Raw genomic sequence first — 72,089 nt, 5'->3', positions numbered from 1 at the left:
CCGTTTTCCTTCAAAATACAAGTAATAACTCACATCATTACATCGGGCACGCCCACATAACAACGATATATGAGACCCAATATGGCCGCCACCGCAAAGGATTGTGGTAGCGTGACCAGACCTCCTTAGACAGACCTTGTGCTTCAGAAGCTACCGCCCTGCCCTCTGCCACTACCAATACTCAACAACTGATCACTGGAGATGGTAGCCTAAGTTTTAGCAAATTAAAGTCCGGCTTTGTGGCTTATTGGATAGACTGCTTGCCTTTGGTTCGATAGCCTCAGTTCAATTTTCAGAATCAACCCCCTCATACTGTTAATTCCCCTAGCTTGGGGACTGGGTGTTTATGATGTCTTCACTATTCATTTGTCCACATTAGGTCGCCACCAAGCCTATACAGATGCCATTCACTGTTATTATTATTATTATTATTATTATTATTATTATTATTATTATTATTATTATTAAATAAAATGTTGAATTTTACAGTGGTCGTACGCATCCTTCACTGGTTAATTAGCTTCCTCGGGAGATCAGTGGTGGTGTCCGACGTTCGATTCCAACCAACAAAAGGGAACACTAAACCTGAAAGAATGCATTTCATTTTAGTTGATCTACCTAGAAAAAGAAAACTGTATTACTCCTATAACAGCAGCCCTAAGGTGTCTTCCTACAAGGCTGTAGAAGTAAACGGGAGTGAAATACCAGCGGTCTGTTATCTGCAGTATATACTTAAGTCCCGAAGCATGAGGTCAGGAAGTATGTACAATGAGTAACACATGGTTAATAGTTGGCAGTGGCGATCTGACGGAACGAAGCCTAACGCAGCTTTCGTCCTGGTCCCAGCACCTATTGGACATGCGTCAACAAGCCGCTCGGGGAAGGTCGAGGAGAAGGTGGCGTGCCGGATGCGACCGGCGTTGACAAGCGTTGATAAGTCGTGTCATCACCCAAGATAAGGTAAGCTAAACGAAGTGCAATGCCATTTCAATAAGTCCTATAAGCAGCTACTGCCCCTACTTTACATAACACTTCTGGGGGAAACTCGTTTTACAACACGAAACATGGTGATGCGTTTACGTCTTTTCTCACCTTGCGAATTGGCCATGCGGTTAGAGGCGCGCGGCCCTGAGCTTGCATCCGGGAGATAGTGGGTTCGAATCCCACTGTCGGCAGCCCTGAAGATGGTTTTCCGTGGTTTCCCATTTTCACACCAGGCAAATGCTGGGGCTGTATTTTAATTAAGACCAGGGCCGCTTCCTTCCCATTCCTAGCACTTTCTTATCCCATCGTCGCCTTAAGACCCGTCTGTGTCGGTGCGACGTAATGCCACTAGCAAAAAAAAAAAAAAAAAAAAAAAAGATCGTAATTCTCTGAAATTATTTACGACTTAGGCCTACTTACTTATCGTGTCCTGTTAGTACCAGGAGTGTCCGAGGACGTGTTCGGCTTGCCTGGTGCAGGTCTTTCTACCTGACTCCGTGGGCGGCCTGCGCGTCTGAACGTGGGATTATGATAATGAAGTAGGGAGATATGAAACCCGGTGTCGGCACATAGCCTACTCCTCTCGAATAATACCAAGGGGTCTGCTCAATGCTTTACGTCGCCATCCGACGGGCGAATCACCATCAACAGCATCATATCCCCTCACTCCATTTGAACACTACGAAGAGGTTTGTACTTGAATCCATGCTTTTGGCATGCAATCTGGTGATTAGAGACTGTCTACCACCCACTTTCTACCCTGTCGGCCAACATTCTGATGGTGATTTTTTTTTCATCCAGGCTAAGTGGCTCAGACGGCTCAGACGGTTGAGATGCTAGTATTCCGACTCCAACTTGTCAGGGTCGATCCTGGCTCAGTCCGGTGGTATTTGAACGTGCTCAAATACGTCGGCTTTCTGTCGGTGGATTTACTGGCACGTAAAATAAGTCCTGCGGGACTAAATTCTGGCACCTCGGCGTCTCCTCAAACCATAAAAGTAGTTACTAGGACGTAAAGCCAGCAATATTATTATATTTTTCTCCCGACCAACGGCACACGAACCTGCTAACCACCGTGTCAGACCTTTATTTTAGAAAAGACGAAGTTAGCTACTTATAAGCAATCTGCCACGTGCTGACAGCCCTTAATGCAGATCAATTGTAAGTGATTGATGGGTCGCACGCGGCACGATGCTTATCCACTCGGTCGCTATTGGCACGAAAATGGCATGGTCGCATTCGGCACGGTCGCATCTGGCACGTAACCGAGGGGAAGAGGGACGAGAGTCTGGGCTGCATTATCAGTCGATGCCTTGCTCTCAGAAATACGTGCGACGATTTTTCTCACTGCTTTCAAGTATTGTAAATGGAACAATGTGTCAGATGTTTACAGTATAATGTACTTTAGACTTCTATCGTTCTCAACTGAGGTTTAGGCTTCACTGAAATGGCGTATGGCTTTTAGTGCCGGGAGATCCCAGGACGGGTTCGGCTCGCCAGGTGCAGGTCTTTTTATTTGACTCCCGTAGGCGACCTGCGCGTCGTGATGAGGATAAAATGATGTGGATGATGACAACACATACACCCAGTTCCCGTGCCAGGGAAATTAACCAACGTTGGTTAAAATTCCCGACCCTGCCGGGAATCGAACCCTGGACCCCTGTGACCAAAGGCCAACACGCTAACCATTTAGCTATGGAGCCGGACTAGGCTTTACTGATAACCTTGGTAGCACTCAGTATACGCCACTGAAGCCAACGATTGAAGTTATATTGGCAGAAGATCAAAGGCAGGGGAGAAAAAAGATGATCCAAGGTACCATAGATGTTACTCCGTGGTCCATAGTGGCCAACATCGAACAGAAGAAGAAGAATTACATTATGCCAACACACAAGCTATCACTCTCACTGTACATTAACGGATAAGAAATAATAATACTACACAACTATCGACTAGGTCTACATGTACCAGAAAACCACACTAAGCTATACAGTGCAGACTTTAGTCGGTAGCTTTCAGCAGGTAATCTCGGCAAGATCTCTTGAATTTAGTGTTCCTGACACTGACTGGTAAGGAATTCCAAAGTCTGGAGAAACCGATCACAGTAAAAGAAATTGTTATACACAGATGAATGGTAAAGAAGAATTGCACCGCGAGTATTACAGTTATGAAATGAGAAGATAAAGTGAAATTTAGAGGAAATGTACTGAGGTGAGTTGGTATGTAGGAGTCTATGTATTAATATAAGTAAATTATGCGATATTTACGTCTTTTGTCAAAGTTTGAGTCACTGATAGTAAGGATAGCATAGTTATTACAGATTTTTTTTGTGTTTCAGCATTAAGGCTTTATTCAAAATGCATGCGCCTGAATAGATAAATTTATTTAAAATAATTATAGACAAGTGATATATTTATTATTACCTATATACAGGGTGGCCGGAAAGAACGTGAACCGAGTATGTGAGTTTTAGAGTGTTGGTGATACTGATAAAGAATTTGAAAAAAAATAATTCTATATCTCACAATCACTGTAAATTTATTAGCTGCTGAAATTAGCCAATCAGATCGCTTTGCGGGAGAATTCAAATGGGTTTTACGAGGCGGTGTTGCTAACTCTGAACATGACCTAAGACCGACTTGAGGGTTCCATCATCATCATAGTACAATTCCAGTTTCCCGGGTACTATTCATGAGACTCTTCCACTTCTCCCTGTCCATATACAAGTTGTCATGGAGAATATCATCCATTGTCCACCCTCTGGTGACTGGATAAACCATGATCATGTCCATCCATCGGGTTTTAGGTTTTCGTGTATGTCTTTTCCCCTCCACCTGTCTTTCCAATTTTTTCCGGCTGTTCTTGTAGGCTCCATCCTCATCACATGCCCGTGCCACCGTAGTCTGGATGTGCCGATTCGCTCTAATAGGGATGTCTTTATTCCGACTTCTTTCCTCACCTCCTCATTTCTTAACTTGGCCATGTTGGTCTTCTGGATGGTGGATCTAAGAAATTTCATGTCTGATGCTGGCAGTCTTGATGCATCTCTTTTTGTGAGGGCAGTAGCGCAGACGGGGGGGGGGGAGGGGGCGAGGGAGGACAGCCGCTCCCCCACTTTTTGGAGGAAACTTTACAGTTTTATTATTAAATGAATTATTTAAAAAATCAATTTGTGTACAAGCCCCGTTGTCTTATAAGATATTTCTTTCTTTTACTTTATGTAATTATGAACAAAATTATTAACGGAAATACGCACAAAATGTCGTTCGTCGCGGCTAACCGATTTGTATAACGCCACACCAATTAGTGGAGACTTTGCATGTGCTGTGAGGAAGACAGCAGGGGTATATTTTTACCAAGGTCATGGACAGTGAGGTATGTTTCTCCCACTTGCCGTGCACATTCGTCAGTCTGGCGGTCTCTGAAGTGTGTTAGTTTCTTAGTGCATAGTCAAATACTAAATTATTTTTGATTGTATATTCACACCGTACTTCTATTTAATTGTAATAGCCTACTTGTGTAATATTTTTTCTTTGGTGATAGGTTTATTCTATTGCATTGAATCAAAATCTCAAAAATCTATTATTACCGCACAGCCAACCTTTATCTCTCTGTCGAAATTCGTTCAGAAAAAACTTACCATTTTGTAGTGCTTTTTTTAGTTTTGAAGTATATACCCCCACTCCCACGACCCCACGACCGCTATATCCCACAAACTCGGGTAATGTTTCCTGTCTGTTTTTTTTTCCCCCCCGCACTTTTAACTCCCAATCGCTGCTACTGTGTGAGGGTGGACACTTCAATACCATAGGTTAATATTGGTAAGAAATAGCTGTTAAACATCATCAGTTTGGCCGCTTTTGGAATCACGCCATCCCATAAAAGAGCGTCAATGGAAGAAAATCAACTTTGCCGGGGGAGAGATTTGAACACAGGCCTCCGACCTGACAGGATCGTGGGATAGCAAGTGCGCTATGTTGACACAGACGGGGACCCACAGTGTGTTTGTGTTTGATGCTGATTTATCGACATGACTCCCAAGCCTGCCTTAAGCCACGTACTGATTTAGCAATACCGCCTCGCAAAGACCATTTGAATTCGCCCGCGAAGCGATCTGATTGGTTACCTTCAGTAGCTGATAAAATTATAATCTAGCGACATATCGAATTATACCGGGTAGTACAGCTGCCCCTATTCACGCAGTTTTATGCAACCCGCAGATTATAGTCGAACCTAAAAATATTGACCTTGACTACTCACTACAATGTCTGCTCTTACAACGCTTTCCATAATTCGTTTATTCGTGTCAAACAAATCAGCATTAATGATAAAATACCGATTGATGGTAAAGAATCGTGAAAATTATGTGTCGCAGAAACGTCCTGTACAGAGAATATTATTGGTGAATGACTAGAAGTAGCAGCAACACAACAGCGCTAAACAGCAACACGTGATAGCCGTGCTTGTTAAAAGTTAGAGGAGAGTACCGGTGTTCGTTAGTAGGCGGTTCGAGTCCTGTGTACGACGAATATTTTTATTGCGTTGTTGATGTTCGTGAGAGTCGTGTTGTTGACGACAAATCTAAATCACGATCAGTTCTCATAGTGCAGGTACTCAGCTATGTTTGTTTTTTAAGGAGCTCTTAAAAGAGCTATTTGCAATAAAGTGAGATTGTACCGACAGCGGTGCGATGGGCTTATGCATGGCCATTCGATTAATGAAGCAAATGTTCAAAATGCCCACCTGCTTCGTTAATGCACATCTGAGCACGGTGGAGGAGAGACATTCTTGCTTGCTGCAACATATGTGGTGGAATCTGCCTGCAGGCTTCCGTGATGAGCCGCCGTAAATGATTCGGGCTCTCAGGCTCCTGCTCATAGACTTTCCTTTAAATAACCCCGGAGGAAGAAGTCGAGTGGAGTAAGGTCAGGTGATCTAGCCGGCCATGTGACCGGACCCACTCGTCCAATCCATCATCCAGGATATGTCCTATGCAACTGGTTCCGTACTGCCAACGACCAGTGTGGGGGAGCTCCATCCTGCTGGAACCACATCCGTAACCGTGTCATAACGGGCACATCCTCCAATAAGAGTGGGAGGTACTCACGAGGAAACTCTAGATAGCGTCGTCCCGTGAGGTTTCCTTCGAAGAAATATGGTCCAATTATCTTGTCACCTAGTATCCCGCACCACACGTTGACGCCCCATTGTACCTGAAATCGAGCTCCCCTGATCCAGTGAGGATTTTCAACGCTCCAGTAATGGAAGTTGTGACGATTAACAGTTCCGTTGTTGTGAAATATGGATTCATCACTAAAGAGAATGTCCATTAAGAAATTCGCATCAGCTTCAACTCTTTGTAATATCCATTGCGAAAATTCTATCCGTTTTGGAAAGTCATCTCCGTGAAGTTCCTGGTGCAGCTGTTGATGGAAACGGTGGAATTTATTGCGGTGCAATATTCGCAGTACAGATACATGACTGATGTTCAGTTCATTTCCTATGGCCCGTGAGCTTGTGTGTGGGTTGTATGCAATTGCATTTTGAACAGCTTCGTCGTTATTTCCAGACGTCACTGGAGCATCCCGAACGGGGGGTAATGTATGAAATGACCCCGTTGCACGCAACCGTCTTTCAACACGTCGAAATGTATCTGCAGTTGGCAGCCTTCGTCCAGGAAATCGTTCTTAATACAAGCGTCTGTCTTCCCGTGCATTTTGCCTTGCTTCTCCATAAAGTAGTACCACATTCACATAATCATCCCGTGAATACATAATGTTTGCTTTCGTGCTAACCGTACAGTACGTGCTCACACGTTGCTGCTAGGATTACGATATGCTGTTTCATGTACCCTACGTATGAAGTGTAGACCGCTGTTAGTTGGTCTTCGAGTCGAACGTGCGCAGTTGCTTGGTTGAATGGGTGGGTCAGAATGTTGACAACACGTGCACTGCGCTTCATTCCCTGTAGTCGTTTGCCATATGGAAGTCGCATGTTATTATTCCTTTCGTATGTATGCTTTCTTTGTAAAGGTGGCAAATTACTTTTGAGACTTAAGAACGTAAAATATTTATTACGAATGGCCTTACAAGTATAATATAAAAATAAAATTGAAAAGCTTGTAACCAGATACGAACTCTAAATGCCTGCTAACATACCGAATGCTCGCTGCGATTGGTGCCATGTAGCCACTGCAGGCGACAAAGAATTGGTCTCGTAGCTCTGTAGTAATGGAATTACCTAGGCTATCGCTTCGATACTGATCGTTGATGTTAAAAGTTCTGAACTCGAATGTGCAAACACAACAGTGAACTACAGAATCACGTCTCTCTTACGCCCAGATAGTTGCAACCATTTTCTACGCGTTACTTGGTTGAATGAGCCCAGCGTTATGTTTCAGGTGGTATTCACAATCGGTGCGTATGTGGCGATATTTATGATACCTGTTTATTATAACTTCCGTAGAAGAATATCGGAGACTTCAGAAAGGTCTTCGTAAACGATGCTTAGGCGAATACGAAATGACATTAAAAAATGCATGACTCAAGAATGGTTGGAACCCTTTCTGCTTCAAGTAACCTATGGAGGTACGTCTTCCATACGTAATTCCGCGCAGCTATTTGCAACGTAGAAGCGCCATCCTTGTAACTCTGTATTCACGAGGAGAGCGGAAGTTCCCGCTTCGACAAGTTACTGATGAGTTACAGCCTTATGGTCCCGTCTTATGCCTTTTTGATCGCTCTAACGGTAGTAATTACATGGCGTAAGCTATCACATCTGCTGTACAGCATTTGCGTGCCACAGATTATAAACTACAGTGCAAAATACGTTTCTATCAATTTCGATGTGATGAGACTGTACAAAATGGTGGTGCATTGACATGTCTGTAATTGGTCTTACCCTATGACGTTTTCTATGATACCACGACCGCCCTTTCTATCAAAAGAAAATGGCCTGTTGGACCAATCAGGTGCGCAATTCTCTACCGACAGCTATAGGCGTGTTTATGGTTTGTACAGTATAGTAACATTTCGTAAAAATTAGTAGAGTATTGGACACCGCTCTACATACAATGGTAGAGTGTTTTTGAGATGGACCTCACTTACTGCCTCTTGTACCATTTTTCCATTGTGCGGAGAAGTCTACATCGGTTAACTCCACATAACATTGCTGTAAGGTGTTGCGCAAGATGGGACTAAGAGGCATTTACATCCTAGCTGGTTGCATATATTCGAGAAAAAGTAGGGCCAGCTGTACCACCCGGTATTTTCCCAATTATTCATCAGTATGATCAACGCTAATTGACCCGACTCACGTTGTTTACGACTACCCTGTATTCATGGGATTTCACTCTATGCATGTTACAGGAAGGGATCGTAATTTTCACATTGCATCTATTGTTTCAGAGTAATAAGTCTGTATTTGCCAACCATTTACTTGATTTAGATCACGAATACGCAGACATTAACACAAATTTTGTAACTGTCCATTTCAGCAGCAAGGGGCACCATCTTTACACTCTAGAACTGAGGTGTGTCACGAGCAGGCCATGTCAGGTAACCCACGATGTTCTGTATCACATCGATCATGTTCTCATTGTTGTGTCAATCTGTTCTGGCGGGCTAGTCCATCCTCACCTCCAGTGAGAAGATACGCAGTTACATGTAAAAATGTGTGAAATTTGCATTTAAAAAATCCCCTGCACCCTTATGGAAGGTCTTTTAGATGGTAATAAACATTAATAAAGGGGCCGAATCCATGATCTCTACTTCAGATAAGCGAATTTGTCATATAACCTGACAAGCTCATTTCAGGAGTGCAGCGTCAAGCGTTTGAAAACAAGGTGTAAGGTAGGGGGTGGGGTCAAACTCCGTTCCCGCACCTAATTTCTGTCCCCTAGGGATTTCCAGTTTGTGTGGTTGGTATTTAACCTATTCCAGTCTGGGGCTTAATATCCCTAACAAATGTTCTGGACTGGGCATTTTTAGGGTTCTTTAAAACATTATATCTCTGTACCTGTAGGAGACATTTGCATGATTCTTTTTTCTTTGTACTTATTTGAACATCTAGTTTTGAAAAGCGCGTCTGTATCATGTCAACAATCACTTGAGATTTAAAATTGTTTATATATTATACCATGTTTTGCGAATGAAAAAATTTCTGACGGATAACTAAGCAAGTACAGTTTTCTGAAATACTGTATATTTACCCTATTTGGCTAATATAAAGTGAGTGTAGCAATTACAAAACAACAACAATAATGAGCACGTTATAAAAATAATATTTTTCAATAAATAGTAATAATTACAATAATGTAAATGGGAGCTTGTGAAATTTTATTTTAATTGATACATTTCGTCAAAAGTTACTCAAATGTAAAATTATTGTTCCATTTCCCACCAAAGACTTCTGAAAAAGAGAAAGGACAGTCTTCTCAACAGACAACTTTTCTAATCTTACGTATTCACGCAAATATGAAATACACGGGAACATGCGGTAGGCCCTAAAACGAACTGCAATCATAATGAAATGTAAGAAGTTGTTTCGAATTCACGTGTCAATAATATGTTCATTTGCGCAGAAAATTATAATATATCATAAAATATCGAAAATATCACTTTCGTCAAGCACATGTTTGCCGCGAAAAGCCATGTCTTAGAGCTCACTGAGTGACAATATTACTGATGCATGCTGGTCGAAAATATCGTAAATTCTCTGACTTAGACATATAATAGTGCCATCTGCTAAAATACTCTCGTAACTAATACATGAAGAAACATGATGTAACCACCAGAATGCGTGCATAGCTCGTTTTCGATTTTTAGTGAATTGTCAAACCTTACTACGGGCTACGCCCGCAGCGCAGCCTGAGCGTTATTGCGGCCGCATGCTCGCAAATAGACCGTAAAGAGTTAATATTAAACCGCACGCACACGCATAGCCTCATCCCGTTGTCTTGTTGTGAGAGTTGATTGTCTGCAGCACGTTTAGTTTCCGTGTACAACGAGGATTTATTTATCATGTTGAACTGAGTTAGTGCAGCATTCAAATTAAGAGCCTGTTATTCCTAGAGTGAGCATTGATATGTGTATGAAAGACTGGACTGCATTTCAGTCGTGTGGTGTAGTTCCTGGCGTGTAATCGCTACAATGAGGTGGTTGGCGTGAGTTACTGTGACGGCAGTTCTATTAAATAAGGGAATGTTCGTAATTTCACCCCCCTTCATTTTTTTGTTATTTATGAAGTTTATTATTATTTTCAGATGGGAAAATGCAAACAGTGAGATACGAAGGCTATTAAAAAAGGCTATTATAACAGTGAGGGACAAGATAATTGGTTACAAACGTGCTAATTAAGCGTTTAAAATCCCACGAGCAACGCTGAAAGACTATGTTAAAATTAATACAAATAAAATATTTTTCATGGCCTGCAAGTGATTCATTATAGGGAAAGTACTTGGTTGGGTTGGAAAGAAAAAATATATTAAAATTTATTGTTCTTTTCATAAATTATATTGGGGGGATGAAATTACGAACACATTTTAGTAGTTTAATTTTGTAGTGTTATATTTATGTCAAATATTGACTATCCTACGTTATGAGAGTTTCATTGTAACTTGCCCGTAAGTGGAGAGTTTCTTCAGTTATATATATAGCGACTTTTAGCCTCACCAATAACATTTCCGAATTTCTACAAGTCTAAATCTGCTAAGAGGACGAAATATGGGCTTTCAACCGTATCTTGAAAAGTGTACCTGTAACACTTTTACAGTGTCCATTACCAATGTACTACGAGTATTATGAAATAGGGTTGGGCAGACCGGAACAGTCAGTTGTTCCGAAACATTAGGATGTTGATGTTGAGTGTTTCGGTACAGTGTGCCGGCACACTACGTGAGGCAACATAACGTGCTCCACACCAGGGGGGATGCGCCTGTACCTGACGTGTTGTTTGTAGTTACGGTCAGCACAAAACTGGACGAAACGTGGAGGAACAGTCGGAACACTGAAATTCGCGCCCAGTAATCACGTTTAAAGACTGCTTTTAGGTTGAGAATATTTCGGTCAATATGAAATACACATAACACAGTTACAATGGCAGTACAGATGCTTAAAAGTAACTAATCCAAGGATATTGAATATATCGCCCTGTATTGTGAGTAATTAGGGTCAGGATAAAACTTAATGGCACATGAAAAAAGCAGACGAAACTGTGAAATACGCACCCAGAAGTTCATGTCTAAATGTTGTTTTTAGGATGAGAATGTTTTCATTCATTCTGAAATACACCTGTTAAAATTACACGGGCAGCAGATGTGTTTACAAATTTCATAATGTTATTTTTACCAATCAAAAATATACACGCACAGTTGAAGAAACATTCGTCAGTACTGCATTTACGTACACAATATACAAAACGAACACGAAAATAAAAAATTAACCTATATACACTGTATACAAGCGGTACAGGAGAATGAAATTAAAACTATACAACCAGAAAATGAAAATTAAACTTAAAACACAGTATAAAAGCAGAAATAGAAAATAAAAATTGCAGGATGTTTAAGTTTGAATTGTCTCGTCATAGTAGCTGTTGAAGATCCCCTTGCAGACAAAATAGAACAACATATATTGCAATTCACTCTGTCCGGTTTTATTCTAGTAAAAATGTCCTAAACAAGACTCCGGTGCGATATAATGCAAAGTTTACCGTATTTCCAAAGAACACATTAAGTTACTCGCATGTACCGAAGACCAGTTGCAGGTGCAACGGAACTCAGAAAACGAAGATGTGACAGAACAAGGAACACGGAACACTCCAGCACGCGGTGGCACACTGTCTGTATCGACACTCGCCGGTTAGCCAGTGGCGCTTCTGACGGGATAGCGAGTCACTGTCTCGGTCTCGTTTGAAAATGTTTCGAAACAGCAGAATATGACTGTGTACTGGCACATTGTGCCGAAACAGGGACATAGTGCCCAACACTATTATGAAAATAAGTACCCGATAGGGGCACATAATTTAATGTCAGTGATGAATTCCATAATATAAAGAATGACTGAATGTATTGTGCCCGTTGTAGTCAGTCTGCGAACACGAGACAGCCCAGGGGTGCTCAGTTCGGTGGCTGTAGGCTTATCAAATAAATGAATGTGGCAGGATTATCATAGGGTTCATCAAATAAGCACGTTCCAAGTATAGAACATATATGACACTTTTATTTAAGTAAATGCAGTATTGGCCATCCTGAAATCTGTGATTATGATTATGATCGTTACGTTACGGAATTTAATATGGCTCTTGATGTAACAAACCTAGGCGCAAACTAATGGGATGGTACACGACAGTTATTTCCCTGACATTCTAACAGAGTATTTACATTGTGAAAAATTTTTTTTTCTCGTCTTTAAAGTTATTAAATTATTGGTTTAAAGTTGAATTAAAATTTTCATTCAGAAAAATGAGGTCTGGGCCAAGCCTTCATCGATAATCTGGAAAAAATGCAGTAATTTTAAGAACGAGTATAATAAAGAAATATCCAAGATTCAAAAGTTAACACCCATAGCAAAAATAAAATTTACAGTCGTTGTCTTAACAATAAAATGAAAAGTTGAATTTGCCTTGGTTTTCTCTAAGTTAATCCGAGACGTCGGATATACCTGTTCACGTCGTCTCACATCTCTTTCCGTGAGAATTTTACTGAACGTTAAGTATTTGACCAATAATTAAACAAAATAAAACGCCTCCTGGGCTTGCAAACGTAAGTAAATGGGGAGAATACCATCCATGTGGAGATCCTGTCCACTATCAATCGATAATATCAGTATCACATGTTTCAGAACAGAACACATAAAAAATAATCCTCTAAATACTAACAAATTACTACTTCTACAGCTAACTACGGAAATTGGCAAGAAGACTGTAAGTACCAAGAAGAAAATATCTACACTATGTACATGTCGACGAGTGCCGATCAACCGGATTACTCTCCTGTTAACGAATTTATTGAGTTACAGCAAGATTGAGTTATCACATGAGAGCGAAAAGTTGCATCAACGAATGAGCTGATATAGTCACGAATCAGATATTATTTAGATATTTCGTCGAAGACCTGTTCTTCAGACCTAAGGCCTTCTCGAACATTCATCTGTACCTTGAGCTTGAAATTACTGGGTTACTTGAGAAAAGTTGGGATATTCCCACGAATTAAAAAGTACATCAATAAACATGGACTTTCATTTTTTTTATCTGAAGACACTAATATTAGGCTGCACTGCATTTATCGCGAATAATCCATTTACATGTGAAAAGCTCAGTTTCACGAAGATTTGTGCCATGCACAATTATTCCATATACTCTACACGTACAGTGTACCACAATGACGACCCTAACTTGTCGCATCCTAATCTCAAATATGTGTAGCCGTGAAATATCAGGACCTACCAACGTCCTACAAATACATAATATCCACTTAAAAGTGTCTCGATGATTAATTACTCCAACTAATTATCACATGCTCCCGATGCAAATGTTCACATTAAATTCGTACATAGAATTCGGACTCAATATCCCGATGACACGTTGTCTCAGACACGAGGTACAAGTAGAAGTTCCAATACAAGGAAAATATAGAAAATGTGGACGAAATATCCTACCATTAAATCCATCGGACATAAATTAATTCATATTCGTGACGAAATTTACTCAATAAGCAAAGATGGTGTCGATAACACATGGATAACTCTATCAGAACCCTCACTGTCAAATTCATGGCCACATGGTCATTAAGTAATCACATGTGTCAGTTTTACAACGTATTCGAGCAAATAAACAACCATAAAATGTGTCAAAATAGCTTACTAAGAAGAAAGAAAGAATAGAACAAAACTACATAGAACAGATATAAATGAGACGTAATCGACTTAACTTATAGAGAAATCTTCATGTCTGGAAGTCTGGGTTCTCAATCAGCCATGCCAGGATGAAAGAATCTGCATCCCGACGCCGCCAACGATGGTCAAAGGTTTAGAACTTCATGGTGAAGCACTGGTAATCCATGATGTGAGATTCCGTCCTCTTCTGGAAATATTCACGTCCACGTCTTCCGCGTCCACTCGTAAGAAAGCTGAAACTTACACAAAATGCTTTAGAGTAGGCTCCAAACACACACGTAACTATATTTTGGAAATGACACGTACTTAAGGGATTAATATCTGCACATTCGACGTCTGATCACAGCACTGTTCTAAATTGTATCCAATTTTCAGACGTGTAGAGCACAGGAGTGAAGCCAGTATTCACGACGTTCCACGCTGAGCGACTGAAGGTGATAGTCCAGGAACACGCCAGTGTGTGAGAATGAGTATTCGTATCACATGACTTAAATATCATGTCTGGTGCACATGCACGGAAGTAAAGTCAATTTAGGAACTAAATTCTTCTACTGTACGAATCTACAACTTCATCACCATTTTAGCCACAAGGTCGTGCAAATTATTTCAAAATTTCAGTTTTTAATCTATATCCTCTAAATGTGCTATTTTTTTTATCCAGTTTATTTTACTATAGTTCTTGAACCTTCCGTAATTATGCACGTCGCCACCAAAGATATTACAAATATTTCATTCATTTCATTCATATCGTTCCTCGCAATTACAGGTGACACGCGCTGGCCTCCTTCTTTCACTCGCCAGCCTTCATTTTTTTTATTTTTATTCCGTTAGCCAGTCGGCCGCTCTCCGCACAAAAAAAACTCGTTCTCGCCCTTGTCCAAGGTCACGCGCACCCCATCTCGCCGACAAGCGAACACAAGCCGCACCAACACCCGTTCACTCATTTGTGGCCTCACGGTCACATCCACCTCTTACTGGGACAAAAATTTTTAAACAAGGTTAAAAATTTTTAGATAGTGTTCATTCTTTAAAATGTGGTCCGTATGTTGTCTACTTCACTGTTTAATTTTCCATGGTATTTATAATTTCCAAGCATCTGTCAGTTGTCTGAACGATAATCATTCTGTACGACACAAACTAGTATTTCTTTGACAGCCGACCTGGGTCTTTTCTTTTTTCTTTCTTCACTCTTCTGCTTTACGGTAGAGTCTTAGGTTCGAGGCATTGAATATAACTGTTCGTAGGAGAGTAATAGTTTGATATCTTCACATTGGAGTCTTTCTTCTGGCGCCCTGATTTTCAGGTTGATATTGTGGTGCCGAAGGATTTAATCTTCTATCGTCATGAGGTGAATTCCGGTGTCGCTGGGACTGTAGGCTCTCGGCTCCGATCACATCTGGATAGATGTCTTGATTATGAATGGCGTCCTTCCATTTTGAGCCTTTTTCAGTTTCCTTCCTTAATTCTTCAATGTACCTCATGCTTTCTCGATGACGGTTCTCCATCTCGTCTCTGAAATTCTGGTAGTTACGATCTGAATAATATCTAGGTCTATCATAGGGCCTATTCCGTCTGTAGTCCTGTGGTCGGTCCCGTGTCCTGTAATTTCCCCTTCTTCGGACGTTCTTCGGATCTTCCATCCTGTCCTCTCTGGGTCTCGCTCTTCTCTCTTCCCATCGACGGTCGTACGCTCTGGGATAGTTTTTGTACTCTTTATGTCCGCTCTGACTTCCATTTTCAGGCGTTGGGGTCGAATTCTGGTTTTTCGGAGTGTCTATTACGTTGACCTGATAAGTATTACTTCTTTGAGTTTTCGGTACTGTTGAGACATTCATGGTGTGGTCGAGCTGTCTGAGGATGGCCTCAGCCTGCACGGCGGTCTGAACATTAGCAGCAATGAGTAAACGCTGTACTTCCACAGGAAACTGCTTTGTTATCGCTTGAACCAACTCATTTTCAGATGGTGGAGTGTCGAGGTCTTTCATTCGTCGTACTTGATTACAGAAGTAATTAGCGTACTGCGTCTGCCCATCTGTGGAATATTTTCGTGAATACAAATCCAACCGTAGTGCTTGTTGCAGATCCGCTCCCCAGTATCTCTGTAGGAATAAGCGCTTGAAACCTTCATAGTCTTCAAACGTATAACGGAAAGCATGGTACCAGTTGAGCACGTCTCCCTCTAAAAATTTCTCCGCTGTTCGCAGATGTTTTTCAGTAGGGATCGTCTGTTCACGAATATATTCATCAAGGTCCCTAATGAAATTTTTAGGTGTGACCCCGTTTAAGTTGTTGAATTTTCTAGGCCTGTCCTCGCTCATTCGGATAAAATTAATGATTTGCGGTACGCTTTGTGCCGGTGTAGTACTGAGATTTACTGTGGGTTGTTCGATATGGGTAATATTCTGAGACGATTCAGCTACGGGCGATATTCCTTCTGTTACAGTAGATTTAGCCTGTACGACCTCTTCGACATTACTCTGTCGGTCCATTAATGATGTCACTAAGACTCTAGTGCTCCTATCCTGCAACTTCAAGAATCCTACTTCTTTTTCTAATTTTTGGAGGGCGTCCATATTTTCCTCCATCTTCTGTTTCCCGGACTTGACATCTCCGGCAAGATTAATAATTTGCTCGAGTATTTCCGACTTGTCTTTGTCAATCATGCTCTTGATATCATCGAACTGGAGTGAAATATCTTGTATCTCCATTTGGTTGACTGAGATACTGTCCTTTACGGAACGGAAATCATCGTCGACCTTCTCTTTTATTTTCTTTAAGTCTTCTGTGACCTCTCCTCTAAGATTTTTCACTTGTTCTGACATCTCTTCTTGTGCCGTAGAAATCTCTACCTTTATAACATCTATCTCCTTCCTCACAGATTCAATGTTATTTCTTACTAGGACTACGTCACTCTGAAGAGCGGTGACCTTCCCGGTGATAACCTTATTATCCTCTTTAATCTGGCTTGTCAAAGTAACAACTTGTTCCAGGGTTTTTTTCTGATTTTCCCTGCACTCTAACACGATATTGTCAATCCGACAACTAGTTTCCTCCAGTTTTGCATATATTTCGTCACGACCTTTTTTTGCCTCTTCCTGTATCGCAGCACCCATGATGTTCATTTTTTGACTCAATCGTTCATTACTATCTTCCTGTATTTTCCTACTCTCTTCCTGCATCTTCCTAAATTCCTCTTTATTCTCGTCCTGTATTTTCCTAAATTCCTCTTTATTCTCTTCCTGTATTTTCCTAAATTCCTCTTTATTCTCGTCCTGTGCCCTCCTACTCTCTACTGTCATAGTCTCTAATAACCTCCTAATCTCCTCGAGATCCATTCTATTATTCATAAAGTGACCTGTGTCAGCAAACGCCGAAATGCAGAAACTTTCCCCCCAGACATGTTGATTGTGATAAGGCAAATTCAAGTTTCATGAAGAAGATTCCTAACCCTCATTTTTCCATGTGAAACACATAATCTTAAGTAAAATACTCCGAAAATTCCGCGTACTCTGTTAGAATTCTACCTAACTGGGATGGCATTAAATCTGAAATGAACCTGCCGAACCTTGAATAATTAGTAATTTGAGCAAGTCAATTTAAACCACGTGGAGAAGCAATTAATCAAATTCCACGATGGATTAAGCCACTTTTTAAGCCACAAATCGAGCCCCACGGAAGGGACTAGCCACTAAGATGTGCCCGTTGTAGTCAGTCTGCGAACACGAGACAGCCCAGGGGTGCTCAGTTCGGTGGCTGTAGGCTTATAAAATAAATGAATGTGGCAGGATTATCATAGGGTTCATCAAATAAGCACGTTCCAAGTATAGAACATATATGACACTTTTATTTAAGTAAATGCAGTATTGGCCATCCTGAAATCTGTGATTATGATTATGATCGTTACGTTACGGAATTTAATATGGCTCTTGATGTAACAAACCTAGGCGCAAACTAATGGGATGGTACACGACAGTTATTTCCCTGACATTCTAACAGAGTATTTACATTGTGAAAAATTTTTTTTTCTCGTCTTTAAAGTTATTAAATTATTGGTTTAAAGTTGAATTAAAATTTTCATTCAGAAAAATGAGGTCTGGGCCAAGCCTTCATCGATAATCTGGAAAAAATGCAGTAATTGTAAGAACGAGTATAATAAAGAAATATCCAAGATTCAAAAGTTAACACCCATAGCAAAAATAAAATTTACAGTCGTTGTCTTAACAATAAAATGAAAAGTTGAATTTGCCTTGGTTTTCTCTAAGTTAATCCGAGACGTCGGATATACCTGTTCACGTCGTCTCACATCTCTTTCCGTGAGAATTTTACTGAACGTTAAGTATTTGACCAATAATTAAACAAAATAAAACGCCTCCTGGGCTTGCAAACGTAAGTAAATGGGGAGAATACCATCCATGTGGAGATCCTGTCCACTATCAATCGATAATATCAGTATCACATGTTTCAGAACAGAACACATAAAAAATAATCCTCTAAATACTAACAAATTACTACTTCTACAGCTAACTACGGAAATTGGCAAGAAGACTGTAAGTACCAAGAAGAAAATATCTACACTATGTACATGTCGACGAGTGTCGATCAACCGGATTACTCTCCTGTTAACGAATTTATTGAGTTACAGCAAGATTGAGTTATCACATGAGAGCGAAAAGTTGCATCAACGAATGAGCTGATATAGTCACGAATCAGATATTATTTAGATATTTCGTCGAAGACCTGTTCTTCAGACCTAAGGCCTTCTCGAACATTCATCTGTACCTTGAGCTTGAAATTACTGGGTTACTTGAGAAAAGTTGGGATATTCCCACGAATTAAAAAGTACATCAATAAACATGGACTTTCATTTTTTTTATCTGAAGACACTAATATTAGGCTGCACTGCATTTATCGCGAATAATCCATTTACATGTGAAAAGCTCAGTTTCACGAAGATTTGTGCCATGCACAATTATTCCATATACTCTACACGTACAGTGTACCACAATGACGACCCTAACTTGTCGCATCCTAATCTCAAATATGTGTAGCCGTGAAATATCAGGACCTACCAACGTCCTACAAATACATAATATCCACTTAAAAGTGTCTCGATGATTAATTACTCCAACTAATTATCACATGCTCCCGATGCAAATGTTCACATTAAATTCGTACATAGAATTCGGACTCAATATCCCGATGACACGTTGTCTCAGACACGAGGTACAAGTAGAAGTTCCAATACAAGGAAAATATAGAAAATGTGGACGAAATATCCTACCATTAAATCCATCGGACATAAATTAATTCATATTCGTGACGAAATTTACTCAATAAGCAAAGATGGTGTCGATAACACATGGATAACTCTATCAGAACCCTCACTGTCAAATTCATGGCCACATGGTCATTAAGTAATCACATGTGTCAGTTTTACAACGTATTCGAGCAAATAAACAACCATAAAATGTGTCAAAATAGCTTACTAAGAAGAAAGAAAGAATAGAACAAAACTACATAGAACAGATATAAATGAGACGTAATCGACTTAACTTATAGAGAAATCTTCATGTCTGGAAGTCTGGGTTCTCAATCAGCCATGCCAGGATGAAAGAATCTGCATCCCGACGCCGCCAACGATGGTCAAAGGTTTAGAACTTCATGGTGAAGCACTGGTAATCCATGATGTGAGATTCCGTCCTCTTCTGGAAATATTCACGTCCACGTCTTCCGCGTCCACTCGTAAGAAAGCTGAAACTTACACAAAATGCTTTAGAGTAGGCTCCAAACACACACGTAACTATATTTTGGAAATGACACGTACTTAAGGGATTAATATCTGCACATTCGACGTCTGATCACAGCACTGTTCTAAATTGTATCCAATTTTCAGACGTGTAGAGCACAGGAGCGAAGCCAGTATTCACGACGTTCCACGCTGAGCGACTGAAGGTGATAGTCCAGGAACACGCCAGTGTGTGAGAATGAGTATTCGTATCACATGACTTAAATATCATGTCTGGTGCACATGCACGGAAGTAAAGTCAATTTAGGAACTAAATTCTTCTACTGTACGAATCTACAACTTCATCACCATTTTAGCCACAAGGTCGTGCAAATTATTTCAAAATTTCAGTTTTTAATCTATATCCTCTAAATGTGCTATTTTTTTTATCCAGTTTATTTTACTATAGTTCTTGAACCTTCCGTAATTATGCACGTCGCCACCAAAGATATTACAAATATTTCATTCATTTCATTCATATCGTTCCTCGCAATTACAGGTGACACGCGCTGGCCTCCTTCTTTCACTCGCCAGCCTTCATTTTTTTATTTTTATTCCGTTAGCCAGTCGGCCGCTCTCCGCACAAAAAAACTCGTTCTCGCCCTTGTCCAAGGTCACGCGCACCCCATCTCGCCGACAAGCGAACACAAGCCGCACCAACACCCGTTCACTCATTTGTGGCCTCACGGTCACATCATTGAAGCTAATAATGTACCTTCTGTGCTGTGTACTAGACATGCCTCGTTCCATAGACTGAGCCGAATCCTTCCCATGCCAAGGATGATTGGTAAACGTATAATTTCGATTGTTGCTTGATTCATTTGGCAAGGATCATGAATACGTCTTGCCAGAGATACACTCACCTCACCTAAATCCCAGGGCACGTTGGGCTAATCGACGTCAAAAAGAAAGCAAAAACCTTATTTCTAACAAAAACTTAATATAATATAAAAGTCGAAGGCGACGAGGTACGTATATACACGTACGTAGATGATATGGTATTCGTATCAGAAGAAAACTAACAACTACACGCTGCTTTCAACAAGCTCAACATTTGGGCAACAATAAATTCAGAATTAATCAGCAGAAGACGGTGTGAATGATCTTCCACAAGGGAGGCAGAACACTATTAACAGAGAAAATTTGCTATTATAACGGAGGGGAAACTATGCCAATCGTAAACAACTTTTTGTATTTGGGTATTACATTACAGACGTCAGGAACCACTCATACCAGACACATCAAAGTTAGAGTAACTGCGGCCATAATACCAATGAATGACATTTTGATCTTACGCAAACTTTCGGTTGAAATCGCTATGAAATTTTTCCATGCAAAAATATCCCCGATAATGACGTACGGACTAGAAATGATATGGGAACATCTCACCAAAAAGAAATGTTGGAGACTTTGAAATTTTGAAAGAAATCTACATGAAAAAGTTATTATGTTTGTCCAAATTCACTCCTTCAAGACTATATTACGAGCTGACAAGACAACTCTTCTATACAGAAGAACTACGACACTAACTAATATTGCCATCTACAGCTACATTCAACCAATAACAAACAGAGCCGCAAACCAAGAAGAGAAATATTTGGGATTATTACACCACAGGGGCTATGACTATTGCGAGTTGGATGAAGGCAGACTATGAACTTAGGCACGTAGTGACTAGATTAGCAAAACACGGTTTTCATCGCCACCTGTATACTAACAAAAGTTTTCACACTCCGAGAAAGTAATATACATGTGTATTGTGCGAGAAGACTTGCGACTTACATCATGTTGTGACGTGAACTAAAAGACAGATCGGACTAACAAAATTCTGTTTAATGTAATTAGTCATGTAAACATACTTTAATGGCCATTGGCTGGAATAAAATCTTTATTATTTACAAGGAACTTAAAGCTGTTAAATGGAGCACGGGATCATAAATCGAAGAATTTCCTCACGAGATGAGCATTAACCCGCCATCGTCTTATGACATCCATCATCATGCACCTCACGCAAGATATCTGAGAGACGAGTTAAGTTATATTCCAAAGGACGTCGTCACATCCCCAGATGTCACACCGGAAAAGATGTATAATTGCATACTGTCCCAACAGTATTTAGCGCCTAACATAACGAAAGCAGCCATGATAATCAATTAGAATCGAGTATGGCCTCTTCTCAAGCATGCAATTCCTCGGGTTCATACATTTTCTGATACTGCTGGTACTTAACACATTGATTCATAATAGTACTACAGCTATTCGATCCAAGCTCTGACGCACTGATTGGATTGATCAATGTGCACAATTAACGGAGTAATGGCAGAAGCTCACTTGTGACATGGTCTAGAAGTACAATTTCGGCCTATTCCAAATTATATCACCACAATTCACTAAATAACTCAAAATTCAACCCTGAAAAGAGCCGTTTCTTACATCTGTGGGGTCGTGGGTACGAAATGTGTCGCACATGTGGATTCGTCCCTGTTTTACTGCTGGTTTCCTTTCCAGACGCAAACACTCTATGGGGATGTGATCAATATTGCGTGTTTCTGCGGTGGGTGTTAGTGTACTGTATTGTCTGTATATGAAGAGGAAAGTGTTGGCACAAACACGAACACCCAGTACCGAGGCCAGAATAATTAATCAAAGGCGATTAAAATCCCCGACCCGGCCGGGAATTGAACCCGGGACACTCTGAACCGAAGGACTCAACGCTGACCAGCCAGTGAGTCGGACAAAACCTTCTTCCGCTTCATTTTCATTAACTTCTACAGTCATTTTATTCCAAATTAGCAGCCAAGAAGGGGTTTTGGAGGAAACATTTACCACCAACTTAGGCCTATGTGTCATCTGCGTGCCTGCATCCACAACGAAAATGGTATGTGTATTTCTGCGTTATTGACTAGGGACAGGTTTACGAGTACAGTTCATGGCCTCCACAATCAGATGGAAAGGAGATGGGAAATATTAGATTAGCAAGGAAGTAGATGAATCGTGTTACTTGGGTAGTAAATGAACGCACTATGGCAGAGGCGAGGAGGACGTAAAATGTTAACTAGCAGAAGTAATAGAAAAGAAAGTTACTCGCTTCGAACATTGATACAGGAATTAAAAAGATATTTTTGATGGCATTCGTCTGGAGACTTGCATTGTTCGGATGTGAAACATGGACAATAACGAATTTAGAAAGAAGGAGAATAGAAGATTTTGAAATGTGGTGTTACAGAAGAATGCTGAAGGTGACATGGGTACATCGAATCAAGAATGAAGATATAGTGAATCGAATTGGGGAGATAAGTTCGGCTTGGCTACATTTGACTAAAAGAAGAGATAGAACGTTAGGACACATCTTAAGACACCCAGGACTTGTGTAGTTAGTTGTTGAGGGAAGTGTAGGCGGAAAGAACGGTAGAGGTAAACCAAGGTGCGAATATGACTATCAGATCAGAGCAGATATAGGATGTAGTCGTTAAGAACCAGTCTATGAACTGATATTCTCTGCACGTTCGTTTGAAACTTCAAGTCATTTACGCTAATCCCTGAGAATACATTCCACATCCCTGCTTACATCGCATATGTACGACCACCTGTCATGGAACTAGTGCTAGGTTACACACTATCTTAGTTTATCCGTGGTAAGTCCAGGCGCGAAGATGCGCAGGCAACAAGGTACCACTAAAATGGAGATAGTAGCGCCTCTCCACGAGTGTCCGCAGCACTAACCCGATGAGCGTGTGAGTTTAGAGGGAGATTGGTGGGAACTAGCAGACGGTGTGCACGGCGCGTGTCATGGGGCGTCTCGCGCACACACTTTACAAAGTGGTGTTTATTACGAGGTTCGGCTAAGTGTTAAGTGTCCGTGTTGGGTGCAAAATGTTGTCTACTCGTGACATTGCCATGTTATGGAGTGTATTCATCCCGTTATTGTCCGTGATAATTTGTGTTTCCTAATGCACCTGTTCATGGTACTTGGAAAGGTTTATTAGTACATTCTAAATATAACAGCACATTGTCATATGGTATGCTTTACTTAGAAATCTTTTGCCTCCATACCAAAGCAATAATAATAATAATAACAACAATAATAGTAATAATAACAACAACAACAATAATAATAATAATAATAATAATAATAATAATAACCGAGCATGTTGTCAGTGCGTTTAGAGGCGTGCAGCTGTAAGCTTGAATTCTGGATATAGTGGGTTCGAACTCCACTGCCGGAAGCCCTGAAGATGGTTTTCCGTGGTTTCCAAATTTCACACCACGAAAATGCTTGGGCTGTACCTTAATTAACACCACGGTCAATTCTTTTCCACTTCTAGCTCTCTCCTATTCCATCGTTCCCATGAGATCTGTCTGTATCCGAGCGACGTACAGAAATTTATAACACAAATAATTTCCGGCTCCGTGGCTAAATGGTTAGCATGATGGTCTTTGTTCATAGGAGTCCCAGGTTCGATTACCGGCAGAGTTTGGAATATTAACCATAGTTGGTTAATTTCACTGGCACGGAGGGTAGGTGTATGTGTCGTCTTCATCATCATTTCATCCTCACACGACGCGCGTGACGTCTACGGACGTCAAATAAAAAGACCTGCACCTGGCGAGCCGAACATGTCCTCGGACACTCCCGGCACTAAAAGCCATACGCCATTTCATAATAATAATAATAATAATAATAATAATAATATTTGTTCCGAGGTATCTGTGGAACAGCAGAGGTGAAAGAAGGTGCTGGGTGGAACATGTCTCAACTACGAAATTAAAGTTAATTTAAAATTTAACAAAGGTTATATTTTCTTTTCAAGATCAAGAAATAACAAGTATAACAGGTACTCAGTAGCATAACAACAAATTAAGAATGTACAATTGCAATTTGTTAATGGATTTGGGCTTCGAGCCCCCAGACACGCAATCCTTGAGCAATGAGCCCAACTTTACCTATGTACAAAGTTCAACAAAGGGGCAGAAAACCCCAATCATGCCAAGGAGCACTAGCTCCCAATTACCCTGTTAAGCCTGCTCGAGGCACACAGAAAACAAATTTAAGAAAGAGAAACCCGCTCTCAAAGTTCAAGCCTATTCAAAGGCCACACCAAACTCCACCTTTAAGCTGCCCTCCGGGCACACAAGAGCAGGGGTAATGATACCCAACATCCTGAGGCCTATTCAGTAAAGAAACAGGTCAATTACATGGCCCAAAATTCTGATTTGAATGGAGGCGTAACTTGCACTCCTAATACCTTTTTTTAAAACCTACTTGGCAATAGGCCGCATACAGAAGGGCTAATCCCATTCTAAAAAGGTGACTCGTATAAGAAGACTTTATTACATTAAGAAAGGAAGAAACGGTTGTGAAAACAAAGTCACCTCAAAACCATAGGAGTGGGAGCTCGAGAGGGTTTAGCACTCTCTATCCCAATTTATAGTTAAAGAGACGAAGTTTTATCAATAGTATATTACATTTTAAGGATAGGTTACATGAGAAAAGTTTCGAACCTGCCCCGAAGGTTAAGCTGCTGAGCTAGCAAGAAATAAAGTTATTAAACGGCCATTACCTTGTGGATGAACTGCTGCCCGAAGAAAGAGGCGCTTCCCGCCCCCTGCTACATAATCACACTAGGAGAGATGTTACTGAAATGGCCTGGAGATTAGAAAATCAGCAGTTTCTATATCCTCGTGGATAATTCGAGACGTTTCATGAATGATTACAACCCGCCCACAAAATTTTTATTGGATAATGGCAAAAACTAATACACCAGACGAAGAAGGAACACCTTATTGGTGGAAAATTAATTACAGAAATTCCTTATTGGTCAAATTCAAAACTGGCGGAAAGAGAAGGGTTATACTGCCAACCCAAACAATGACTGAAAGAAATTTAACGAAGAACAAACTTATGAATAGCAAATTTCTTCAAAAAAGTTCCTTCACTTCGCACTAGGGTGCACAATAGTAGTTCTTTAGTAGTGCCATCTAGAAGAGAATGTTCACACTTCTTACTACAGGGAAGACAAAAACAAATCGAAACTGACATAGTTCAGAACACTTCAAAATTTACAGTAAATACATCTTCTAAGAAACCTTAGAATTAATGTGGTTGTTAAAGTTCAGGCTTTCTCCAGTAGAGGAGTTTCAAGTGGCGCAATGTTTGAATTAGCGGCGTGGAGGTATACCGCCCGGTACAGACCTACCCCCCCGCCCAAAAGTCCTTCCAAGGGGTGACACAGAAGAACACCAAATTTGTTTTAAACAAGGTCCAAGTTATGATATTGATATAGAAATTAATTGCAGAATAATTCACCAAAAGGTACAAACATTTTTTCCGTATCCGAAGTTTTCTTAAATTGATTTGATCCAGTTTCAAAATTCTATGTAGTAGCTTTTGATGAAATGTCTTTATGCTTGTAGTAGTTGAATTCAGAAAAAATCTTTTAATACTTGAGAGGAAAAAAATATTTTCTAAGTTCACCAGATGTTGCAGTTGAATCCAAAAAAGGAGTGATTGTGGATATGGAATGTCCATGTAGCTGGATAAGTACATTAGTTGCCAATTACTTTGACGGCGAGACCAGCCGCAGCAGCTTTTGTCCGGAGGAGGCCGCTCGGACCCCTCAAGTACCCTGAGATACCGCTCACCCGCACTATGAGATGGGTAGTGGTGGTGAAGCACGCCGCACACGCGGCGATTGTTTACAAGCCGCGGGCAGTTAGCAGGAGGTGCGCCGCACATCAGCCTTGGCCAGGAGGAGGGCTCCGGATCGCCGTACACTGGTTGAACTCACTGGAGTAGATCGAGCCCGTGCTCCACTACAGTAGCGGTACGGCGCCGCACGGCTGCGGGGGCACTGAAATATTAAGATCTCGGCGGTAGAATTTTTGTTGGACAGAAATGTTTTTAGGGTACAGTCTTTGTGGTGAGGCTGAAGGGCCAGCGGCGAGGAAGTTTTTATTTCATTTTAATTAGCCACTGGTGTGTTTGAGCAAGAGACGGGAGCATGGTAATGGCCGTGGCGAGGACAGGATAGCAGTTAACTTGTCGGGGGAGGTTGTACAATGAATATTTATATACAAGGAACCTAATTCAAAGGGGCAGAAGGCCTAAAAATGAAACCAAAAAAATATAACCATCCGAATTCTTTCAAAATCTGGAAGCGTGCTGGGCCCATAACCCAGAGGTCCGTGGATCGAAACCACGCTCTGCTACCACTTGTTCCGAGGTATCTGTGGAACAGCAGAGGTGAAAGAAGGTGCTGGGTGGAACATGTCTCAACTACGAAATGAAAGTTAATTTAAAATTTAACAAAGGTTATATTTTCTTTTCAAGATCAAGAAATAACAAGTATAACAGGTACTCAGTAGCATAACAACAAATTAAGAGTGTAAATTGCAATTTGTTAATGGATTTGGGCTTCGAGCCCCCAGACACGCAATCCTTGAGCAATGAGCCCAACTTTACCTATGTACAAAGTTCAACAAAGGGGCAGAAAACCCCAATCATGCCAAGGAGCACTAGCTCCCAATTACCCAGTTAAGCCTGCTCGAGGCACACAGAAACCAAATTTAAGAAAGAGCAACCCGCTCTCAAAGTTCAAGCCTATTCAAAGGCCACACCAAACTCCACCCTTAAGCTGCCCTCCGGGTACACAAGAACATCGGTAATGATACCCAACTTCCTGAGGCCTATTCAGTAAAGAAACAGGTCAATTAGATGGCCCAAAAATCTGATTTGAATGGAGGCGTAATTTGCACTCCTAATACCTTTTTCTTAAACCTACTTGGCACTAGGCCGCATACACAAGGGTTAATCCCATTCTAAAAAGGTGACTCGTATAAGAAGACTTTATTACATTAAGAAAGGAAGAAACGGTTGTAAAGTTAAAGTCACCTCAAAACCATAGGAGTGGTAGCTCGAGAGGGTTTAGCAGTCTCTATTCCAATTTATAGTTAAAGAGACGAAGTTTTACCAATAGTATATTACATTTTAAGGATAGGTTATATGAGAAAAGTTTTGAACCGGCCCCGAGTGTTAAACTGCTGAGCTAGCAAGAAATAAAGTTATTAAACGGCCATTACCTTGTGGATGAACTGCTTCCCAAAGAAAGCGGCGCTTCCCGCCCCCTGCTACATAATCACACTAGGAGAGATGTTACTGAAGTGGCCAGGAGACCAGAAAATCAGCAGTTTATATATCCTCGTGGAAAATTTGAGACGTTTCATGCAATATTACAACACGCCCACAAAATTTTATTGGATAATGGCAAAAACTAATACACCAGACGAAGAAAAAACACCTTATTGGTGGAAAATGAATTACAGAAATTCCTTATTGGTCAAACTCAAAACTGGCGGAAACAATGACTGAAAGAAATTTAACAAAGAACAAAATTTTGAATAAAACATTTCTTCAAAAAAAAGTTCCTTCACTTCGCACTAGGGTGCACAATATTAGTTCTTAAGAAGTGCCATCTAGAAGAGAATGTTCACACTTCTTACTACAGGGAAAACAAAAACAAATCGAAACCGACATAGTTCAGAACACTTCAAAATTTACAGTGAATACGTCTTCTGAGAAATCTTAGAATTAATGTGGTTGTTAAAGTTCAGGCTTTCTCCAGTAGAGGAGTTTCAACAGGCGCAATGTTTGAATTAGCGGCGTGGAGGTATACCGCCCGTTACAGACCTACCCCGCCCCCCCCCAAACGTCCTTCCAAGGGGTGACACAGAAGAACACCAAATTTGTTTTAAACAAGGTCCAAGTTATGATGTTGATATAGAAATTAATTGCAGAATAATTCACCAAAAGGTACATACATTTTTTCCGTATCCGAAGTTTTCTTAAATTGATTTGATCCAGTTTCAAAATTCTATGTAGTAGCCTTTGATGAAATGTCTTTATGCTTGTAGTAGTTGAATTCAGAAAAAAAAATCTTTTAATTCCTGATAGAAAAAAAAATTCTAAGTTCGCCAGATGTTGCAGTTGAATCCATAAATGTAGTGATTGTGGATATGGAATGTCCATGTAGCTGGATAAGTACATTAGTTGCCCAATTATTTTGACGGCGAGACCAGCCGCAGCAGCTTGTGTCCGGAGGAGGCCGCTCGGACCCCTCAAGTACCCTGAGATACCGCTCACCCGCACTATGAGATGGTAGTGGTGGTGAAGCACGCCGCACACGCGGCGATTGTTTACAGGCCGCGGGCAGTTAGCAGGATGTGCGCCGCACATCAGCCTTGGCCGGGAGGAGGGCTCCGCCTCGCCGTACACTGGTTGAACTCACTGGAGTAGATCGGGCCCGTGCTCCACTACAGTAGCGGTACGGCGCCGCACGGCTGCGGGGGCACTGAAATATTAAGATCTCGGCGGCAGAATTTTTGTTGGACAGAAATGTTTTAAGGGTACAGTCTTTGTGGTGAGGCTGAGGGGCCAGCGGCGTGGAAGTTTTTATTTCATTTTAATTAGCCACTGGTGTGTTTGAGCATTAGATGGGAGCATGTTAATGGCCGTGGCGAGGACAGGATAGCAGTTTAACTTGTCGGGGGAGGTTGTACAATGAATATTTATATACAAGGAACCTAATTCAAAGGGGCAGAAGGCCTAAAAATGAAACCAAAAAATATAACCATCCGAATTCTTTCAAAATGTGGAAGCGTGCTGGGCCCATGGATCCGTGGATCGAAACCACGCTCTGCTACCACTCGTTCCGAGGTATCTGTGGAACAGCGGAGGTGAAAGAAGGTGCTGCGTAGAACACGTCTCAACTACGAAATGAAAGTTAATTTAAAATTTAACAAAGGTTATATTTTCTTTTCAAGATCAAGAAATAACAAGTATAACAGGTACTCAGTAGCATAACAACAAATTAAGAATGTACAATTGCAATTTGTTAATGGATTTGGGCTTCGAGCCCCCAGACAAGCAATCCTTGAGCAATGAGCCCAACTTTACCTATGTACAAAGTTCAACAAAGGGGCAGAAAACCCCAATCATGCCAAGGAGCACTAGCTCCCAATTACCCAGTTAAGCCTGCTCGAGGCACACAGAAACCAAATTTAAGAAAGAGCAACCCGCTCTCAAAGTTCAAGCCTATTCAAAGGCCACACCAAACTCCACCTTTAAGCTGCCCTCCGGGCACACATGAACAGGGGTAATGATACCCATCCTCCTGAGGCCTATTCAGTAAAGAAACAGGTCAATTAGATGGCCCAAAATTCTGATTTGAATGGAGGCGTAACTTGCACTCCTATTACCTTTTTTTGAAAACCTGCTTGACACTAGGCCGCATACACAAGGGCTAATCCCATTCTAAAAAGGTGACTTGTATAAGAAGACTTTATAGGTTATATGAGAAAAGTTTCCAACCTGCCCCGAGGGTTAAACTGCTGAGCTAGCAAGAAATACAGTTATTAAACGGCCATTACCTTGTGAATGAACTGCTACCCGAAGAAAGAGGCGCTTCCCGCCCCTGCTACATAATCACACTAGGAGAAATGTTACTGAAGTGGCCAGGAGACCAGAAAATCAGCAGTTTATGTATCCTCGTGGAAAATTCGAGATGTTTCATCAATGATTACAACCCGCCCACAAACTTTTATTGGATAATGGCAAAAACTAATACACCAGACGAAGAAGAAACACCTTATTGGTGGACAATTAATTACAGAAATTCCTTATTGGTCAAATTCAAAACTGGCGGAAAGAGAAGGGTTATACTGCCAACCCAAACAATGACTGAAAGAAATTTAACAAAGAAGAAACTTATGAATAGCAAATTTTTTCAAAAAAAAAAATTTCCTCCACTTCGCACTAGGGTGCACAATAGTAGTTCTTAAGTAGTGCCATCTAGAAGAGAATGTTCACACTTCTTACTACAGGGAAAACAAAAACAAATCGAAACCGACATAGTTCAGAACACTTCAAAATTTACAGTAAATACATCTTCTGAGAAACCTTAGAATTAATGTGGTTGTTAAAGTTCAGGCTTTCTCCAGTAGAGGAGTTTCAACTGGCGCAATGTTTCAATTAGCGGCGTAGAGGTGTACCGCCCGGTACAACAACAACAATAATAATAATAATAATAATAATAATGATAATAGTAATAATAATATTAATATTAATAATTGTACCGGGAGGTAAACCCCTATGCAGCGCTTTTAAATCTTGCGCCAATAAAACCTCTTCTATACGAGAAACGCTGAACTTAAAACTAGACCTCCTTAAACTTTTGCTCGGAAGATGTCACTACCTTAATTTTGTGATTATGAAGTTGCCAGTACTGTGTGAATTTCAACTTGTTTTGTTTTCCGTTCTTCAAGAAGTGTGGGTATTCTCTCATAGATGTCTCTACTAAAAACTACGATAATGCACCCTGGTGCGAAGTGAAGGAACTTTTTCAAGAAATTTTGTACTCGTAAGTTTTTTCTTTACTAAATTTTGTGGGTTGGCAATATTTAGCTTTTCCTTCCGCCAGTTTTGAATTTAGCCAATCCAGAATTTCTGTAATTAATTTCCTACCAATCACAGGCTTGTTCTTCGATTTGGTGTGTAACTGTAAGCTAGCCAATAAAATTGAGAGGGTGTAGCTGTTTTATTCATGAAAGGTCTCGAACTTTCCCCGACGGTTTATAAACTGCTGATTTTCAGGTCTCTTGGCCACTTGATCAACAGCTAACTAAGTGGGTGTACGTGAAGCAGGAGGCGGGAAACGCCTCTTTCATCAGGCAGCTGGTCTTCATCAAGTTAATGGCCGTTTAACATCTTTATTTCTTGGTAGCTCAGCAGTTTAACCCGCGGGGAAGGTCCGAAACCTTTACAATGTAACCTACTTTTCTAAACATGTAATTCTCTGCCAGTTTATGTAAAAACTTCATAAAATCTGTAACTGTAATTCGGGGATATTGAGTGATTTACCCTCTCGAGTTCCCCTTCATTTTGGTTTGAATTGACTACGTTTTGGTAACTGATTGTCTTCTCTTCCTTAATGTTTTAAAATTTCTATCTTATACGGGTCACCTTCATAGTTTGGGAATAGCCCCTGTTTCATCGGCCTAGTGCCCGTTAGGTTTTAGGACGCTAAATGGAGGAGTGCAAGTATTCTCCTCCTTTCGTTTTGTATTCGGGCATTTATTTAACTGTCATTTCTTTTACACGAAGGCCCTGTATGTTGGGTACTAGATATCCCTGTTTCATTTTTTGTAAGTTGAGCCTAGTGGGCAAGTAATTGTAAGTTCAGGTATTGCCCTGAGAGCGTGTCAGCTCCTTTCCTGTGTTGGAAAAGTGCCTCTAGGAGGCTTGATATTGCAAATTAGGGTGCAAGTGCTCCAGGTATTAGGGGATTTCTGCCCTTTTGTAAATTTATGCTCCTCTGTGAAGTTCGATCTGGAAGCTCAAAGATTTTAAAACTAGGGGCTGGTAGCCCAAGTGTGTTAAGGATTTACAGTCTTGATTTTTCTATAGTCTTGTTTTTAATTTGCTATGTAATTGTTATCTCACTAAGTGAGAATTTGTTAACTTGTTGCTTTTCGAAAATATAACCTTCCATTTCAGTTTAAAGTCTTTCTTGACAAGTAGTTAGATCCATTCACCCGGCACCCTCTTTCACCTCTGCTGATACACCAAACCACGGTAACAAGTGGTGGCAGAGCGTGGTCTCAATTAAGCCCCTTTTGGCGGCTAAACGTTCTATTTGACTTGTACTCTAACAATTTATTCAGTCGCTGGAATTTTCTTTCCTATTTTCTAAATTTGTAAAGTTTCTGTCATCATGTCCGCCCCTCGCGAAGTCCTCCATCCCGGCTACTTGCGCAAGGAGGAATTGATTTATGAATTAGCTATTAGAAAAGTTCTATCTGGAGGCACGGTTGCGGCCGATTCCACCAAGCTTAAAGAAAGCCTTGGATTGCCAATTACATATCTCAGCCTTGGAAGGGAAAGATATTGATGAGGCTCTCTCCACTATCACTGACAACACTACTTAGCTAGCATCTGTAGTTAGTTTTTTTAAAGTAAGTGATCCATCGCCCAATGAACTTAAACGAGTGCAAGCTAGACTGTTCCATTTTTACCATAGAATTAGCGATCTGTTATCTCTTAAGTTAAACGAAGTTCAGGGTAAGGAGGCAAGTTATCTTGCTGAACACCTTTCTAAAATGTCCAGTAAAGTTAGTCAATTGTTAACTGGGTCTGCAACTCTCAAAACGGACCAGCCCACTGTGGTAAACATGGCTAATGAGGAGGATTCTTCCAAGGGTGAAGAAGCTAGAAGATCGGTAGCTACTCAACAGACGTCTGCCCCATTGGAGAATGAGTCTGATCGCCGTACCTCAATCCCACCTTTCTTTTTGAATAACGCTGTCTCTGAAGCCTCTTCATCCCCTAGGCCGTTACCAGTTATGTCACCTGGCTTTAGTAGTTTACCTCACCCTTTGGCTATGTTGCTTAGAGGTATTTCTAAGTTTTCCGTTAATTCCACTAATGACGTCATTGCATTCTTAAGGTTTTTAGTTGAATTCCAAGATCACGCTCTTGTGTTTTCTCTTTCCTCGTGTCAAATTCTTCAAATAATTTACCCTTACTACATAGGTGTCCTCTCAGACAAAATAGTAAGACCAATTGCTGAACAATCATCTATAGAAGACTTCCGCGCCCATATGCTAGCGAATTTCATTCCGGCTAGGGCAAGGTCCTCTCTGATACAGAAGTACTATTACAGAGTACAGCGACTGGATGAAAACATGGCAGACTTCATCCAAGATATTAAGTTTTACACAAGGGTATTTGCTCTTCATTTCCCAGAAGACCAAATTGTGCAGGCCATTGTGGAATGAATTTCACCACCCTACAGGTCGTATTTGTGTTTTGCGTCGCGTCCGCAAACTTTTGCTGAGTTAGAAGCTATGGCTGTCTCAGCCGAAGGAGTTAGGTATGCCGACACATTACGCGTCGTTAAGGAGTCCCCTCCATCCTCGAGTAATTTTCGGCCTCCAACTCGCCGAACTTTCACAACCCGCAAATGTTATGCTTGTGGGTCGGCAGATCATCTCCGGAACAAGTGACCTTTGATTAAATCCAGTGGGACAAAGAACGGGGCAGGGTCATCACAAGGATGTTTTAAATGTGGCCCGTTTTCTCATATTGCCAAGAATTTCCCGAATGCTAATAGCACCCCCTCCTGTTCGACTTCTGGTGCAAAATCTACCGACATAAATAATCAAAAGTGACTAGTGGCATCGGCTGAGTCGGCGTGCTCACCTTCTTCAGGCTCAGCCCTTATTAAACCCGACGAAAGCTTAGGGAAAAGTCAGGGCTCTTCTAATTTATCATTCGAACGTCCCAAAGAATGCCTTAGGATTGCGGCGGAGACCCCCGCACTGGTTCCTTTTCTCAAAATGGAGTTGAATAATGAACCGATTACTGCTCTGTTAGATTCTGGGAGTGTGTGTTCCATTATTTCGGCGGAATGGTACTCTAAATTAAAGTCTGTCTGTAAATTTTCTGATTATTGTTCGTCTTCGGTTTAATGAGTTTCGGCTAACTCTTCTCCATTAGAAATTTTAAGTTTCATCTTTGCCAAAATTAGAATTGCTAAATTAAATTGGAAAGTTAAACTGTTTTTGGCTAAGCACTTGTCTTGCCCCATTATATTAGGAGCGGATTTCATGTCTCATACTGGTCTAGTGTTCGACATTCAGAGCAAGTCGTGCACTTTCAAATTTGCTAGTAATAGTAAAATCCCCTTACTAAAATGTAATTCTGTGTCGTGTTCATCTGTTTCGCCTACCCAGGATGAGATGTTGTTAGACCTTAGACATCTACCTGAGGAGCAGGCTTAGAGTATTCGTAAGTTGTGTCAGTCGTTTCCAAATGTTTTCTCCGATACTATTGGTGTTACTGACCTTATCGAATACAAGATTGAGGTTACGGATTCGATCCCAGTTAGGTTTCCACCTTATAGGTTGTTGTTGTTTGAGTCATCAGTCCATAGACTGGTTTGATGCAGCTCTCCATGCCATCCTATCCTGTGCTAACCTTTTCATTTCTATGTAACTATTGCATCCTACAGCTGCTCTAATCTGTTTGTCATATTCATACCTTGGTCTACCCCTACCGTTCCTACCACCTACACTTCCTTCAAAAACCAACAGAACAAGTCCTGGGTGTCTTAAGATGTGTCCTATCATTCTATCTCTTCTTCTCGTCAAATTTAGCCAAATCGATCTCCTCTCCCTTATAGGTTATCTCCACCTAAAATGAAGGCTCTGAAGGAGATCATAGATCAGATGCTGAAAGATGGTATAATTCGACCCTTTAAGTCGGCGTATTCATCGCCTATTTTCCTAGTTCTGAAACCGCAAGGTGGCATCAGGCCTGTGATTGACTATAGGGCATTAAATCGGAAGGTGGTGTGACAATCTGTGTCCCTTCCTGACCTTCACTCTTGTTTTTCATGGTTTCGGAAGGCTAAGTTCTTCACCATCTTGGACCTTAATCAGGCGTATAACCATATCCCTCCAGCTGAGGAATCCAAACATCTGACAGCTTTTGCCACGGTTTGGAACTTGTATGAAGACAACCGCGTGCCTTTCGTGCTCCCCACGGGAGCAGGTGTGCTTACCAGACTACTAGACAGGGTCTTCTCCGACATCAAGTTTGAATACTTATACCATTATCTTGATGATGTCGTCGTATTTTCTGAGACCTTTGAAGAAAATCTAGATCATCTGAAAGAGGTCCTCGATCGCCTTCGTAAGGCAGGGTTAACTGTGAAGTTATCAAAGGTTGTTTTCGCTAAGCCTTCCATGTCATTTCTGGGGCATATTGTGACTCCCGATGGCGACAGAGAAAACGACTGAGAAAATTACTATTTCCTACAGGGTTCATGTTCTGCAGCCAGTGACGGACACATTCCTAGACCTATAGTTACTTCAAGGATCCATACCAGGAGAAAATCAGAGGATGGATCATATTTTTCTCGGCTTTAAAATTACCCCCACCCAATTAATCTGATCATCGAGGTAACATGAGGTAGAACGTTTCCCTTTTGGTGTCTGTCTGTCTGTCTGTATGCATTTTTCTAAAAGTGGAAAATTGTTGGATTTATTTCAACTAAACTATATATTTAGATTCTACTATCTCAGGATTATGTTATTAGGTGCGTATGATTTCGTGGTAATCACATGGAGTTGGTATTTATTGGAAGATTATTCTCAAATATTTTCGTTAAACATTAGGTCTATCAAAAGACTGCACACAACAAACGTTTAAAAATGTGATATTTCCGTTCCTTTATGCCATGCTCGTATTTATCGTACGATGGATATTAACGCAGATGATTACGAAAGTTTAATTTTTAGTTCAAGTCCCGTGGCATATGTCGCGCACGTTACTTCAATATGGGCAACAGCTCTTTTCAATACGACAGATATTAAGAAAGGTGCCATCAATGTCAGAGCGACACAAAAATATGAAATTCGTCCTCATTCTCTTTCTCGACTTTGTACAGCTTCCTCATATTACACGTTATTGCCACGCGCTTTCGTATAACATGTCGCATTAAGCGTGTGAATAGAGCTATGTTACTTCTCATGAATTCCTGAAGGAAACGTGCTATCACTGCAAATTCCCGTGCGAAGTACGTGTACAAATGCTAGTTATTATCATCATCATTTTATTATTATTATTATTATTATTATTATTATTATTATTATTATTATTATTGTACCGGGTGGTACACCTCCACGTCGCTAATCCAAACTTTGCGCCTGTTGAAACTCCCCTACTGGAGGAAGTCTGAACTTTATCTAATGTGTTAATTTTCAAGTTTCTCAGAAGATGTCACTACTTGGAAATTTTGAAGTTTCTGAACTGGGTCGTTTTCGATGTATATTTTTTTACCTGTAGTAAGAAGTGTGAACTTTCTCTTCTAGAGGACACTACTGAAGAACTACAATGGTGCACCCTAGTGCGAATTGAAAGAACTGTTTTTTTTATTTCAAAAGTTTGTTCCTTGTTAAATTTCTTTGTTATTGTTTAAGTTTGCTGTATAACCCTTTCTTTCCCCTTGTTTTGAATTTAGCCAATCCCGAATTTATTTAATTAATTTATGACCAATCAGGTGTATCTTCTCCAAAGGGGATATATTGCTTAACCCTAGCCAATAAAGTTTTTGTGGGAGGGTGTTCTCTTTCCTGAAACGCCTCGAACTTTTCGCGAGAGTATATAAACTGCTGATTTTCGGGTCTCCGCGCCACTTCAGGAACATCTTTCAGTGTGTAAAGTACGTAGCAGGGGGCGGGAAGCGCCTCTTTCTTCGGGCAGCAGTTCATCCACAAGGTAATGGCCGTTTAATAAGTTCTTTTCTTGTTAGCTCAGCAGTTTAACTCTCGGGGCAGGTCCGAAGCTTTTCCACCATGTAACGTTTCCCTAAAATGTAAAGACACTTAGTATCTATTCTCTTTTAAGCTACATATTGGGATAGAGAGTGCTTAACCCTCTCCAGCTCCCGCTCATATTGCATTGAGGTGAACTTATTTTTCACAACCGTTTCTTCCTTAACGTAATGTAAATTGTTTCTTTCTAAAGTCACCTCTTTAGTATGGGATTAGCCCTTGCATTAACGGCCTAGTGCCAAATAGGTTTTAAACAAATGTATTAGGAGTGCAGATCGCCTCCTCTCAAACTGGTATTTTAGAGGCCATGTAATTAACCTTTTCTCACTTAATAGGCCTCAGTAGGTTGGGTATTTTACCCCTGTGTTTATGTCCTTAGAGGACAGCTTGAAGGTGGAATTTGGTGTGGCCTTTGATAGGCTAGAACGTTGAGAGCTGGTTGCTCTTCCCAAATAAAAATTGTGTTTTCTGCGCGCCTCGAGGAGGCTTTACTGTGTAATTGGGAGCAAGTGCTCCTGGGCATGATTGGGGTCTTCTGCCCCTTTGTTGAATTCTGTATGTCGTAAAATTGGGCTAATTGCTCAAGAATTGTGTGTTTGGCTCTCGGAGCCCAAATCCTGTAACTCTGTAATTGTACATTCTCGAATAATGGCGTTGCTTCTCTGTACCTGCCATTCTTGTTATTTCTTGATTTTGCAAAGAGAATATAACCTTGTTAAATTTTAAATTAACTTTAATTTCGTAGCCTGAGACCTGTTCACCCCCGCACCTTCTTTCACCTCTGCTGTTCTACAGATAACCTCGGAACAATTATTATTATTATTATTATTATTATTATTATTATTATTATTATTATTATTATTATGATTGTTATTATTATTACTATTATTATTATTATTATTATTATTATTATTATTATTATTATTATTATTATTATTATTATACTTTATTACGTATAATTCACAAGTTCTCAGAGGACCTCAGCGAAACAATGGCTGTTGAACACAGGAGACTCACACTAGATAAGGCTTACCATGCCTGTAGAAAACTATATGCTTCAAAGAATCTGCCGACGAATGTCAAACTAAGACACACAATGCAGTAATCAGACCTTCAGTCCTCTATGCAGCAGAGTGTCTATATTTAACTAAGAAGACCCCACTAAGAGCCCTCGAGGTACAAGTTCCTGAGACGGATAGTGGGACCAAGAATTTTACCAGATGGAAGGCGATGGTATCAACCAAATTGTGAGCTATATAAACTATATAAACACCAAGAAAATCTCATAGATGCAATCAGAAGAAGGTGGCTGGCTTTTTACGGACACCTATCCAGAATGGACTCAAATAGGTTTTCCTATAGGATCTTCAAGGCTGCTAACAAGGGCAAAGCTACTGGATTCGTGTGGATGAAGCAAGTGGAGAAGGACCTTTCGGAACTCCATATAAATCAAAATGAAATCTGATCTGAGTAACTATCATACAACTCAAAAAACTGTGTTATTTGTAATATCCCTCACAGAAGTTACCCACAGACCAAAAGACGAGACAAGGAAATGGTCTGAGGAACGTAAGATTGAATTTAGCCGGAAAATTAAGGACTACTGGGCCATCACAAAGCTCGATGTACCAACAAGAAAACAGTTGCCAAACCACCCGCTAAGAACACCAATTGTGGCAACGACGATGACATCAAGAAACACCTAAAACACAAGCACCGTGGCCCATAGATGGCCCTAACGAAAAAAGGCCACAATTTTATAATTGGGTTTATGAGCTTCTTCTGTACAATGTACATGGAAGAAGTACTATTTAGTACATATGCACATATGCTTAATACATATCGGTATATACTTACATTGTTGACTAATAAACTTGACAGATATTTATGAGATATTTACCATACATAAATGGGCAGAATTATGAATGGACGATTTTCATTAGTCTCTGTGTATGGTGGGTGGTTCATGCCAATAAGCTTTCTTACTATATGGCAAATGGCCAGGATTGCTGCTTTTTGTAATTCTCTGTAAGTGAGAAGGTGGAAATTACGAGCTTCAATGTTCCTGTGTAGTGTCTTTGGTATAATACCATTACATCCAATCACTACAGGAACTATGATAACATTGTTGAGTTTCCACATGGTTTTTATCTCTGTGGCCAGATCTGTGTATTTGGAAATCTTCTCTGTATGTGTTGATTGAAGGTTGTGAGTATTAGGGCATGGTATGTCAATTATGAAGCTAATTTTCTTGTTTTTCTTTTGATGTACAAAAGTTATATCTTCTCTATTGCAGGTAATAGTTTTATCAGTGACTAGCTGCTGTACCCGTGCTTCGCTACGGGATTCTCAGAAAGACTGTCCTTGTGGTTTTCTTAACTGAAATCAACATAGATCATTACGAAAACGTCAGTGCGACAGTAGCGATTAATACTACGGTGCCGATCTAACAGTCCATAGTTCCAGAGCTGGAATGACCCGACCGCAGACAGCCGTGAGTACTTCTCTGTCATTATTCCGTTAAATATGCACACTGCGCATTCCAATCAGTGTCTCAGAGTAGGGATTGAAGAGCTGGAATGCTATGATGGACCAGTGTGTTACGTACCAGTAATATGGGAACATTTATAAACCAGAGGAATGGCATGCTAAAGAAGACAGTTTTATAACTCCCCAGCTACTTCCCGCCAAGCCGGGCTGAGTGGCTCAGACGGTTAAGGCGCTGGCCTTCTAACCCCAACTTGGCAGGTTCGATCCTGGCTCAGTCCGGTGGTATTTGCAGGTGATCAAATACGACAGCCCCGTGTCGGTAGATTTACTGGCACGTAAAAGAACTCCTGTGGGACTAAATTCCGGCACCTCGGCGTCTCCGAAGACCTTAAAAAGTAGTTAGTGGGACGTAAAAACAAATAACATTATTACTTCCCGCCAATATTCAGACAGGCTGTTACACTCGGTACGACCGGGCGAGTTGGCCGTGTGGTTAGGGGTGCGCAGCTGTGAGCTTGCATCCAGGAGATAGTGGATTCGAACCCCACTGTCGGCAGCCCTGAAGACGGTATTCCGCGGTTTCCAATTTTCACACCAGGACAATGGTGGGGCTGTACCTTAATTAAGGCCAAGGCCTCTTTCTTCACATTCCTAGCCCTTTCGTATCCCATCGTCACCATAAGACCTATCTGTGTTGCTGCGACGTATGGCAAATAAAAATTACTTGGTACGCAGCAGTAATCCTATCTATCGGAGATAAGTGGCAACAGAAGACGCAAAGCACATCAGAACAAAGAATGGTCAACCTAATGTTTATGTTGATTAATTTTATGAGCTTTATACGTTGTAGGCCTTCACATTTAATTTTCTTTGAACTATGTCTTTTAAAGTTATTTGTACCGTGGACTGTAGTTCCTTATTCTCTGAATTTACATACCGATTTTCATTAAATTCTGTTTACCCATTTTTTCGTGTCTCGGCGCTGATATGGACTTAGAAACAAAAATTCAAATTCATGAATATCTCTGTAATCATAGCCGGTATGGTAACAATGTATAAGACAAATGATTGGGAATTTAATACTATATAACTTTAGTTGTGCGGTATTTATCGATACGGCCACTAATATCAGAAATATTTGAGAAATAAATCTTAGGCTTTCCCCTAAACTACCATTTCTCTCAGCGTGAATAAAATTATTTACGAGCTATATCTTAGCTACTCATTCCCTGACTTTGTGTACCGATTTCATTAAGATAGGGCCACTAATAACATAAGTATCTGAGATATAAATTTTAGGCATTTCCTAAACTACCATTTTTCTCAGCGTGAATACAATTATTTGTAGCCTAGATTGTAGGGACTTATTCTCCGACTTCGCCTACCGATTTCCGTTAAGATATAACCACTAATAACATAAAAATTTGAGAATTAAATTTTAGGCCTTCCCATAAACTACGATTTCACTCAGCATGAATACAATTATTTACGGCTTAGATTGTAGAGACTTATTCCCGGACTTTGCCTTAGTATAGCGCTTGAGTCGTTTAGCAAGGGCAGTTAGTTTTTGCTTCATTGTATCTAGATTCGGTAATGAGAGAGTTTTCTGCATCTTTAGTAGAGTGGTTTTTGGTATTCCTCAATATTTTCCTTAAGTGATTGCAAAGCCGAGGACTTCGATGACCATTGGTGTATTGAGTAAGTCGATTGATGTTCTGTCGTAGGTCTTTAATTCGTGATTTGAGTCGGCGCTGCCATGGTGGTTCTCTATGTATTCGGTACATTGACCTATTTGCAGATCTTACTTTTCCCCCATTTGCCCTGATTCCTGCCACTGCAGCACAGTAGATTGCAGTATGTAGGGCCTACCTGGAGGAATATCTGGCGTGTTTCTAAATATATTGGTAGAATGTTAGTATTCAACTTTTTAATTATTTGTGTGAATTTCTTAGTTTGCTTCTACCTGGGTAGTATAGGTCTGAGCGTGGGACCCTTCAAACTCAATAAGTGCTCTTTGGAATCCATCTTCTATTTCATTTTGCCATTCATTTTCTGCATTCTGTTGGTATGTGTAAACTTCAGATTCTTTTTTTCTTTGCTATTGGCTTTCCGTCGCACCGACACAGATAGGTCTTACGGCGACGATGGGACAGTAAAGGAGTGGGAAGGAAGTGGCCGTGGCCTTAACTAAGTTACATCCCCAGCATTTGCCTGGTGTGAAAATGGGAAACCACAGAAAACCATCTTCAGGGCTGCGACAGTGGGGTTCGAACCCACCATCTCCCGAATACTGGATACTGGCCGCACTTAAGCGACTGCAGCTATCGAGCTCGGTACTTCAGATTCTTGGAGATTTTGTGGGGCCATGGTGTTGGTGTAGGGTGTGGCTCTGTTCGTTTCATATGCAATTCTTTCATGCTCACCTGAAAGTTCCAAGGGATCCATTAGCTCAGTTTCAATATCCTGTTTAATCTTCCTGATAACTGTTTCTGGTATTATGTTGTTCATGAAAATTGCCGTCTTTGATCTGCTATTCGTTGTTTTGAGACCTGTGTGTTTGGATATTGTGCTTTGAAAACCGTGTATAGCTTCTGTTGATAATCTGTCATGTCCTTTTCCAGCCTGGTAACTCTATAGTAAGCCCTCATTTTAAACTCATTGACAGAATTTTCCTACTTCATACGAGTACGGACTTTTCAGCCTTTGGTGGTTGCATCTTCTGCTACAGCACCTTCTGGTGGTTGTTGTCAAGAGGTGTTGCGCAACACTGTGTTCCTTGGCTTCGCCGACTGTAATTTCTTTGGGATTCCTCCCGGTCGGAGGCCGTCTGCTCACCATCCTACCACCACTGGCTTGCAGTGGTTCCAGGCAGCGGCTGTTTTCCGAGGTTATCTTCCTTTACCATAATCTCCATAAAAATGAGTCACGTTTTATACCTTCCGCCAGGTTTGAGTAAAATGTACATCATGTATCCTATCCAATACCATGCGAAGACTGCAGGGTATTATTATTATTATTATTATTATTATTAGTAGTAGTAGTAGTAGTAGTAGTAGTAGTAGTAGTAGTAGTAGTAATTAGTTATGTCCAAGTAAGTTGTGCGTTTGAACCTATAAGCACTTTTTTTGCTTTTTCTTTCTTCTCTTCCCAATATCTCTTCTTCTTCTCGCTGTGTTCCTGTTACGTTGTTCAGTCAATCCTGTATTTCGTCCGCTGGGCTTTACAGAAAATTTGTGTTCGTGAATTAAGGTTATGAATTTTATTCTATCTTCAATGATTTCTTCATTAATACCAATTTCGTTTAGGTCTTTACTGATTTCTTTTAGCCAAATATTGTGGTTTTTCATTGATAACATTAGGTTAAAAATTTTCTTTGAGATCCTGTATCATTATCCGTTCTATATACGTGACCATATCATTGTAATCACTGTTTTTTGATTGTATCTGTGATTTTTTCTGGAACTTATAGATATCATATGATTTCTTTTCCATCCGAATTCCATTTCAGCATTTTGGTCCTAGGATTTTCCTGAGGATGTTTCTTTCTTATTTTTCGGTCATCTTGTTTCGAGATCTGCCATAATTTTAATAGTTTAAGGTTCATAAAGTACTTCTGATATTACTACTCTGTTATAATGTCGTAATTTTGCCTTTTTTGATATAGTTACTTTTTGTGTCTGTTCCAAGTAATTTTGTATGCTCTTTGAAGTTCTTCAATTCTTTCTTAGTTAGCTTGCTGATTTAATCCTGCTGATTCAAAAAAATTTACCAAGATAATTAAATTTATCCACTTCAGCGATATTTCCATATTTGGTGATTAATGGTTGACTGTTGAAAACTGATCTAGTCCCTTCCATATACTTCGTCTTTCCATAAGAAATTTGGTGTCATGTTTAGGCTGTTGTTTCATGGACTGCTTCCTGTCTGTTGTTAAATAGGATAGCAATGTCATCAGCAAATGCTAGGCAAGTAAGGTGAATTTTGTTTTGGATATATCTACCAATATTTCTACACTTAGTTTAATTTTGCCATATCCTTATCACTTTTCGAGAACTAAATTAAGTAGTAAGGGAGATAATCCATCCCCTTGTCTGACTCCTGTTTTGATTTCAAGTAGTTCAGACATTTCTCCGAAAAAAAGTTACTTCTGCTTATTATTAGTATGATTATTATTATCATTATTATTTATTTAACGTCATACGACTTAAATCTATATAAATAAAACAGAATGTCTGTCTGTCTGTACAAATCCATACCGTTCCATCAATCAGAACCAAATTTTGTATACTTACCTTTTAGAACCCTGCGGGTAACCCGATCTACAAGAAAATTTAACATCCCTTTCAGTTCCATAGTGTTAGGCACTTTGGCATATTAACATAGGCTAATATAGGCGAAATATCAAAAATTTGTCGTCCAAGGACAAGAAAAAGCTCATTTTTAAGTCTCACGACGCGAAGAACAAAACTCGGTAAAGCCCTATTGGTCCCGGAAACCATGTTTTGAAGGCCTAAAACGAACCATTATGGAGATATTGGCATCACAATACCCCACTATAAGAATCGGATGAAAAATAACCAGCCGTAACCATGGCAACGTCAGTACAGTAGAATACTCGCCTGGTGTTCAAAGTAGTAGCGTGCGTAAATGTTGGCTAGGTCAAGGGAAAATTCTCCTACACTTATGGCTGTCTGAAAAAAAAAAAAGCAATGTGGGGGTAAGCTACCCGTACATGTGAAGGTGGGGAATAAAAAAGCAATCGAAAATAGTGTCGAATTCATAGGTTTTGGGGTCGCTCACATTAATAGTGACACTCCAAATGTCGTTTAAGACCAAGTTCAGCCGCACCGGCGTAGGGGTGTGATTGGGTGGAAAAGAAAATAGCCGATATTACGGATGAATGTGTTATTTTTCCAGCATAGATCTCAACCAAACATTCACACATATGGCATATTATCTGAAAAGATTACTGTGGAGGGCAGGACTCCCCTAACACCGTGACACTCTGGATAGTTCAGGCTCAGTCGGAATGGAGGTTGAGAAGAAGAATGAACGAAATGGTGGAGATTATGGATGATGTGTTATATTACAGCATGGCTGTCAACTAAACTTGGTGAACGCACGCCTTACTGTACTATCTGGAAAAAAATAATGTTGGGTAACACACCCCTAGCGGAGGGGATGACATTCAATATAATCCAAGACGACGAGTAGTACTGTCGAATCCGTAGTTATCGGGGTCGCTTAAATGAATAGTGACACTTCGGATGTCGTTTAAGTCCAAGTTCAGCACCCATCGGCAAAGTGATTCGAAAGATGTGAAAAAAATTAATGTCCAAAATGACCATGATTAATGTTCATTTCAAGATATTCGGGGTCCTTCCGCTGATCGGTGACAGTCCCAGTGAGGGTTGGAATCGTGTAAATTATATCTATAATACGACGCGTAAGTACATTACATTATAAATTACTTTTATTATTTGTTTGAAAGGATCGACTACTTCCCAGACAATCTGGGCTGCAGCAAGGATATGCTTTAATGCGAAACTAAATAATTTTAAACTAAAAGGTAAAATTATTATACACATAACAATATATCTAAATCTACAAAAGGGTTCATAAACAATCAATCAACGTAACAATTAAGTAAGCAAAAATATTACTTCAGACTGGTAATATAGATTGTAAAAGTAAAAGTGGTGAAAGAGAAAATGGCTAACATGACAGAGATTGTAGATATATGTGTGTATAGTATCTTCCAGAATAGCTCTCAACGAAAGTCCGTACAGATACTAATTACTATCTCTAAAACTTACTAAAGGGGTAAGACGCCCGTAGCAATCCTAGGGGAGGGAATAACATACAGTAATAATCGAAAACGACCAATATCAGCGTCGAATTCATACTTTCTGCGGCCGCTGAGATGTATTATGACACTCTGCATACCGTTTAGGTACCAGTTCAGCTGCGTAGGCACACTATAATAATTATAACTTCGTGTGGCAATTTCTAGCCTGGTGCAGCCCTTGTAAGCCAGACCCTCCTATGAGGGTGAGCGGCATCTGCCATGTGTGGAGGATAGTGTTATGTGTGGTGTGTGTTGCAGGGGTTTTGGAGACAATACAATCACTCAGCCCCGAGCCACTGGATTTAACCAATGAAGGTTAAAATCCCCGACCCGGCCGAGAATCGTTCCCGGACCCCTCTTAACCGGAGGCCAGCACGCAGACCATTCAGGCAATGATTCGGACATAGGCTTGGTGAGAATTGGTGGAAACGAAAATATAAAAACTGTTCGTGATTAGTTCAATTAAACAGAGACAAAATCTACAAATGAAACTTGAAATTAAACACATAAAAGTAACACTCAAACTACAAAATATTTCTTAAAATATCAATCAACGTCACAATAAAGAAATCTACGAAAAATTCGCTAAAATACATAAAAGTGAACAAATCAATAAAGTGTCCAGGCAGCGCCGGGTAATACAGCCAGTTTGCTTAATAAACCAATATCTCCTGTCTTGCTGTGAGAGTGGTGATTGTTGTACTACTTGGCCACCTTCTACTCTCTAACACTAATAAGAATATAAAGAGGAAGGGGACCGATAATTCGAAGAATGAAGGTATCCTATAAATAAATAGAAGGGCCTGAAGAGGGTGAAAATGAAAAACTTCCCAGCCTTCGGAACACAAAAAGCGTCGAGGTCGGAAAGGGATAAGAATCGACCAAGGAAGGCCGGATAGGACAGGTGAAAGTAAGTAGCCCGACAAAAGTAAGTGGAATCAATGTAAGAGCTCAACCAACGACCCCGAGGTTGCCAACCCACGCTCCTAAATTAGGAGCCCAAGGGCGTCCCAGTCACCTCCTACGATAGGCAATGGGACACCACAGGTGCCACTCCACAACCCCCACCCACAGCGGCAATACACGATGGAAAAGTTGTAAAACAAGCCGAAGTGGATTTTCATAATATATGCATTAATGAAATGGCGTATAGCTTTTAGTGCCGGTAGTGTCCAAGGACATGTTCGGCTCGCCAAGAGCAGGTCTTTTGATTTGACCCTCGTAGCCGACCTGCACGTCGTGATGAGGATGAAACGATGATGAGGACGACACATACACTCAGCCCCCGTGGCAGCGGAATTGACCAATGATGGTTAAAATTCCCGAATCGGCCGGAAATCGAACACACTACCCCTGTGACCAAGGGCCAGCACACTAACCATTCAGCCATATGAAATAAAGAATAATTACGCTTTGCCTGTCAAGTCTAAATCCATATTGTTGTTGTGTTTATGTTACTCTGTGCTAGGTGAACCCTCTCGTATTTTAGCCTGAAGTTAACCAGTACTTATTCAGTTAACTTTTCAGCGTGCTTTTCAGTATTCCAGTAAATTAGACGTAATCAGCGTCCTTAAGTTTCAACTGCGCAATAGAGAAGTAATTAATTAGGTGAATATGATGAACCGACAAGCAAACACGGGAACAAAAATTTAGGGAAGCAAGACAACAAGAAGAGGAGAGGGTTAACTTACATTCCTTCGATGTTCCATACTTATTTTTCAAGAGGACTTTTGTCTTCAAGTATATTGATGCCCATTTGGCTCTTCCAAATTTGGAAAGTTAATACTAATTATAGTAATAATGGTCGATTTCATTTACGTAAATACAATTTTTTTGGTTGACTAGGGACTTTCAGGATGAAGGTAGGGACATTTTATTTTCTCTGTAAGTACAATGTCAAAAATAAGTTGGCAACAGTTGTTCATGGCTGAATTTGCTTACATACATACATACATACATTATCATTATAGACTGTTATGCCTTTCAGCGTTCAGTCTGCAAGCCTCTGAGAATTTACTAAACGTCGCCACAATCCTCGATTTGCAACTAGTGTTGTGGCCTCATTTAGTTCTATACCTCTTATCTTTAAATCGTTAGAAACAGAGTCTAACCATCGTCGTCTTGGTCTCCCTCTACTTCTCTTACCCTCCATAACAGAGTCCATTATTCTCCTAGGTAACCTATCCTCCTCCATTCGCCTCACATGACCCCACCACCGAAGCCGGTTTATGCGTACAGCTTCATCCATCGAGTTCATTCCTAAATTAGCTTTTATCTCCTCATTCCGAGTTCCCTCCTGCCATTGTTCCCACCTGTTTGTACCAGCAATCATTCTTGCTACTTTCATGTCTGTTACTTCTAACTTATGAATAAGATATCCTGAGTCCACCCAGCTTTCGCTCCCATAAAGCAAAGTTGGACTGAAAACAGACCTATGTAAAGATAGTTTCGTCTGGGAGCTGACTTCCTTCTTACAGAATACTGCTGATCGCAACTGCGAGCTAACTGCATTAGCTTTACTACACCTTGATTCAATCTCACTTACTATATTACCATCCTGGGAAAACACACAACCTAAATACTTGAAATTATCGACCTGTTCTAGCTTTGTATCACCAATCTGACATTCAATTCTGTTGGATTTCTTACCTACTGACATCAATTTAGTCTTCGAGAGGCTAATTTTCATACCATACTCATTGCACCTATTTTCAAGTTCCAAGATGTTAGACTGCAGGCTTTCGGCACAGTCTGCCATTAAGACCAAGTCGTCAGCATAGGCCAGGCTGCTTACTACATTTCCACCTAACTGAATCCCTCCCTGCCATTTTATACCTTTCAGCATATGATCCATGTAAACTACAAACGGAAAAGGTGAAAGATTACAGCCTTGTCTAACTCCTGTAAGTACCCTGAACCAAGAACTCATTCTACCATCAATTCTCACTGAAGCCCAATTGTCAACATAAATGCCTTTGATTGATTTTAATAATCTACCTTTAATTCCATAGTCCCCCAGTATAGCGAACATCTTTTCCCTCGGTACCCTGTCATATGCTTTCTCTAGATCTACGAAACATAAACACAACTGCCTATTTCTCTCGTAGCATTTTTCAATTACCTGGCGCATACTGAAAATCTGATCCTGACAGCCTCTCTGTGGTCTGAAACCACACTGGTTTTAATCCAACTTCCTCTCAACGACTGATCGTACCCTCCCTTCCAAGATGCCTGTGAATACTTTGCCTGGTATACTAATAAATGAGATACCTCGATAGTTGTTGCAATCCTTCCTGTTCCCTTGCTTATAGATAGGTGCAATTACTGCTTTTGTCCAATCTGAAGGTACCTTACCAACACTCCACGCTAATTTGACTACTCTATGAAGCCATTTCATCCTTGCCTTCCCACTATACTTCACCATTTCAGGTCTAATTTCATCTATTCCTGCTGCCTTATGACAATGGAGTTTATTTACTATCCTTTCCACTTCCTCAAGCATAATTTCACCAACATCATTTTCCTCCTCCCCATGAGCTTGACTGTTTGCAACACCACCATGATGATTTCCTTTTACATTGAGAAGATGTTCAAAATATTCCCTCCACCTCTCCAGTGATTCCCTGGGATCTGTTATGAGTTCACCTGAATTACTCAAAACACTGTTCATTTCCTTTTTCCCTCCCTTCCTAAGATTCTTTATTACTGTCCAGAAAGGTTTCCATGCTGCTTGACGTAGCCTTTCCAGGTTATTACCAAAATCTTCCCATGACTTCTTTTTGGATTCAACAACTATTTGTTTCGCTCTGTTTCCTTCATCTACGTACAAATCCCTGTCTGCCTCGGCCCTTGTTTGGAGCCATTTCTGATAAGCCTTCTTTTTACGTTTACAGGCTGCTCTCACTTCATCATTCAACCAAGATGTTCGCCTTTTCCCATCTTTACACACAGTTGTTCCTAGGCATTCCCTTGCTGTTTCTACTACAGCATCCCTGTATGCCACCATTCACTTTCTATATCCTGAACCTGCTTTCTGTCTACAGTTCGAAACTTCTCACTAATCATATCCATGTACTTCTATCTAATTTCCTCGTCCTGGAGATTTTCTACCCTTATTCGTTTGCAGACAGATTTCACTTTCTCTACCCTAGGCCTAGAGATACTTAGTTCACTACAGATCAGATAATGGTCTGTATCATCGAAAAATCCCCGAAAAACTCATACATTCCTAAAAGATTTCCTGAATTCAAAGTCTGTTAAGATATAGTCTATTATGGATCTGGTACCCCTAGCCTCCCATGTGTAGCGGTGAATAGCCTTATGCTTGAAGAATGTATTCGTAACAGCTAAACCCATACTAGCACAGAAGTCCAGCAAACGCTTCACATTCCCATTAGCTTCCATATCTTCCCCACATTTACCAATCACCCTTTCGTATCCTTCAGTTCTATTCCCAACTCTCGCATTGAAATCGCCCATTAGCACTATTCTCTCCTTGCTGTTGACCCTGACCACGATGTCAGTCAATGCTTCATAAAACTTGTCAACTTCATCCTCATCTGCACCCTCACATGATGAATACACGGACACAATTGTCCTAATTCCTCCCACTGACAAATCTACCCGCATCATTCGCTCACTTACGTGCCTAACAGAAACTATGTTGCGTGCAATGGTATTCCTGATAAAGAGCCCTACCCCAGACTCTGCCCTTCCCTTTCTAACACCCGTCAAGTACACTTTATAATCTCCTATCTCTTCCTCCTTTTCTCCCCTTACCCGAATATCATTTACTCCTAGCACATCCAGATGCATCCTCTTTGCTGACTCAGCAAGTTCTACCTTCTTTCTTCCATAAGCCCCATTAATATTGATATCTCCCCATCGAATTCCATTTCGTTCGCCAAGTTGTTTCCAAGGAGTCCCTCGCCTGTAAAATGGGAGTGGGACTCCATTACTCCCATAGGTCCGAGGCTTGCTTAAAGTGTTCTGAGCTCGGTAAATTCATGAAGCAGGATGCTGCCCTACTTGCACATAGTCCAAGTGAGGATCTCTCCTCTAACGGGTTATGGACCACCGGTGAATTGTGTAGTCCTAGCCGCCTGAGCACAAGGAGGGCCACGACTCAGAATATGTCCGAAATGCCCACTCCCATTCCATAGCAACTGCTATCCCGACTCTCAGGACCACTTACTAGGCCACTCAGCCGTTGCCCATGGTTCACGAACTAGGACGTGACTACAGTAACCCACAAACATGATTTGCTTTCCAATAGTTATTTTTATAGTTACGGTATCTTGGTAACTTCAAGTGACAGATGTAAAGGAAATTATTATGACCGTCGTAATGTGCACGAACCTAAAGTAGAAAAATATGTGTTATTCTACCGAGAGTATTTCACTACAATTTGGAATAGCTTCAACGATATACTCCGGCAGAATGCAGGTCTCTGGAAATCTGGAACAGTTCCTAAGTAATCCGGTCATCGCTGAATACCATCAATATTCTCAGAAATGCATTTCTCAATTTCACATTTTTGACAATTTCGTTTTATGTGACAAAATGAATGTTGAAGGGAGATAAGCCTACATCAATTTGTGTAGAACCCACGTAAGTCAGCTGTATGCAACGGCCATGAAGGGATCGTTAATATTTGGTTTGGTTTTTAAACTCCGTAAGTCACTGACTTGCGAAGTTTCTCAAGGTAACTGCGTTTTAGCGCTAGAGTGTGCTGTCAGCATCAGCTGTTGATAACACGAATTTCACTAATCGCGGGAAGCACGTTGTTTTGCGTTTGTTATAGACGCGTTTCCGATTGTTCTGCACGCAGGTCTTTTTCAGACGATAATGATGCTAGTGTCAAAAAATAAAAAAGGAATTAGAAATACACATTTATATAAGTGTAACAAAACACAAACAACAAGAGTGAATAAGAATTTATTGCAGCCAGATGGCAATATAATGGGATAAAACAATCCGTTTCAAGGTTACAAAATAAGCATGAAATTTTGTCTCAAAACATACTGCGATTTACAAATGCTCGAGGCGGTTTAGTCTTTGCTATAGTCAACTACGCTCTTTTCCCTTTTACCACACAGTATTATGTGGTATTTGTCGCATGGATTCTAACACAGAGATCATATACATTCTTTGTTCGGTTCATGATATTTTATGTTTTTGCAAATTTTGTGATGGAAGCCGTGTACGGCGAGTCTTGTGACCACGTTTCATAGTTCCTACCAAAGCGCCACAGAAAAAACCAACATTGTCAAACTCTTGTTAATACAGTCGACTGTCAATAACAATGCATTGTAAAGGCTTCCCATGGCGAATGGAATGATTACATATTCATTTCTTTGCATTGTTGTACCGATTTGAATATCAATATAAAATATTACATGATCTTTTGTACAAAATGATAATTAAACTGCAAATTAAGCATTTATATGCACTATGAAAGCCATTCGATTTTAAATAATATGAATTGAAGTTACTTCTTAAGGGTCTATTATAATCTTGAAAAGGAATAAATCATGCAAATATTCCAAAATCCGTTCTCTGATTATGATAATTAAAACTCAGTTTTGTTATTACGATCATTAGAGCCTTCGTGCCTCAGGCGCCAGCGTGCTGGTCTCTCACTGCTAGGTTCCGTGGTTCGAATCCCGGGTACTACATGTGAGACTTCTGTTGGACAAAGCGGAGTCGGGAAAGGTTTTTCTCCAGGTACTCCTGTTTTCCCTGTCATCTTCCATTCCAGCAACACTCTCCAATAACATTTCATCTGTCAGTTATTAATCATTGCTTCAGAGGATTGCGATAGGCGTCGGCAGCCGGCGCAATTCCTATCCTCGCCACTCGATGGAGCTTCATTCATTCCATTCCTGACCCGGTCGAATGACTGGAAACAGGCTGAGTCCGACGCTGAAGACTACAATCATTTCTTACCCTAGCACTGAAAAAGTTCAAAAATAGCAAAGCAAAGCAAAGCAAAGCAATCTCCCTACAGGCTATGAAGGCCCTTGGAGGGGTGGAAGGTAAAGGCTTCCACTCTCCGTAACCTCGGCACTTGATGGAATAGAGTGGTTAGCTCTATGCCCGGCCTCCTTTGCTCCCAGGAATTAACCTGGTACTCATTTTTGGTGTAGGGTGAGTGAACCTCAGGGCCATGTGCACCTCCGGAGGGGAGAAAAAGTTCAAAACCCATTAAAGACCCTGCGATTCCTGGAAGGATGCACCATCAAATATGGCTGTCTTAAATGTGTTCGCTTCTTGAGGATACTGCTCTTTACTTCGTAACCTTTCGTTCCATTTTTGCTTGCATGTTTTCTACCGATAACCGAGGCAATCTTCTTCAGTTGAAAGAGTTTGGTTACGACCTTCTGACTGGTACGAGAACAGCACCAAAGAGGAGCGGAAGAGTGTGTATAACAGTATAGGCCGTGATATAATCATAAACTGCTTAATATCTTCCCACTCAAAGCTCTACCGTATAATAGAGTGAGCAGACAGATTAAATCACTTAATTTGCTCTTGTACACTGCAGCACGCTCTCTTCATCTCGAGATTCCCTTAGCCTCCACAATACGGCACTAAGTCAAGCACTCTGACTTGCGCTCTGAGGGTGGATAATTATTTGTATTCCCTTCCCGAGTTATTTGGAAAACGTCGCTTTTCTATTTGGATTCATTAACTCAGTTTTCACACCATACGGCTGAGGGAAAAGAACATTGCGATATAATTTCCGGTAGTCTAAACTTGCAAAAGTGAGTTGCCTCGATCGTGTTCCTGAGTTAAACACTAGCATTAGCATTGTAAGCTAAACCGATAAATATTTAAACCCTGAGGATTTTTTTGTGTCAAAATTTACAGGTTCTCAGAAGAAAGGAGAATTTCACAGTTCGAACCCTTCAGGTAAGTAACTCACTGTTGAAAACAGCCTAGGGATATCAGATACGGAATTAAGGAAAATAAAATAAAATAAAGTATGAGAATATATTCTTTATTTATTCCTAATATTTACAATCCTTTTCTTAATCATCGTGTTCCGGTCAATTAGATTAACAGTTTGCCTTTTTCTACAATTACGAGCGCTAATGTGAGTCAATGCAGAATTTCACTTAAGCCCTTATAAGTACATTCGTTGTGGACATTTCTTAAAAATGAAAGAGCTTGAGGGTACTGAAGCAAGGAACACAGAACACAGAAATAATTATGTAAATAAGTTGCTAGGATATCAACCAAAAAGGAAACGAGTGAAGAAACAGCTTTTCCGGAACTGCATTTAGGCCGGAAGTGATTTTCGAAATATGCCTTTTTAGTTTGATAGAGACATCCAAGACTCACTATTGGAAACCTTCCCGGACCCTTTAGCCCACAGAATTGAAGAAATTGCTTAATTTTAGGATTTCGTAATATGGGGACCCCTACTCGTCGGCTAATAAGTGTTTTCAACTTTAAAACTGTTCACCTCATTTCATTCTAGCTGCATGGGAGTAATTATTCCTTAATGTATATTAGTCAATTTCAGTCAATTTATACCTTATTTACACTATAAATACATTTCATTCCACTCCTGGATTTTTGATAACAAGGAATTATGACGTAAATATGTCTTATGGATCCGAAACTTCGTGTTTTGTAACGCGAATAAATGTGCGACGGAAGTGTAAGCACAGCAACCGTGCAGGCAGTGATGTAAGGATGGTCAGACAGTGTTGCATAGCAACCGTGCAGGCAGTGATGTAAGGATGGTCAGACAGTGTTGCATAGCAACCGTGCAGGCAGTAATGTAAGGATGGTCAGACAATGTTACCTAGCAACCCTCCAGGCAGTGATGTAAGGATGGTCAGACAATGTGACCTAGCAACCCTCCAGGCAGTGATGTAAGGATGGTCAGACAATGTGACCTAGCAACTGTGCAGGCAGTGATGTAAGGATGGTCAGACAATGTGACCTAGCAACCGTGTACACAGTAATGTAAGGATGGTCAGACAATGTTGCCTAGCAACCCTCCAGGCAGTGATGTAAGGATGGTCAGACAATGTGACCTAGCAACTGTGCAGGCAGTGATGTAAGGATGGTCAGACAATGTTACCTAGCAACCCTCCAGGCAGTGATGTAAGGATGGTCAGACAATGTGACCTAGCAACTGTGCAGGCAGTGATGTAAGGATGGTCAGACAATGTGACCTAGCAACCGTGTACACAGTAATGTAAGGATGGTCAGACAATGTTGCCTAGCAACCCTCCAGGCAGTGATGTAAGGATGGTCAGACAATGTTACCTAGCAACCCTCCAGGCAGTGATGTAAGGATGGTCAGACAATGTGACCTAGCAACTGTGCAGGCAGTGATGTAAGGATGGTCAGACAATGTGACCTAGCAACCGTGTACACAGTAATGTAAGGATGGTCAGACAATGTTACCTAGCAACCCTCCAGGCAGTGATGTAAGGATGGTCAGACAATGTTACCTAGCAACCCTCCAGGCAGTGATGTAAGGATGGTCAGACAATGTTACCTAGCAACCCTCCAGGCAGTGATGTAAGGATGGTCAGACAATGTGACCTAGCAACTGTGCAGGCAGTGATGTAAGGATGGTCAGACAATGTTACCTAGCAACCCTCCAGGCAGTGATGTAAGGATGGTCAGACAATGTGACCTAGCAACTGTGCAGGCAGTGATGTAAGGATGGTCAGACAATGTGACCTAGCAACTGTGCAGGCAGTGATGTAAGGATGGTCAGAAAATGTTACCTAGCAACCCTCCAGGCAGTGATGTAAGGATGGTCAGACAATGTGACCTAGCAACTGTGCAGGCAGTGATGTAAGGATGGTCAGACAAAGTTACCTAGCAACCCTCCAGGCAGTGATGTAAGGATGGTCAGACAATGTGACCTAGCAACTGTGCAGGCAGTGATGTAAGGATGGTCAGACAAAGTTACCTAGCAACCCTCCAGGCAGTGATGTAAGGATGGTCAGACAATGTTACATAGCAACCGTGCAGGCAGTGATGTAAGGATGGTCAGACAATGTGACCTAGCAACTGTGCAGGCAGTGATGTAAGGATGGTCAGACAATGTTACCTAGCAACCCTCCAGGCAGTGATGTAAGGATGGTCAGAAAATGTTGCATAGCAACCGTGCAGGCAGTGATGTAAGGATGGTCAGACAATGTGACCTAGCAACCGTGCAGGCAGTGATGTAAGGATGGTCAGACAATGTTACCTAGCAACCGTGCAGGCAGTGATGTAAGGATGGTCAGGCAATGTTGCCTAGCAACCGTGCAGGCAGTGATGTAAGGATGGTCAGACAAAGTTACCTAGCAACCCTTCAGGCAGTGATGTAAGGATGGTCAGACAATATTGCATAGCAACCGTGCAGGCAGTGATGTAAGGATGGTCAGACAATGTGACCTAGCAACCGTGCAGGCAGTGATGTAAGGATGGTCAGATAATGTTACCTAGCAACCGTGCAGGCAGTGATGTAAGGATGGTCAGACAATGTTGCCTAGCAACCGTGCAGGCAGTGATGTAAGGATGGTCAGACAATGTTACCTAGCTTTTTTTGCTAGTTTTTTTTACGTCGCACCGACACAGATAGGTCTTACGGCGACGATGGGACAGGGAAGGGCTAGGAGTGGGAAGGAAGCGGCCGTGGCCTTAATTAAGGTACAGCCCCAGCATTTGCCTGGTGTGGAAATGGGAAACCACGGAAAACTATTTTCAGGGCTGCCGACAGTGGGGTTCGAACCTACTATCTCTCGAATACTGGATACTGGCCGCACTTAAGCGACTGCAGCTATCGAGCTGGGTATATTACCTAGCAACCGTGCAGGCAGTGATGTAAGGATGATCAGACAATGTTACCTAGCAACCGTGCAGGCAGTGATGTAAGGATGGTCAGACAATGTTACCTAGCAACCGTGCAGGCAGTGATGTAAGCATGGTCAGACAATTTTGTCTAGCAACCGCGCAGGCAGTGATGTAAGGATGGTCAGACAATTTTGCCTACCAACCGTGCAGGCAGTGATATAAGGATGGTCAGACAATTTTGCCTAGCAACCGTGCAGGCAGTGATATAAGGATGGTCAGACAATTTTGCCTAGCAACCGTGCAGGCAGCGATGTAAGCATGGTCAGACAGTTTTGCCTAGCAACCGTGCAGGCTATGTCTTATAGCCGGTTGCCACCTGAAATTAGCAGCTGTTGATGGATGACCATGACAGGGTGACATATTTGTGATTATTTGATTTTCGTAAAGGGAAAAGTTGTTTAATTTATAAGTTGTCTTTTTCTGCTTTAACAAAACTAATTTAAAAATTATGCACATGCTATAAATGAGTATTTGCCGCAAACTTGTTTTCTTAAATTCCAACCTCATCTTCATATTACGAACTTTCCAACTTTTTAAAGCTCTGCTCAGGCGTATTCGTCCACTAATATCATTACACGCCATCTCTCTACTGACAGCTCGAAACGTACCGCATAGACGAGCATCTCGTCTCCTTACTCCCAAGTCTTCCCAGCCCAGAGATACAACATTTTCGTAACCCTAGTCCTTTGTCGCAAATCACCCAGAACCAATCGTGCTGCTTTCCATTGGATCTCGTTTCAAGCAGTCCTGATGTGTACCATAAACTGGAATCATGACAAATAACAACACCCATTACAGAGAGGTATTTAATGTGAACATGTTCACAACTTTTCTGTTTTGTTCTTTTTATTTCATCATGGAAACTCTTGGATTCTGAGGATACATATTTCCCTATTGTTGTAAAATCGTCCATCTTCGTTTTGCAAGCGACACTCTGCAGATGAGATATGTTTGTTTTAATGTGCTACATATTCCAGTGATGTTGCTACCGGATATTTTTCTCAGATGAAATGTGTGTCCTACAGTACCCCCAACGAAGGGATCGACAGTAAATTATCCGGTGGAAAGGTATCGGAGTTCCTTGAAACTGGATAGCCAGAACATTATTTTTTTTCTTTTGAGATTATCGAAAATCTTCTCATAAAATAACAGTCCTTCTGCCATAGTCGTCAATAAAATTTACGTTCACATTTCCTTTACTAATTCCAATTAGTTCAAGATATTCGAAGGGGATGTAAATTCTATCAACTATTCTTATTCTTCGTTTGAAATCCCCAAAGTCCATGTGAAAAGGGCATAAAAATACCCTGGCTCATGAAATCTGTGGATGGCCTTTATCAACATTTCGGACTGAACTCGACCCATACACATGCGAATAAATATGTTGCTTTTGCTATGCTCCACACAGCCATCGAGAATAAAAACAGATCAACGACCGATTTAGGTAGTTCCATGCCGATATCACTATCACTATCACTATCACTATCACTATCACTATCACTATCACTATCACTATCAGCCCTATTCAATCGTTTTTACGATGTGACCTCTTTAAGTCCGAAGCAAGGTAGGTTTTCATGAGGTCTCTCCATCTGGGACGGACTTGAGCGATGTTCTGCCAATTGATCCCAGTTATCTTCCGGATGACTTTATCCCATCTGTCCGGTGGTCTTCCCTTAGGTCTCAGATGATCTTTCGGACTTCACTCAAGCACAAGCTTTGTCCACCTACAATCAGTTCTCCGAGCAACATGGCCTGCCCACTGCTATTTTAGGGTAAACACCATTTCTAAAATGTCACTGATCTTTGTGACTGACCTAATGTAATCTGCTCTTTCCTTTCTTTCTTCGTGAAGCCTAACATAAACCGTTCCATAGCTCTTTGCGTTGTTCTGAGTTTATGCTTAACAAACTCGGTCAATGTCCAGGTTTCACAACCGTAAGTCAGTAGAGGGAGAACACCCTGGTCAAGGACTATCTTCTTAGGTGGGTTGGCATGTTGGATCTGAAGATTGAAGATGTCGAAATATTCAAAATCAAATGTTGAAACTCATTTGCCTCTTTATTTGTCGTACTGTACCGTATCACCGCATTACGGTCCAAATATCATCATTTTACGTTATATAAAATTTAAATTTTTTTAATATAGCACTAAGCAGAGCCCGAACTCCGTGTATTAAGGGGACGCGAATCCTGTGGAACAAGCTGCAGTCCCTGCTATTACTCATGTAAACCCCAGTGTGAAGAATGCTTTATTGTGAAATTACTCGTGAAGACGCCGGCAGAAGGTTCAAATAAACTAAACTGCACATGGCACGTAGCCTAGAGGTGAATCGTCTCTTAACATGAAATTATAATTATAGATTCGCAACTCTTGACTCATTAAATTAATAAGAAGTACTTGGTAAAGAAGTAAAACAAACACTCGCGTAGGACTGGCATATACCCTCCAAAAGACACTGAATTTACAATCACGGGGTCCGGCCCGGAACAAATTGTAGAGGGAATAGAACCTCACAACCTCAAAATCAGCACGTGCTGTTGTTCCCTTGATCAACGACGCACACAATAAAAACAGACAAATAACACAATGGACAAACACACAAGGTAAAAGTAAGCACACCTCAAAAAGGAAACAAATATATATATTCATCATGCATTCGTCTGGGCTTAGGTCTCTAACCCAAGGCCTCTATGGCTCTGGACGTCAACTGTCCTGTCTACGACAGCAGAAATGTTGCCAGTTAAAATTAGTAACGGCCTGTTCGCATATCTAAGCCTCCTCGGGCTACTATCTCACTGCGGGTCGTGGGAGCACCTCAGTTGGAATCGCCTACTTAGTCTGCTCAGTAATGTTTTCAACGTTAGAAAAAGCTACATTTGTTAATAATCTGACATTTTTTATGAAGTCCTGAAGTTCAATAGGATGTGAAACTCTTGCAAGAATTTAGTTTATGGAAGAAAATTCCCTTAAGCAGATATTTTTTGCATTGTCACTTAAATGTTGGGTCAATGCATAAGTTCGTGCGGTTCTTATATTTTATATTTTTACTGTCACTGTCACGCACTGTAAATCACAGTCACGATCATAATCACTCAGTGATGTATTCACCTACACTCTCTATGACCTTCTGCCAACGTTCAGGTAGTAGGTGACCGCCTGCGCCAGCCATGTGTTTAATTAGCTTTGCTTTAGATGGTATGAGGGTAATGATCTAGTTTAGTGGGTATAACGTGATTTTGAATATAGATTTCCTATGCGCCATGCGACGCAAGTTTTACGTTGATGACAAATACTTCAGAATGAGTTGGAGGTCGACTTACCTCTGGAGAATCGAACGAGGAACCCGATGTCGAAGACGACGTACTTAACCACGGTTTTCTCACCAGGGGCGATGGCGCGCCCGAACAGTAGTAGTAGGTAGTTAGCTTATATTATTGATATTATTATATTTTATTTATTTATTACTTATTTTGTTCTTAATATTAAATGGAGGCGATGGACGTGGCATGGGGGACTGAGGATGACTGCCGTGCTGACACTCCCTTGGGAGTGTCTCGTTTCCGGAGTATCTGACGGGCCCCGTGGCATGCCCAAGGAGTCTCGTGTTTCTTTTCTTTTGGATGTTAGTTGTCTGTGCATGGAAAGGGGTGTGTAAACATGTATCGGGGCTAATCGCCTGTTATGTTTATATAAATACTATACTGTAATAAAAAATTGCATATTTTCATTTATACCTTTAATATTAAGCGATTATTCTTATATTTCCGTGGTAAATTTAAATTCGAATTGCATGCAAACTTATTTAAAATTGAATCGGTCATTTGAAAAAGGGCACATGTCCACTTTTTTTCCAAATGCATGTTTTCTCATATTCCTGTAGTTGCAATGTAGACGCATTGATCCACGCGAAAAAGACACGTCTAAGACTTCTACGTATGGAGCACGGGATCTGACAATTTCGCCATTCCATTCGAGAATGTCACATATCCCACTGCATGTCCTTTTCCAATGGATCGCAGCGACTCCGAGGCGTTGCATTTATGTTGCAGTTGTAAACATGGCAAGCTCAAGTGATTGTAGTGACAGTATAGATACTGATAGTGCTACAGTATGCAAGAGAAGAAAGAAAGGAGTAGTTAACCGCATGATTTATCAGCCTTTTCTAATTAAAACTGTTAAGATTAAGCGACTGTCTCATATTAACCACGTTGATAAATCTATTGACTCAGGGAAAACTGGATCAAGCTGCAGGTATGTCCATATTATTATTATATGAGCTACACACATTATATTTAGGTTAAGCAAAATATTTTCCTTTGCGTTTTAGATGTCCCAGAGTGTGTTTTAACGGATTGACGGAAGAAGATAAAATGACTATTTTGAGCTATCTAGGTAACTTTGACATTAAAGAAGCACAGGAAACATATTTACGAAGTCTTGTTGAGTTTAAGGAGATTTCAAGAGAACGAAGGAATCCAGAGGCTTCTGTTTCAAAACCTAGAACACACAGTTTCACATACTATATTTGCCTGAACAGTCGGCGAATATCAGTATGCAAATAAGCTTTCATCAATTTAAATGGTGTAAGTTCTAGGAAACAATTTATTTGCATTGTTTGGGAGATTATTGTAATTCTCCAATTTCTAAGAGCTACAGGCTGATTAAAAAGAGACATTGTAATGATAAAATGTAATTTAAAACAAAATTAAAGAGACAGGGATGAAAATGTGTGTTTAATTTCTAAGAACATTCCATTTCTTTGGAAAAGGGTACATCTCCAGGAAACAAAATTAGAATTTTTGTCCTTTAGGGATGTAATCTGAAATCCATATTATGGGAATAGAAGGCCCTTTACCTGTTACATGCATTGCCAAAATGCAGCTTTGGTACTTTCACTTATTCACCATTTATTCACTTTTTTGTCTCTCCTGTAAAATTTACTTTTGTGACATGTGCCCTTTTCCAAATGACCAATTCAATTCAATTCTCATTATTCATGGTCACTTTCAGTAAAGGACAAACAATTTAGTTAATAAATATTAGTAGTGCAATTATCTACAGATGCGAAGCAGCGTCTTCTTCACTGAAGGATATAAACTACAGAAGGCAGACTTTTAGACATTTTATGCTACGACGTATTATTCCACTTGAAAGATGAAAATCAAGAAGTGGATTTTAAATAATCCATTTCCCATGTTCAGAAACCGCGATGTTCTCATTAGGCTGTGTGTATATAAAATATCCGTAACACTTTTCTTCTTTCTTCCTTTCTTAATCTGTTTATCGTCCAGGGTTGGTTATTCCCTCGGACTCAGCCCGGGGATCCCAACTCTAGCGCCTCAAGGGCAGTGTGCTGGAGCGTGAGAAATTGAGTCGGCGGAAAAATGGGGAGGAGAACCAGTACGTCACCCAGGCGTCCTCACCTGCTATGCTGAACAGGGGCCTTGCGGTCGGAAAGGAAGATCGGAAGGGTTAGACATGGAAGAGGGAAGGAGGCGGCCGTGGCCTTAAGCCAGGTACCATCCCGGCATTTGCCTGGAGGAGAACTGAGATACCACGGAAAACCACTTCGAAGATGGCTGAGGTGAGAATCGAAGCCTCCTCTAGTTAGTTGACTTCCCGAGGTTTTGTGTATCTCGTTCAAGCCCTCGTATCACTTATCAAATTTCGTGGCAGAGCCGGGAATGGAACCTGGGCCTCCTGGGGTGGCAGCTAATCACACTAACCACTACACCGCAGTCAGTAACTCTTTACGGAGCTTGAAATAAAGTTTCACAAGTTTCTTGTGTTCATTCCCACAGAAATATAACTTGTGCCGTATAATGGAAAATACGAGTAGCATGTAACAGTTTTTTATTAATATTTCTTTCGGCACGGCTGAAATAAAACTGCAAAATCTGACACTATGCTACTCAAATCTGAAGCTCTCCACGCATCAGAAACTCTCAATATCCAACAAAAGGCACTAAAAGGGCAATTATAATTGAAAGAACGCAAAATAATGAGAAAAGTTCTGGGAACGAGATTCAAAGATGGAATATATTTTCCAAGACCAAGTGCGGAAAAAAATACACAGCCTGTTTCCAGTCATTCGACCGGGTCAGCAATGGAATTAATGAATCCTCCAACTTTATTTTGCTGTTTCCTTTACGTCGCACCGACACAGATAGGTCTTATTGCGACGATTGGATACGAAAGGTCTCATGGCCTTAATTAAGATACAGCCTCGGCTTTGCCTGGTGTGAAAATGGGAAACCACGAAAAACCATCTTCAGAGCTGCCGACAGTGGGGAATCCCCCAGCTAGCGGCGAAGATAGGAATTTTGCCGGCTGTCGAAGCCTGTCGCATTCCTCTGAGTCAATGGTTAATGACTGACAGATGAAATGAAATAATATTGGAGAGTCTTGCTGGAATGAAAGATGACAGGGAAAACCGGAGTACCTGGAGAAAATCCTGTCCCGCCTACGCTTTGTGCAGTACAGTTGGAGTGACGGGGATTTGAACCACGAAACCCAGCTGTGAGGGGCCGGTGCGCTGCCACCTGAATCACGGAGGCTCTCGGAAATACATAAAATACACTGCTAATGCGAAGAATACAATTCAAGGGGCACATAGGAAGAATGGATTCTTAACAGATGGACTCACATAATTTACACATTCTTAAGGAATAAAACCATTAGATTAAATTGGTCGAAGCTGACAACGGAAGACCTGAAGGAATTAGGATCACCAAATCTACTGGACAGAAATTAAATAAGAATAATCACACTCACATGGGGTGTTGAAGATGATGTGAGAAAGACTATCCGACATTTGTGGTTCCTACAATGAAAACACATCAATTCAGTCCGTATGAAGGAACACTACGCTAAAAGGAATAGCCAATAAACGTTGTCCTAAGTGAGCCATTCCCGAGGAAGAAAAACTTAATGCTTAATGTGGCCTCTCTTGGCTCTAAGTTAAATTTAGACAACCGTAGTCTAGGTCAATGAGCCCGGCCTTTTAAACGTCGTTAGATAAATTCTGACAGTAAAAACGGAGACACTGTTCGACAGAGTAAATTTGTGTGGATTTTGTTTAGCTCGGCCAGACAAGTACTGTTCCCTTGGGGCGAACAGCTCCATTGAACGTCTGGAGAAAGCATCGCCCGCTGAAATTCAATGATATTGGCTCTAGGGATGATTTGCCGTAAATATATTGCTATGGGACCCGAACTGGCCTTGCCATTTATTGCTACCCTATGAAGCAAGCTATTTTGATGCGTTTGTAAATCTTAATCTAGAATGACGGAAAGACGGTCGGGGGAAGTTTGGATTACCGAGACATAATTAGTTTATTAGTTTTTATCTCAACTGCTGAGAGGTTGTCAGTGCTCGTCCAATTTAATAGTCCAGTGATTTATCTGCAGAAACGCAAATGAGTAGACGTTTATCGATAAATAACTATCATATTTATTATTTTTGATTCGTTGTGCCCAGCTGTGGAGCGCGTTTGAACTTATTTTGCACAATGTTTCTTCTTCTTTTCTTCCCAATATTTCTTCATTTTTTCACTGTGTTCCTTTCTGCGTGTTTCTGTCCAGCCTGTATTTTTTCTTGTTGGTTTCTCTGCAAATTTATGTTTGTTTACTAAGCTTCTAAATTTCATTCTATCTTGAATGGTTTCGTCCTCAATACCCATTTCTTGTAGATCTTCATGAATTTCTGCTAACCAATTGTTGCGGATTTTCAGGGTTAGAGCTAGATTTAGAATTTTTTTTTTTTTTTTTTTTTTTTGCTAGGGGCTTTACGTCGCACCGACACAGATAGGTCTTATGGCGACGAAGATTTAGAATTTTCTTTGTCAGCCTGTTGTTATCCATTCTGTGTAGGTGTCCGTAGAATTTTAGTCGTCTCTTTCTGATGGTATCTGTGACTTTTTCTGTGAATTGAAAAATTTCGTGTGGTTCCTTTTTCATCCAAATTCCATTTTCGAACTTTGGTCCTAGGATTTTTCTGAGAATTTTCCTCATATTTATTATTATTATTATTATTGTTATTATTATTATTATTATTTAAAATCTGCACAAAAGATCGCTTAGGGCTATGATAGGGTCACAACCAAAAACGAGGAGCACGGTAAAAAAATGTGGATTTTCGTGTAGAGGGTGGTTCGAAAAATATATAACGAGAATCGCCATACAGTGACATACGAACTGGCCACGAAATATCAACGAACACCTCTAGTGATATTAACAGCCATCTATATCAATGAACACCTTTACTGATAATCGCCGACATCAGGGACAGTGGACTCATCTACTGATATTCAGAGATCAGAGACTGTGAACACCTCAGAGATATCAGCTAACACCTCTAGTGGTATTCGCAGATATCAAGAGCAGTGAACATCCCTACAGTATTCAAAGAAACCAGAGACATTGAAAGCTCTTCTGATAATCACGAATACCAGAGACAATGAACACGTGAGACAGTGAATATATCATAGACATCAATGAACACCCCTACTTACATTCACAGATATCAGAGGAAGTGAACATCCCTACTGCTATACGCAAGAATCGGAAATTGTCATTCACAGACATCACAGAGAGTTATCATCTATACTGATATTGACAGGTAACAGAGACAGTGAAAGTTCTACTGATATTCACAGATATCAGAGGTAATGAACATCTCTACTGACATTCGCAGTCATCATAGATAATGTGCAACTTTACTGATATTCGCAGCATCAGAGACAATGAACATCTCCACTGATATTCGCAGCATCAGAGACAATGAACATCTCTACTGACATTCGCAGTCATCATAGATAATGTGCAACTCTACTGATATTCGCAGCATCAGAGATGGTGAACACCTCTACTGATATTCACAGATATCAAAGACAGAGAATACCTGTACTGATATTCACAGATATCAGAGACAGTGAACACCTCTACTGATATTCACAGATATCAGAGACAGTGAACACCTCAACTGATATTCACAGATATTAAAGACAGAGAATACCTCTACAGATATTCACAGATATCACAGACAGTGAACACCTCTACTGATATTCACAGATATCAAAGACAGAGAATACCTGTACTGATATTCACAGATATCAGAGACAGAGAATAACTCTACTGATATTCGCAGACATCAGAGACAGTGAACACCTCTACTGATAATCGCAGATATCAGAGACAGTGAACACCTCTACTGATATTCACAGATATCAGATACAGAGAATAACTCTACTGATATTCACAGATATCAGAGACAGAGAATAACTCTACTGATATTCGCAGATATCAGAGACAGAGAATAACTCTACTGATATTCGCAGATATCAGAGACAGTGAACACCTCTACTGATAATCGCAGATATCAGAGACAGTGAACTCCTCTACTGATATTCACAGATATCAGAGAAGTGAACACCTCTACTGATATTCACAGATATCAGAGACAGTGAACACCTCTACTGATATTCACAGATATCAGAGACAGTGAACACCTCAACTGATATTCACAGATATCAGAGACAGAGAATAACTCTACTGATATTCACAGATATCAGAGACAGAGAATAACTCTACTGATATTCGCAGATATCAGAGACAGAGAATAACTCTACTGATATTCGCAGACATCAGAGACAGTGAACACCTCTACTGATAATCGCAGATATCAGAGACAGAGAATAACTCTACTGATATTCGCAAATATCAGAGACAGAGAATAACACTACTGATAATCGCAGATATCAGAGACAGTGAACACCTCTACTGATATTCACAGATATCAGATACAGAGAATAACTCTACTGATATTCGCAGATATCAGAGACAGAGAATAACTCTACTGATATTCGCAGATATCAGAGACAGTGAACACCTCTACTGATAACCGCTGATATCAGAGGCAGAGAATACCTCTACTGATATTCACAGATATCAGAGACAGTGAAAACCTCTACTGATATTCACAGATATCAGAGACTGAGAATAACTCTACTGATATTCGCAAATATCCGAGACAGAGAATAACTCTACCGATAATCGCAGATATGAGAGACAGTGAACACCTCTACTGATATTCACAGATATCAGAGACAGAGAATAACGCTACTGATATTCACAGATATCAGAGACAGTGAACAACTCTTATGATATTCACAGATATCAGAGACAGAGAATAACTCTACTGATATTCGCAAATATCAGAGACAGAGAATAACTCTACTGATATTCACAGATATCAGAGACAGAGAATAACACTACTGATATTCACAGATATCAGAGACAGAGAATAACACTACTGATAATCGCAGATATCAGAGACAGTGAACACCTCTACTGATATTCACAGATATCAGAGACAGTGAACAACTCTTATGATATTCACAGATATCAGATACAGAGAATAACTCTACTGATATTCGCAGATATCAGAGACAGAGAATAACTCTACTGATATTCGCAAATATCAGAGACAGAGAATAACTCTACTGATATTCACAGATATCAGAGACAGTGAACACCTCTACTGATATTCACAGATATCAGAGACAGTGAACTTCTCGACTGATATTCGCATTTATCATCAACAATGAACATCTCCACTGATATTCGCAGCATCAGAGACAATGAACATCTCTACTGACATTCGCAGTCATCATAGATAATGTGCAACTCTACTGATATTCGCAGCATCAGAGATGGTGAACACCTCTACTGATATTCACAGATATCAAAGACAGAGAATACCTGTACTGATATTCACAGATATCAGAGACAGTGAACACCTCTACTGATATTCACAGATATCAGAGAAGTGAACACCTCTACTGATATTCACAGATATCAAAGACAGAGAATACCTCTACGGATATTCACAGATATCACAGACAGTGAACACCTCTACTGATATTCACAGATATCAGAGACAGAGCATAACTCTACTGATATTCGCAGATATCAGAGACAGAGAATAACTCTACTGATATTCGCTGACATCAGAGACAGTGAACACCTCTACTGATAATCGCAGATATCAGAGACAGAGAATACCTCTACTGATATTCACAGATATCAGAGACAGAGAATAACTCTACTGATATTCGCAAATATCAGAGACAGAGAATAACTCTACTGATAATCGCAGATATCAGAGACAGTGAACACCTCTACTGATATTCACAGATATCAGATACAGAGAATAACTCTACTGATATTCGCAGATATCAGAGACAGAGAATAACTCTACTGATATTCGCAGATATCAGAGACAGTGAACACCTCTACTGATAACCGCTGTAATCAGAGGCAGATAATACCTCTACTGATATTCACAGATATCAGAGACAGTGAAAACCTCTACTGATATTCACAGATATCAGAGACTGAGAATAACTCTACTGATATTCGCAAATATCCGAGACAGAGTATAACTCTACTGATAATCGCAGATATGAGAGACAGTGAACACCTCTACTGATATTCACAGATATCAGAGACAGAGAATAACTCTACTGATAATCGCAGATATGAGAGACAGTGAACACCTCTACTGATATTCACAGATATCAGAGACAGAGAATAACTCTACTGATATTCACAGATATCAGAGACAGTGAACAACTCTTATGATATTCACAGATATCAGAGACAGAGAATAACTCTACTGATATTCGCAAATATCAGAGACAGAGAATAACTCTACTGATAATCGCAGATATCAGAGACAGTGAACACCTCTACTGATATTCACAGATATCAGAGACAGAGAATAACTCTACTGATATGCGCAGATATCAGAGACAGAGAATAACTCTACTGATATTCACAGATATCAGAGACAGTGAACAACTCTTATGATATTCACAGATATCGGAGACAGAGAAAAACTCTACTGATATTCGCAAATATCAGAGACAGAGAATAACGCTACTGATATTCACAGATATCACAGACAGGGAACACCTCTACTGATATTCACAGATATCAGAGACAGTGAACACCTCTACTGATATTCACAGATATCAGAGACAGTGAACTTCTCGACTGATATTCGCATTTATCATCAACAATGAACATCTCCACTGATATTCGCAGCATCAGGGACAATGAAAATCTCTACTGACATTCGCAGTCATCATAGATAATGTGCAACTCTACTGATATTCGCAGCATCAGAGATGGTGAACACCTCTACTGATATTCACAGATATCAAAGACAGAGAATACCTGTACTGATATTCACAGATATCAGAGACAGTGAACACCTCTACTGATATTCACAGATATCAGAGACAGAGAATAACTCTACTGATATTCGCAAATATCAGAGACAGAGAATAACTCAACTGATATTCACAGATATCAAAGACAGAGAACACCTCTACTGATATTCACAGATATCAGAGACAGTGAACTTCTCGACTGATATTCGCATTTATCATCAACAATGAACATCTCCACTGATATTCGCAGCATCAGAGACAATGAACATCTCTACTGATATTCGCAGTCATCATAGATAATGTGCAACTCTACTGATATTCGCAGCATCAGAGATGGTGAACACCTCTACTGATATTCACAGATATCAAAGACAGAGAATAGCTGTACTGATATTCACAGATATCAGAGACAGTGAACACCTCTACTGATATTCACAGATATCAGAGTAGTGAACACCTCTACTGATATTCACAGATATCAAAGACAGAGAATACCTCTACTGATATTCACAGATATCACATACAGTGAACACCTCTACTGATATTCACAGATATCAGAGACAGAGAATAACTCTACTGATATTCGCAGATATCAGAGACAGAGAATAACTCTACTGATATTCGCAGACATCAGAGACAGTGAACACCTCTACTGATAATCGCAGATATCAGAGACAGAGAATACCTCTACTGATATTCACAGATATCAGAGACAGAGAATAACTCTACTGATATTCGCAAATATCAGAGACAGAGAATAACTCTACTGATAATCGCAGATATCAGAGACAGTGAACACCTCTACTGATATTCACAGATATCAGATACAGAGAATAACTCTACTGATATTCGCAGATATCAGAGACAGAGAATAACTCTACTGATATTCGCAAATATCAGAGACAGTGAACACCTCTACTGATATTCACAGATATCAGAGACAGTGAACACCTCTACTGATATTCACAGATATCAGAGACAGTGAACTTCTCGACTGATATTCGCATTTATCATCAACAATGATCATCTCCACTGATATTCGCAGCATCAGGGACAATGAAAATCTCTACTGACATTCGCAGTCATCATAGATAATGTGCAACTCTACTGATATTCGCAGCATCAGAGATGGTGAACACCTCTACTGATATTCACAGATATCAAAGACAGAGAATACCTGTACTGATATTCACAGATATCAGAGACAGTGAACACCTCTACTGATATTCACAGATATCAGAGAAGTGAACACCTCTACTGATATTCACAGATATCAAAGACAGAGAATACCTCTACGGATATTCACAGATATCACAGACAGTGAACACCTCTACTGATATTCACAGATATCAGAGACAGAGAATAACTCTACTGATATTCGCAGATATCAGAGACAGAGAATAACTCTACTGATATTCGCAGACATCAGAGACAGTGAACACCTCTACTGATAATCGCAGATATCAGAGACAGAGAATACCTCTACTGATATTCACAGATATCAGAGACAGAGAACAACTCTACTGATATTCGCAAATATCAGAGACAGAGAATAACTCTACTGATAATCGCAGATATCAGAGACAGTGAACACCTCTACTGATAATCACAGATATCAGATACAGAGAATAACTCTACTGATATTCGCATTTATCATCAACAATGAACATCTCCACTGATATTCGCAGCATCAGAGACAATGAACATCTCTACTGACATTCGCAGTCATCATAGATAATGTGCAACTCTACTGATATTCGCAGCATCAGAAATGGTGAACACCTCTACTGATATTCACAGATATCAAAGACAGAGAATACCTGTACTGATATTCACAGATATCAGAGACAGTGAACACCTCTACTGATATTCACAGATATCAGAGAAGTGAACACCTCTACTGATATTCACAGATATCAAAGACAGAGAATACCTCTACTGATATTCACAGATATCACAGACAGTGAACACCTCTACTGATATTCACAGTTATCAGAGACAGAGAATAACTCTACTATATTCGCAAATATCAGAGACAGAGAATAACTCTACTGATATTCGCAGACATCAGAGACAGTGAACACCTCTACTGATAATCGCAGATATCAGAGACAGAGAATACCTCTACTGATATTCACAGATATCAGAGACAGAGAATAACTCTACTGATATTCGCAAATATCAGAGACAGGGAATAACTCTACTGATAATCGCAGATATCAGAGACAGTGAACACCTCTACTGATATTCACAGATATCAGATACAGAGAATAACTCTACTGATATTCGCAGATATCAGAGACAGAGAATAACTCTACTGATATTCGCAGATATCAGAGACAGTGAACACCTCTACTGATAACCGCTGATATCAGAGGCAGAGAATACCTCTACTGATATTCACAGATATCAGAGACAGTGAAAACCTCTACTGATATTCACAGATATCAGAGAATGAGAATAACTCTACTGATATTCGCAAATATCCGAGACAGAGAATAACTCTACTGATAATCGCAGATATGAGAGACAGTGAACACCTCTACTGATATTCACAGATATCAGAGACAGAGAATAACTCTACTGATATTCACAGATATCAGAGACAGTGAACAACTCTTATGATATTCACAGATATCAGAGACAGAGAATAACTCTACTGATATTCGCAAATATCAGAGACAGAGAATAACTCTACTGATAATCGCAGATATCAGAGACAGTGAACACCTCTACTGATATTCACAGATATCAGAGACAGAGAATAACTCTACTGATATGCGCAGATATCAGAGACAGAGAATAACTCTACTGATATTCACAGATATCAGAGACAGTGAACAACTCTTATGATATTCACAGATATCGGAGACAGAGAAAAACTCTACTGATATTCGCAGATATCAGAGTCAGTGAACACCTCTACTGATATTCACAGATATCAGGGACAGAGAATAACTCTACTAATAATCGCAGATATCAGAGTCAGAGATTACCGCTACTGATATTCACAGATATCAGAGACAGAGAATAACTCTACTGATATTCGCAAATATCCGAGACCGAGAATAACTCTACTGATATTCACAGATATCAGAGACAGTGAACACCTCTACTGATATTCCCAGATATCAGAGACAGAGTATAACTCTTCTGATATTCGCAGATATCAGAGACAGAGGATAAATCTACTGATATTCACAGATACCGGAGACAGTGAACATCTCTGCTGATATTCACAGATATCAGAGACAGAGAATAACTCTACTGATATTCGCAAATATCAGAGACAGAGAATAACTCTACTGACAATCGCAGATATCAGAGACAGTGAACACCTCTACTGATATTCCCAGATATCAGAGACAGAGAATAACTCTACTGATATTCGCAGATATCAGAGACAGTGGATAAATCTACTGATATTCACAGATACCGGAGACAGTGAACACCTCTGCTGATATTCACAGATATCAGAGACAGAGAATAACTCTACTGATATTCGCAGATATCGGAGACAGTGAACACCTCTACTGATAATCACAGATATCAGAGACAGAGAATACCTCTACTGATATTCACAGATAT

The sequence above is a fragment of the Anabrus simplex genome, chromosome 5 (genome assembly GCF_040414725.1).
Source record: "Anabrus simplex isolate iqAnaSimp1 chromosome 5, ASM4041472v1, whole genome shotgun sequence".
In the NCBI taxonomy this organism is placed as follows: domain Eukaryota; kingdom Metazoa; phylum Arthropoda; class Insecta; order Orthoptera; family Tettigoniidae; genus Anabrus; species Anabrus simplex.
The sequence above is the reverse complement of the archived record's forward strand: the minus strand, read 5'-3'. Positions refer to the sequence as shown.